At 37.4% G+C, this 64,530-nt stretch overlaps 1 protein-coding gene across 3 annotated transcripts; it reads left to right on the forward strand.

Moving 5' to 3' along the window:
- The first annotated feature begins 13,451 nt into the window (after window positions 1–13,451).
- Window positions 13,452–57,738, forward strand: ERICH6 (glutamate rich 6). 3 transcript variants are annotated; one of them, XM_031957772.1, is made up of 15 exons: window positions 13,452–13,745; window positions 14,721–14,790; window positions 18,350–18,444; window positions 29,482–29,565; window positions 31,538–31,600; window positions 32,402–32,457; window positions 32,542–32,658; window positions 40,176–40,280; window positions 41,150–41,313; window positions 42,181–42,239; window positions 43,086–43,240; window positions 46,909–46,994; window positions 48,558–48,713; window positions 52,956–53,184; window positions 57,468–57,738. In XM_031957772.1, the coding sequence occupies exons 1-15, from the start codon at window positions 13,583–13,585 to the stop codon at window positions 57,729–57,731; spliced, it is 1,866 nt and encodes a 621-aa protein (XP_031813632.1). In that variant the 5' UTR covers window positions 13,452–13,582; the 3' UTR covers window positions 57,732–57,738. The 3 variants fall into 3 exon arrangements, with proteins under 3 accessions (XP_031813632.1, XP_031813633.1, XP_031813634.1); XM_031957774.1 differs by lacking the exon at window positions 13,452–13,745 and adding an exon at window positions 13,932–14,002; XM_031957773.1 differs by lacking the exon at window positions 29,482–29,565.
- Window positions 57,739–64,530: the final 6,792 nt, after the last annotated feature.

Here is a 64,530-nt window from a genome sequence, read left to right on the forward strand (position 1 = left end):
CACCTGAAAAACTAGTAGACAACCACAAATGGTTTGGATCGGTGGTTTGGTCGGTGTGACATTATGGGGGATCTGGGCCCAATGCCTAGGCTTATTTAACAGGCAGACCCACAGCTAGTCTCAAGGATCAAGCATTCAGTTCTAGGACCATGCCCACCTTTCCTCTGTGCATAAAACCTAACAGCAGAGGGCACTCTGGGAATATCCGCCGGACTCTAGCACCTGCCCTGGCTCTCCCAAGGCTTATTGCCACTCATCTGTCGTTAGCTTTTTATGGGTGTAATATTCTTCCCTGTCAGTCTAGAGCACTGGTTCTCAAACTTTTTTGTCTCAGACACTTTTCCACGTTTTAAAATGATTGGGGAGCACCCCAAGAACTTTTGTTAGGGGGAGTTATATCAACCAATATTTACCATGTTAGAAATTAAAATGCCTTAAGGTTATTGTAACATAGTTTTGACCTCAAAGACCCACTGAAAGATTCTAGGAGACCCCCACGGTTCCCCTGACCACACTTTGAGAACCACTGATCTAGCAATGGTTCTTTTCTTTAAGTACTTATATTTATTTCAAGAAGGCAGTTTATACTCGTGTTACTGAACAAAATTGGATTGCAAACAAATATATAAATATCATAACAAGCATTATCAAATAACATAACTGGCACTAGAAATATAATAATATCAATAATATAATACATTATTAATTATATTATAATGTTATATATAATATATTATAATATAATAACTAGAAATATAATAATATAAACTTATTTAACGTTATTGACTGACACTGCATTTTGCTGTATCAACATACATATATAAGCATATTAATGGAACTGTTAAGGAAGAATCATGGAAGAGCTAGCAAGTTCTTAATCTAGGTTCTATGAACTTAAAAATTAGCATTTCATTATAATTGCTTTCTTTTGTAATCCTATGTATTCTATTTCATACAATTAAAAACATTCTGAGGAGGAACATAAGCTTTGCCAGACTACCAAAGGATTAAGAAACACAACATAAAAGGTTAAGAACCCCTGAGCCAGGACTTGATATGGATTACCCCATAAGACAATTAGTTCTTAGCCTCCATCCCATCGACCCCTCCTTTTCATTCCTTATGCAGCCAGGTCCATCTGTTCTAAGCAGCCCTTTAACCAAAATATTAGAAATTAGTTGTAGCAAGTTAATGGCAACATTCCCAGTGCACAACTCTCCCCATCTTGACCTAAACTATTGATAAGCTAGTAGTTCCGAAGTTCAGTCCCCTCGACCACTCCCATTCCATACCGAGAGCTTTGGATCTGCTACAAAGCTTCAGTGCTGTTCTGTCCAAAGGGAAGGCTCTGGGGGATTTCCTCAGGGGGCCACAAATGTCTGGCTACCTCAATACCACCAAGATTGCCAAAGAGGGTAATTAGAGAGACTATAGGTTAGGGTTGCTATTAGTTCTTCTCTTTCCCTCATGTTAAAACAAGACTTTACTTCCAGTTTCTGACCGCACACTTTTCTATTATTCTTGGCACCCTGTATAGATTGATTCTATGTTTGGTAAACAAAATGCCTATTTTATCCCATGCCATCAGTCACCTGAGAGCCTTAGGACCATGTATGATCACTAAGAGTAAATCTACTCCAGTTTACACAGTATCATAGTTTTGTTCTTATTATTTAGCTGTTTCAATCTTGTCTGACTCCTTGCGACCTCATTTTGGGGGTTTTTGACAAAGATTCTGGAGTAGTTTGCCATGTCCTTCTTGAGCTCATTTTACAGATAAGGAAACTGAGGTAAACAGGGTTAAGTGACTTGTCAGAGTCACACAGCTGGTGAATGCTGCCAGATTTAAACTCGTGTCTTCTTGCCTTTAGACCCAGTACTCTATCCACCATGACACCCAGTATAGTGGGTGGCATAGTCTCACTTGCCAACTAAAAATATACAAGGCATAAATTGGGGTTGTGTGTATCACAAACATGAAGGATGCTGGCCAACCTTCATCCCCATCCTCCATTGCTTCTGATTCTCCAGATGTCATGTCTTAACCTTTTTCCTTATTAGTCCCTTTAATAAATTTCCTGCCCCCGTTAGGATTAAAGTTCCTTGAGGATAAAGTTTATCCTTCCTTTTGCTTCTATTTCCAGTTCTTAGCATAGTGCTTGATATCTAGTAAGCATTTTAAAGACACTTATTGCTTTGCCTTTTTATTGCCTTAGTAGATGAGTTTCTTGAGTTCTGGGGAGCCTCTTTAAATTTATAATAATAACAGCTAATATTTATGGAGTACTTATTATGTTGCTTTACATTCACTTCATTCTCACAACAACCTTGGGAGATAGGTACTATTGTTATCATAATAATACAGTTTTAAAGTTTACAAAGCACTTTATATATATTACCTCATTTGATTGGCTAACAGACAACAGATATACAATCTATGCCCAAGGTCTTTCCTGTTTGGCAGTGTTAACGAGATTTTCAATATCAGTCGGGATGTTATATATGGTCCTAGAGGAAATAGGAGGCACCAGAACTCATTGAACAGGAGGATAAAATGGTCATACTTTTTAGCAAAATCACCTTGACAGTGTGAAGGATGGATTGAAGAGGGAAGATACTTAAGGTGGAGAAATGAAGACTATTTCAGTGGTTCAGGTGAAAGATAATAAGGACATGAACTGGGATGTGAATCTATGAATGGAGGAAAAGAGACATATACAAACAATGTTGTGAAAGTAAAAATGGGAAGATTTGTCAATGAATTGTTGGGTTGGATGAGCTGGATCAGTAGTAAAGAGTTGAGAATGACAATGAGATTGCAAACCTGTGTACTAAAAGGAAGGTTATGTCTTCAACAGGATAAGGGAAAGTTTAGAAGAGGGCAGCATTTGGAGAAAGAGAAGTTCTGCTTTGGATTGTCGTGCTGTGTCTGACTGTGTCCAAAAAATCACTGATGATGCAGGTCTAGAGCTTAGGAGAAACTAGGATGACTTATACAGATCTGAGAATCATAGTTATAGAGATAACCACTGGCTCCATGGGAACTGATGATATCACTAAGCAAGGGTACAGAGGGAGAAGGGAAGACCCAGGTTATGCATGACATGAATGAAGATCCAGCAAAGGAGACTGGAGACCAGGAGAAAGCAATGTCATAACAATCTAAAGGGGAAAGAATGTCTAGAAGATGGTGGTTTTCAAATGTTGTCAAGGAGGAACAGGCCATTAGAGATCATTGGAACTTTGGAGAAGGCCATTTCAATGGAATGATTGGATTGGAAGCAAAGAGTTTAGAATTCAATGAAAAGAGAGGAAGTGGAGACACCTAGGGAAGTTGGTTTTCTTAAGGAAGTTAGCCAAGAAGAAAAGGAGAGGTGCCATATGTTAACTAGTGGGGATGGTCAGATCAAATAAGTTGTTTCTGTTGTGGTGGTGGTTGTTTGTTTGTTTTAAGCATAGGTGAGATATGGGTGTGTGTTTAGGTGTTAGGGAAGTGATCCATAAATAGGTAGAGACTGAAGAACAGAGAAAAATGGGGAATTAGTGGGGGCAATTTGTTGGATGAGATGGGAGGGGTTGAGATGAAGAATAAATATACATAGGTTGATCTTAGGAAAGAAGTAGGGGAAGACATCTGAATGATATGAAATCAGGAGGTAGAGGAGGAAGAGGAGGAGGAGAGAAGGGAGAGTCAAAGTGAATGAGCTCAATTTTTTAAAATTGAAGTTTGATACAAGGTCCTCAACTAAGAGGGCTGGGGAATGAGGTGCTCTGGAGGATTGAGGGGTTGGGTTTGAAAAGGTTTGAACCATGGCATTAGTTAACAGAGTTTATCACCCCAGAAATATTACTGAAAGAAAATGTTTGTTTATTGGCAACTTATTATGTTATAACTTATTATGCAATTTATATTATAATTTATTATGTTAGCTGCTTATACATCTTTGGTGTCCATCCAACTTTCAATTCATGGGCTCCTAGAATCTGTGGTACATACAATGACAACCCCCCAGTAAAACCATCTCTTCCAGTGGGCTAACCAAGGTGGAGGATAACTGAAATGTCTTAATCAAACCTGTCATTGAGTTAGAGGGACGTCTGCCCTGAACATGAAGCCTTCCCCCACTGGAATGAGCAGATGAGAACAATTTGTTCCAATAGTCATGAAGGCAGCTGAAGCCATGCTTTCTTTCTTCCTTCTTTCCTTCCTTCCTTCCTTCCTTCCTTCCTTCCTTCCTTCCTTCCTTCCTTCCTTCCTTCCTTCCTTCCTTCCTTCTTCCCTTTCCTTCCTTTCTCTATCTTTTCTTTCTTACAGCTTGATCAGACATCAAAGATTCTAAGGCCATCTACTGCACCCTCGGCCATCAGTAGTTGTACTGACTTTTGTCTTGTAATACAATTCACATATAGGTCAAAATATCCCATGACATCATTGGTACGCTCTAAAATGAACGATAAACAAGAGCTTAATAAATGCTTATTTCCTCCTCCCCTATTTATAACTTTGTCAAATCACTTAATGCAGCAATATAAAAACTCTTCCTACAGACTTTGCCAGCTGTGGATATAACCACCATTTTCCAGAAAACACCTTCCTCCTCCCTCCTATATAATATGTTATAAATTATATACCATTACTAAGGCATTTTAATATAGTGTTTGTCACATAGTAGGTACTCAATGATTGCTTTTTTCCTCCCTTCTTTCCTTCCTTTTCTTTTCTTTCCTTCCTTCTTTCCCTCCTTGCTTCCTTCCTTCCCTTTCTTTCTTCCTTTCCTTCTTCCCTTCCTTCCTTCCTCCCTTCATTTTCTTTCTTCCCTCTTTCCTTTCCTTCCCTCTTTTCTTCCTCCCTTCCTCCCTTTCCTTCTCTCCATCTTTTCTTTCTTCCCTCCTTCCTTTCCTTCCTCCCTTCCTCTCTCCCTCTTTCCCTCTTTTCTTTCTTCCCTCCTTCCTTCTTTCCTCTCTCTCTCCCTCTCTTTTCTTTCCTCTCTCCATTCCTTTCTCTCTCCTTTGCTTGCTTGCTTCCTTCCTTCCTACTCCAAGCCTTCTCCAAGACTAAAATTTCATGGTAATGATTGCTGGAAAATTAGCCATATTTTTAATATACTAAGTATCATCCTAGAGGTGGTTAGATGGCACAGTGAATAGTGTACAAAGCATAGAATCAGGAAGACTCCTCTTCCAGAGTTCAAATTTGGCCTCAGACACTCACTAGCTGGACAAGTCACTTAGGCCTGTTTGCCTCAGTTTCCTCCTCTGTAAGGAACTAGCAGACTGCTCTTTTATCTTTGCCAAGAAAACCACAAATAAGGTCACAAAGAGTCAGACACAACTTAAAAGCAATTAATCCAAAAACAAGATTAAAGTCTGAGACTTTTTTCCTCAAATTTTATTCAATATGAATCCGATCTCTAAAGCTTTTACTGAGGAGTTTGGCCTTGTCCCCTGTCAAATCCACCTCTAAATTGGAATTCTGTTGCTGAGTCAGCACCAAGTTCAGCTTTCTAGTCAGCATGATAGGGAGCATCCTTTGTCTAATTAGGTTTCTGTCCACATCATCCAAAGGAAACCAAAAAGCAAGCAAAGAGAGAAAGGAGAGGCATTCTACAGTTGGGGATGAGGCTTCCCCTAGATTTCTGGACATTGTGTATACCAGTGGAATCCACAGGAGAGACACAGGTTAACACATCCATCCTCTCACTCTCTGACTGATTCTTTCTTTCTCTCCTTCTGGTCATACATTTATCTGATTTCTGATGTTCATGACTAATTACTTCTGTAAAATATCATTTGGAAAATGTATTCATTCCACCCACCTAGAGTGCCTTACCTCCTATTTTCCACCTACTCATATCTTACTCATCCATCAAGACCTAGTTCAAATCCTGTCTCCTAAGTACCTGACTTCCCATCCTGAAATAATCTCTCCCTTCTTGTAAACCTCATGGTCTCTATCAGCTATTTGACTTTTTAAAAAATTCTTTATATTACCTTTAAATCCCCAAATATCCATTCTCCTTTCTTTCAAACAACCGTATTTTATGACAAAGAATAAAAAGGGGGAACAAAAAATCAAATTAACACATCAAGCAAATACAAACTTATTTGTAATATTCCACACCAGCAGTGTCAATGCCAAATAGAAATGGGTACCATAGACCATTTATAAGGATCCTGACAGGTCACCTAATGGCTTAGAAAACCACATATTAATGTTATCTATGTTTTACTATATTTTTATTCGTTTTGTTCAATATTTCTCAGTTAGATTTTAATCTGATTCTGACCCCACTCAGGTGTGTTGTGGGCTACATTCAAGAGGAAGTACATTCTCCCAACTCTTCTTTGAGGCTAAATTCAGTTTTCATACCATTTTGTTTTGATTTGTTGTTACTATTTTATGGCATTACATATGTTGTTTTCTTAGTTATACTTATTTTGTTCTGCATCCATTCATATAAATCTTCTCATCCTTTTCTGTAGCCTTCCTATTCATCATTCTTTACTTGATAATTATAATCCATTATATTCATGAATTATGGAAATATGTTTAGAAGAATTGCACAAGTTTAACCTTTATTGGATTGCTTTCTGTGTCTTGGGGAGGGGGGGGAAGGGAGAAGCAAGGGAGAAAAATTTGGAACACACGGTTTTGCAAAGGCAAATGCTGAAATACTGCAGGTATTTGGAACATAAAATATTGTTAAAATCATTACATTCATGAGTTATACTTTGTTTAGTCTTTCCTACTTAATGGGCATCTCCTTTGTTCCTGATTCTTTCCTACTGCCTAAAGTGATAATATAATTATTTTGATTGACATAAGATCTTTCTTTGAATCATTGCCCACTTGGAGATAAATACCTAGTAGCCGAATTCCTGGGTTAAAGAGTATGGATATTTGAATCGTTAGAAAATACTTAATCAGCAAACATTTAACTTATTTGAAAAGCGGTTCACATCCTACTTTTGACACATAACAGGTCTTAATTATTACTACTATTCCAAGTTGCTTTCTGGATTGGTCAGATCAACTATTTGTCTATTAACTTGGGACTTCTGTTCCCCTAAACCTTAACCAACAACTATCTACTAAGCACATTTGCACAGGGAAAACTGCTCTAAAGCTCTGTAGAACATCTTGTTCAATTGTTTTCATACTTGTCTGACTCTTTGTGACCCCAATTTTGGGCTTTCTTGGGGAAGATACTAAAATGGTTTGCCCTTTCCTTCTCTGACTTATTTTACAGATGAGTAAACTGAGGCAAACAGGGTTAATGTGCCTAGGGTCACATTGCTAGTGAGTGTCTGAAACCAGGTTTGAACTCAGAAAGATGAGTCTTCCTGATTCTAGGCATTATTGCTCTACCTCTGCCTTTTTTGTAGAATATAGATGATGTAATCAATCAATGAGTATTTATTAAATACATATTCTGGTCTGTACTAAGCATCATATTCCCTCATGGAACTCAGAGCTTTATTATGGTTTAATGGTGATGATAATAGTCATGCTAATAATAATAACAAAATAATAGTAACTAGCTAGCATTATATGTTATTTGCTATATGCCAGGCACTTTACTAAGTGTTTTACAAATATTATCTGATCCTCACAACAACTCTGGAAAGTAGGTGCTATTATACTCCCATTTTACAATTGAAGAAACTGAGACAAACAGAGGTAGTCACTTACCCAGGGTCACACAGCTAGTGAATGTCTGAGACTGGATTCTAAATATAGACTCATACACTATTCACTGCACAATTACCCAACAAGATCTCTCTCTCTCTCTCTCTCTCTCTCTCTCTCTCTCTCTCTCTCTCATTCTCTCTCTCTCTCTCTCTTTCTCTCTATCTCTCTCTCTCTGTCTCTGTCTTTGTCTCTCTCTCTCTCTCTCACACACACACACAAATGCAAATATTATCACATATGAACAGATATGATTATAAAATTTATATTTGATCATTGGATAAGAAATTAAACCTAGTCTTCTCTGCAAGACTCAGGGGAAAACAAGTGTAGTCTTAAGCTAGTATAGACATCTTTCATTATCATTTATACCACACAACACTGAACCATTGTATATTAATAAAAAGAATACAGACTTGGAGTCAGAGGACCTGACTTTGCATACACTTCTGGCCCTTCTATTTGTGTGACTATGAGTCAAGCATTTAAACTCTATGAACCACATGGAACTCTAAGACTATTTTCTATTGTGGGCAGGGTGAAGAGATGTAATTTCATCCTTATAGGAAACTTCAACTTTCTGTCTTACTTCACCTAGGATATTGAGAGATTAGGACCTGTTATGTGTCAAAAGTAGGACATGAACTACTTTTCAAATAATTTAAGTGTTTGCTGCCTAAGTGTTTTCTAGGTTCTTTTGTTCTCCTTGTTGCAATTCATTTATGTGGGTTTAACTTTGGGGTGAAATGTGTATGAGCAGTGTTGATGTCATTTTTATTGTTCATTTCTCGGTGCACAACAGCTTCTTTAAATAATCAGGGTTCAATCTTCTTAATATTATGTCTTTATCTTTTTCTCGTTGCTGCTATGTTTTCTTAATTTTTCCTATCTTAATGATCTTAACTCTATTGAATCAGTGAGCTTACTACAGAGCCAAAATGACTTGGGTATTGTGATAATAAGATCACTATGTCTATAATGTTAAAACATAGTTTCATTCTTTGTGATACTATTTAGCATTCACCATCTCCATCTTTTTTGGGAAAAAATATTTATAAGAATTTGAGAATCTGCTATAATCTATCAGTCTTTAGCTTCATTTCTTTCATCAGAACCATATTTTCCATGTATTTCTCCTCATCCTCACCTTTTCCCATCTTTGCAAAGTCATCAAATATCAGAGTGTATGTTGATGTGACATGGAGGGTTATAGCTAGTTCTTCATAGAATTTCTCTGTGTTTGGTGTGTAAACCAAAAATATTTTCACGATAGTCTTTTTGCAAATATCTATCTTTAATCCTACAACATGATCATGTCTACCATAAAATAGTATTTATCGTAACCTTGGGATTCTTCATAAAACCCACATTCCCAACTTCTTTTTAGCTACAATTTCCTCCTCTCTTCTGGTTTCACTTCTAGTTTGATTTTACTTCTGGTTTTATCTGGTTTTCACAAGGTTAATATTGATTCGGCTCCTTTAGAAATATGTCTACTTACTGTTCATTGCATCAGGATTTCATATTTGGAGTACCAATATAAAATAAAATTTGTTGACAGTCTAATAACTATGTAATTCCAATCGGTATCTACCTATCACTCCTGTAGCATCAGAAAGGGGCCACGCAAAACCAAAAGCTGATTTGAAAGAATTTTCTGTTTTGTGGGTTGCCATGGCCAAAAAATCTTTTATCACCAAGCACCTCACCTCCTGGTGATGTCTCTCTTTGTGATTAGCTGAGCTATACATGGAGAACAGTCTTTGTCTGTTCTCAGAGCCATACTTGAAGCTTTTCCGGCATGGTAAAACCTGCCAGAGCTTGTCCTTTATTGGCATCTCTTTCAAATACCCGTGGTCACAATGAAGCATCAAAGTAAGATTTATGAGGGGGATTAAATTATAATCATTTATAATACTATGCCTGGCATTATGAAATATGGGGTTGTAGTAACTCAGCTGTGCCGTATTAGGATTAGAGATTTATGGCATTAAGAGCTGGGAAGGACCTAGTCCAATGCTCTCATTTTTCGGATATGGAAATAAAGGCACAGAGGGAAGTGAACATGATTCCACAGAATCTTAAATCTAAGTCCCTTTTAGAACATCATGTCAATGGGTTCTTAAGTTTTCTGAGTGCCATGGACCCCTTTGGCAACTCAGTGAAGTTTGTAGAGCCCTGTTCAGAATAATATATTTTTTTAAATTTCATAATTGAAGGAAATGATAAATTTCTGTTGGAGGTTAATGAAAATAAAGATGTATTTTCTCCTTCAAGTTCACAACCTCTCTGTATTTTACTCATAAACCCTTGGGATACCCACAGACCCCAGGTTCAAAAATCCTAAGCTAGACCAACCCATATCTGAACATGAATTTCCTCTAGAATATACTAGGCACAAATGTTGGTTTGACCATTGCTTGAAGACTTCCACTGATAGGGACCCCACTACTATGCAACCAAAATGAAGCATCCCATTGCCCTTTTGATCACACCTAATTGCAAAAGGATTCTACAAGACAGAGATGAATAGGGAGTGAATTTCAAGTATAATGGCAGCCATTGTGCTAAGACATTTGTTTCTTACCAATAAGTCTCAGTGTATTTATTCTTAACTATCACAGAGTGCTACTGGCTCTGCCCTGTAGAGCCAAGAAGACTTAAGAGAAAGCCTCTTCCTTACTGAAGACCACACAAAGGGCACTCTTCTGGTGCCCTATTGGCACAAGAGGTGACTCTTTGGTGATGAAGGTTGCCATAACTATGTGCTATAAATCAAACTAGCTATTGTAGGAGTATATATACACCCAACTGAGAGGAGCAGGGGATTGGGCCAGTTTATATCATACTCTTTTAGAAAGGGAACTGATTATAGAATCTCAGAGGTCATATAGTCCAACACCCACAAACAAGGAAAATTGAGGCCCAAGAAATCAAGTGATATCATATCCAAGCTCACAGAGGCAATTGACATTTGAACCCAGGCCATACATTGTGTGGTTTTTAAGACCCAAGCCTTCCCACAATGGAAAAAGAACCGGCTATAGAGTCAGAGAATATGGTGTTCGATTCTGCTTCTGATTCTGTTCCTTCCAACTTTAGATCTAGGAACTTATTGTTCTTTACATTATAGAGAAACATTTATTAAACTCCTACTGTAGGCATTAGGGGGCACAGAGTTGGGATCTGACCCTTGGCCTCAGTGAGTTTACAAAATGAATATGTCTTTGCCTGGAATTTACTCCCTCCTCCTTTCTGCCTTGTAGGATGCTTTTTCATCCCTAGCATTGCTTTCTACACAAAAGCCATTCTTGGTTCTCCTAACTCCTAGTGTCTGCCCCAAAACTACCTTTGAGTTCAAATCCAGCCTCAGACGCTAGCTGGGATATGACCCTGGACAAATTTTATCACCTCTATCTGCCTTAGTTTTCTCATCTGTAAAATGAGGATAATAGCACCCAATTTCCAGAACGATTGTGAGGATCAAATCAGTTAATAGAGCTCTGCAACTCTTAAAGTGCTAGATAAATGCTATTTATTATTAGTATTATTATTCTACTTAGTAGGAATTAATTCCATATATATTTGTGTAACTAATGCAACTCCTTCAGAGTAGGAGTTATTTCATTTTGAAAAATATATATCCCTAGCATTTAGCACAGTGGCTGAAAATAAAGATGGGCGCTTAATAAGTTGGTTGTTGTTTGTCCTTTGTTTTCCAAGAAAGCCATTGACATTCGAAGTGATGTCTTGACTTGCTTGTGGATTGGATTCAAAATGAGGCAATTGCACAAAGTCATCAGTTTCCCACTCTTTTGCAGAGTCACCAAAGTCCAGTGCCAAGACAAAAGTCAAGATGGCTGGTAATGGCTCAGGATATAGTGAATGACCTTGATTTATTCAATGCTTGATCAAACTCTGAGCATCTGCTTTAGCCACCTTCACAGCCCTTGGAACAAATTGTTCTAATTCCCCCAATCTGCCTGGAGAAGTCTGAACATCCTTCTATTCATGGGCAGCTTTAGGGCTTGTGGGTTACTTTCAACAATCTGGTTTAATCCATTTGCTGAGAAGGTTTTACCAGGGTGTGGCCACCGTGTTCTTGACAATTTTTTGGAGCCACAGTTAAGAGCTGGGTCAAAGGTGGACACCAAAGGTGGAGGTGGGATGTTCAAGGAAGACTAGCACATCTGGTGTGAGGATTCGCCAGGCCTTTTTCAGGATTGTTTATCTACCTTTATAGATAGTGTTCATATGTCTATTTATTGACTGATTAATTGGCCCAAGGACTGGTGGGTATTATAAAATGGAAGATCTCTTAAGTGTTGGGAAAGGGAGGAAGTGGAAAAATGGAGGAAAGGTAGTGAAAAGCAGTCCGGGAAAAAGAAGGGAAGACGGGAGGAAAAGAACGTCGTTTTTAAAATAAATAAATTTTTAAAGGATTGGATTGACTTAACTACAACTCACTGACTGTGTGGACTTAGATAAATCATTTCAGCTGGGGTTTGGAGAAATGAGTATTAGCCACTTGGCACAACTGGCTACGTCCCTTTAGTGTTCCTTTTCCCCAGGCTAGCCAGGAGCAAGAATGGAAAAGCAGAAGCAAGATCTAGTGGGGGGAAAGAAGAGAGGATGGGAGGAAAAGAACATCATTTTTAAGATAAATACATTTTTAAAGGATGGGATTTTAATCAGTGACTGTGTGCACTTGGGTGAATCATTTCAGCTGGGTTTTGGAGAAATGATTATCAGCCCCTTGGCACAGCCCGCTCTGTTCCCTTAGTGTTCCTTTTCTCCAGGCTGGACAGGCTGGAGGCGCAAGGATGGAAACGGAGCATTTGTGTTGGGAGGGCACAGGGCCGAAGGCTGCAACAAGAGGTCTACGCATCCTCGGTTCCTCCAGAGCACGAGCACATTGAGCCTGGGTCCCCACTGGAAAGCACCACCGAGAGCCAGGAGATGGCCAGAGACAAAGAAGGGGAGCGGGGGAGGGCCAGGAGAAGCCAGGGACAAAGAAGGGGAGCGGGGGAGGGCCAGGAGAAGCCAGGGACAAAGAAGGGGAGCGGGGGAGGGCCAGGAGAAGCCAGGGACAAAGAAGGGGAGCGGGGGAGGGCCAGGAGAAGCCAGGGACAAAGAAGGGGAGCGGGGGAGGGCCAGGAGAAGCCAGGGACAAAGAAGGGGAGCGGGGGAGGGCCAGGAGAAGCCAGGGACAAAGAAGGGGAGCGGGGGAGGGCCAGGAGAAGCCAGGGACAAAGAAGGGGAGCGGGGGAGGGCCAGGAGAAGCCAGGGACAAAGAAGGGGAGCGGGGGAGGGCCAGGAGAAGCCAGGGACAAAGAAGGGGAGCGGGGGAGGGCCAGGAGAAGCCAGGGACAAAGAAGGGGAGCGGGGGAGGGCCAGGAGAAGCCAGGGACAAAGAAGGGGAGCGGGGGAGGGCCAGGAGAAGCCAGGGACAAAGAAGGGGAGCGGGGGAGGGCCAGGAGAAGCCAGGGACAAAGAAGGGGAGCGGGGGAGGGCCAGGAGAAGCCAGGGACAAAGAAGGGGAGCGGGGGAGGGCCAGGAGAAGCCAGGGACAAAGAAGGGGAGCGGGGGAGGGCCAGGAGAAGCCAGGGACAAAGAAGGGGAGCGGGGGAGGGGAGGCCCTTCCAGTCCAGGGAGCGTTCCACACGCGTCCCTTCCTCAGCGCCCAGCCGGGCAGTTGCCCTTGGACACGGGACGCACAACATTCCCGGACGCGCGGCGCTCCTCGAAGCTCGGGCCCAGCCCCAGCCCCCCGCTGCGTGTTCTCGGCCCTTGAGCTCGCGCTCCGCCCGCAGCCCTAGCCCTTGCGCACCCACCCACCCTCCACGCTCCTCCCGAGGCGGCCCCGCGCCGCAGCGGCAGCTCGCCGGGACCATGGCCAGCCCCGGGCACGACAGGACCCCGTCCCGGCAGGCTGACGCCCAGCGGGGCAGCGCGGGCAGCAGCAAAAGCAGCGTCGTGAGCCTCTCCTCCAGCAGCCCAAGCACAACGGACGCCAGCAGTCAGACGTCCGAGGAGGAGTTCTACACGCAGAGAAGTACCCGCCCCTCCGCCCCTCGGGGTGCAGGGGCCCTGGGGCTCACTCGCAGGCCGCGCGCCGCCTCGTCCCCGTCTCCCTTTTTACTCCTACGTCCAGAGGCACTTGGGCGACCGGGCTCTAAACCCCTTTCTGTCCCTGGCCGTGTGCCCGAGCAAGCCGCCATCGATCTCCAGCCTTGTCCCTCCTGTTCGCAGAAAGGCTCGGATTTAGGCAATCCCTAAATTCTCCCTTTCAGATCAGGACGTTATTACTGTGTGGGTTTCGTTTTTCACCCATCTGTGCCTCTGACTCTTGTGTGCTAAATCCCTCTATCAATGCAGATCAGTAAATATTCAACAAAATACAGAAACTTGGAGCTATCTTGGGGCACTGAAAGGTTAAAGGGTTTGCCCAAAGTCACACAATCAGCGTGGGTCAAAGGTGAACCCAAGTGGTTTTATCTGTATCCACTATAATCCTGTTGTTTCTTCCTATTATTTGTGTTGGCGGTTTATTATTTTCTAGTTCATCTCTGGGGAAGCACTTACCATCTGGAGGAATCAGAGAAGGACCCATGAAGTCAGAAGTTCTGGTTCTGAAGTTAGAAGACCAGAAATTGTTGGGCCCTTTACTATCTATGTAATGTGGGCAAATTACTTAATTTCTCCGGACATCATTTTTACTGTATATAAGATGAGAATTGAACCAGATAATCTCTAAGATTTTTTTCCTTACTAGTTTCAAACCTCTCATTTTATGAAACTGTTCAAAAGAAGCTTTCCACTCCGTTGTAGAGTAGGGAAGGTTTGAGGGAGTGGGGATCTTATTTTAAATATTTGTCATCTTTCCAAAGAAGTAGGAAGACTCGTTTCCCTGAAATCCAATTTAGCATCAGATACTTCATAACTGTGTGACTCTGGGCAAAGCTTATTCAAAGTGGGATTGTGGGGAGAGGGGGCCCCACAGAATTTAAAATGCAATGTTATTCCACAGGTGGTAGCATTTCCAGGATACTTGATTTATTTAGGGAAAAAGCAACATCTTCCTCCCAAGATGTGATTAGGTAAGAAAACAAAGAACATAAGCCCTCATTTCATTTTTAACTGGATAGTAAAATGCAGGGTATGGGTAAGTACAGTGATTGTCATTTAAAAGTTTTATTTAGCAAATTATGTAGTGAGCACACACGATGAATAAGTCCAAAGAATAAGATATATTCTTGCCCTTCTAATATCTTACAATCTAGCTGGGGTAAAACATGATTGTAACACACAGAAGCACATCTAAATCACATAAACAATTTAGGCAGTACATGGCATGGCAATTTAAAGAAAACAGATTACTTCTGGTTGGTGATCAAGGGGTCTATGAAACAAGATACCAAAATGTTTGAGGAGATATTCATATCTCTTTGTGAAGTCCTTGAGATGAGGGAAAGAGACTGAATCAGGTACTGAACTTGAAAAAAGAAGACAAGGGACCAGAGTGATACATTATAGCAGTGATAGAGAGCAATGGTTCTCAGGACCCATTTGCACATTTAAAAAATTGTTAGAGACCTCCCCAAAGAGCTTTGTTTATGTGGATTTATCTGTTGGTTTTTACTTCATTAGAAATTAGAACATTTAAATATTATGAAAATAGTTTTTACCTGTTGGACCTCCCAAAAAGGCAGTTCCAAGGTCTCTGAACCACTCTTTGAGAACTGCTACTATAGTGAGATGCTCTGAACCTCAAGGAAGAGGAAGTTGCAGGGTGCTGACAGCAGAAGGAAGGTGTAAAAGTGGTACTGGAAACAAGTTGTATGCCCACTTTTTATTCGAGCCTGGTGTCTCAGTATGGATAACAAGAAGGGATAATCTTCAATGAAGAGGATGGCTAGAAATTCTGTATCTTCTGGGGAGAGCCAGGATTCCTTGAGATCCAGAAAATGGAATGTATGGAAGAGAAAAAAATTCAGCATAAATAGGGTATGTTAGAGGGCATAGGGAAAGAGAAAGTCAGAGAAGTACCTGAACTTGGGAAGGGTAAGCTGGCTAGGAGCCATGGAAAGAGATTTTTCAGGAGATGGCAACTTGGAAGAATCTCTTCATCTAGAATCCTGGTATGACCAAGGGGAGGATCTTAGGGGGAGGGGAAGGGAGAGGCAGACTAATGCCTTCCCTAGCTTCTCCATCTATACACCAGAGAGTTGATGATAAAGCAGAAAAGATGGAAAATTCTGGGTCAACACATGCCCACTCTGGAGAAGGGAGTAAGGCTGATGATACACAATGGCACAACTCTGCCTCACTTAAATCCAACTCACTTGCAAGTCAAGACCTTCTGATGTCAACCTTCGGGAATGAAAGACCACTACCACCACCACCAATAGGTTTCTAGCTGGGAAGTAAGAAGATCTGGAATATCTGTGAGCTTTGGACAAATTTTAATCTGAAGACTTTGAGCCCTGACTATGACATATTTTCCCCACTCTACCATGCATATTCAAAAAAATAATGTCTATCTTGTATCTCCCTGTATCTTCAACTCAATTCAATTTGACAAATTTTTGTTAAGTGCTTTCTAAGTACAAAACATTTTGTATTTTGAGCACCTACCTACCTGATGTAGTTACAATTGTGGCTCTGGAGGTGAACTGATCTGTATTTGCTTTGGGCAAAGGGCCTCACCATAGGCATTCTCCACTTGTAGATTCTTTTTGTGGCAAAGTAATATTTTTTGAATGGGGAGGAATTTTTTGCTACAGATGATAGAGAAAAAATAGAAAGTAGTAGAGGGCAGGAAGGCCAGAAAGATAGTTGAAGAAGTGAAGAAGAATATGAGAAGTTGCTGAAAAGGAAAACATTGATTTGCATTCCAAATGCAGAAATAAAGCTAGTCATTCATAAATTATGAGGATGTGGTTATGAAGAGGAAGCAATAAGAGATAGAAAGAATCAAATAAATGTCTGACCAATGGATGCTCATTTCCAGGAAGAGGCTGTGAATTAATCACTGGTGAATTCAACCCACCAAATTATTTAAGAATCATGTAGGAGAAAAAAATTCATTTTTACAACCTTCTGATTAACAAGAAGATACAAAATTTAGTCTGAAAAAAATCTGATTTGGTATTATTTTTTTAATTGACCCCTATGTTGAATCCTGAGTTTCTAATATTTCATTTAACCTTTTATTTATTTGTTTGTTTCTTCACATTTTCTTATTCATTTTTTATTTATTTTTAATTTATGGAAATAATAACAGGACTTAAAGTGAAAAGGAAACTTGAGGCTTCATCTAATCCAACACCTTCATTTTTTAGAGAAAAGGAAGTAGCACCCAATACTTGAATGAGTATTCACCTCATTTCTACAAAAAAAAAAAAAGTAGAGACTCTTTCATTCATCCTTTTTGTATCTCCAAGGCCTAATATAATACCTGACACATAATAGATGCTTAATATTGTATGCACTTTTTGTTGTTGATGCACATCTCTTCCTTCGTATGCCATTAACTCAAATCACTTCATTATTATTGTTGCTTCCTCTGGATTTTTTCAGGCTAAGATGTGCCACCCCCCTCTCAGAATGAAGCATGTTTTTTTTTTAAAACATTGAAAAACTAATATGATCCATTTTCTGCCATACAGTCCACAGAATTTCATAGTTGTTAAGGACCTTAGTAATCATTTAGTGTAGCCTATACCTCTTAGTAGTTCCTCTGCTATTTATGTGATAAATGGAGGAACCTACTAATTCTAGCTCATTCAATTTTTGGATAATTCTTAAGTATTGGGAAATTGAAGCCTAACTCTGCTTCTTTATAGTTCTTGTCTGTAGGGCAATCCCCTCTTCCCAGCTAGCTTTTCAAATGCCTAAAGATTATTATCATGTCCCCCAAAGATTTATCTTCTTTACCTGAGAGTAGAGAATATTTCATTCTGGATATTTGATATTTGTATTCCTAGAAGCCAATTCAAAACCTGGAAGGTAGTAGGTGTTTAATATATGCTTATTGATAAACATGTCAGGTTCTTTCAACCAATCATCAGATGGCATGAACTAAGATCTCCCACCATCCTGTTCACCTTTTTGATGTTTTCCAACCTTTCCTCAAATACCATGCTGCACACAGAATGCAAAACTCCAGAGTGGTCTGATGGGATTAACACATCTCTTTCCTTATTGTGGACTCTACATCTGTCCTAAGGCAGTCTAACATTATATTAGGGTTTTGTTTTTTTTATAGTTATTACCCTTACATTAAGTTAGCAATCCAGATTTAGAATCAGGCATCATATATGAATGCTTCTGTTATGACAGAGAGGTAAGGAAGGAAAATACTAATTTTTTTTCTTATGACTTGTAAGATAATCAATGCTACCATTTCTACATCCAAGTATTATTTGGGTATTAAACAGTCTTCCTATTTATATGATGCTTATGTAAATGTGAGTTTCTCAAGGAATGGCTCTTAGATGATACTTTCATAGCAGTAGAAAGAATACCAGTAACCTTTTTGATGGTGTGCTTTAAAGGACCTGAATTCTAATCTCATCTCTGATGCTTACTATCTATGTGATTTTGGGTAAATCACTAACTTTCATTAATAAATGTAATCTTTTGTCTGAACTTCAGGGAAGAACCCGTTACAGCAGCTCCAAATAAATGTGGGATTGATGTAGCCACCCAGACAGAGATGAGTTGGCTTCAGGATCAGTATAATAAAAGTGGTAAGTGACTGGATTTCTTAGAGTATTCATTCCTACCCTTTCTGTACCCTTTCTGATTTAATGGTATAGTGGAAAGGGCAATGACTTGGGAGTCAAAGGGTTGGGGTTCAAATCCCATCTTTGATGCTTATTGAACATGTGTCCACTTAACCTCCCTGAGCTTCAGTTACTTCATTTGTAAAATATGATGATAAAACAAGCTAATTGGATGAGTCCATTCCAGCTCTAGCTCTGTCATCCGATGTGCCCCAATGTCGTCTCCAAACATAATAGATATGAAGTAGACAGATTTCATATGATTGATTGATGCATAAAACCCTTTTCTTGCTATTATGTTCTATCTAGACTATGAAGATATTTTTTAACAAAAAATTTCAGAGGTCAAGAGGAAGAACTGAGTTCTTCATTCTGGGAAAAAGAATTTATTTAGCTCTAACCTCCAGTTGTCCTGAAACTCTTTCCAGATTTATTCATTTCTGAAGCAGTCAGACACAGGAGGAAAGTATGCTGATTTTTATAAGGAAAAGTCGGACCTGAAAGATTAGTCACTCTCAAAATGATCTGGATGGGATGTGGTAGAAAATGTTGAACAACCAGCTTTCAAAAAAATACCTATCACAAGTTTAATTTTTATTACTAACATTGCCTTCATCACTTTCTTAAGCCAATATAATGAGCAAAACGGTAAATCAAGTTCTTATTTATAGCCTTTGCCTGATTGTAGATGTCACCGTTTCTATCCAAAAAGATTACATCAATTACAATCAATATAATGGCATTCAGGGGTAGCTAGGGGGTGCAGTGGATAGAACACCAGTCTGAAGTCAGGGGGACCTGAGTTCAAATGTGATCTCAGACACTTAACACTGCCTGGCTGTGTGACTCTGGGTGAGTCACTTAACCCCAATTGCCTCAGCAATATATATATATATATATATATATATATATATATATATATATATATATATCACATGCCTAGCTTTCCACATTGGCAGCATTTGTTATTCTTAAGAGAGAAGAACATAATGCTCTGTTTCAAAGAGATCTGACCATAGTGCCTCCCCAAGACAATGAGTTCTTTTGTGTAATCATCTCACCGGGTTTAACAGAGGTCTCATGGCTAGAGGAGCCCTACTCTTTGATCTTCTCTTGCTGATGAGCATAATCTTTCATTTTAAGTCATTATGTGAATTATGGTCTGACATCCCTTTTAACTCCTATCATGTCCCTGGTTATAAGACAATATCCCTTTTATATCACGCTGGGGACTCCACTAAGAAAATTACAAACAAACTGAACTGAAGTGAGGCTATTCCTTCTAGCCTCTCCCCACCCCAGTGCCCTTGATTGCCCTATAAACCAACTGAAAACAATGAAAGGGGGCTGAGCAGTCAGAAGAATTATAGTCTCTTAACCATTATGTGAAAGAATGGTCTACGTCATTAATAATAAGAGAAGTGCACATCTAAATAACATTGAGCTTTCCCTGTGCACCCAGGAAGTCAGCAAAGATAACAAAAGATGGGAATACCCAATGGGGAGTAATTATGGAAAGATGGGCACGCTGGTACACTACTGGTGGAGCTCAGAATTATTCTACATTCTGTTAGGGAAAGTAGTTTGGAATTTTACAAAGAAAGTTATGAAAATATTCATATCCTTTGAACCACTGCTAGACATATCACAAGGAAGTCAGTGATAAAAGAAAGGCTCTCCCTTACACCAAACTATAACATTTCTTTTTATAGTATCAAATAATTGGAAACAAAGTAGATAACCATCAATTGGAGAGTTGTTATTGTATGGCAAGTTTTATTACATGAATGTATTGGAATATGATTGGTCTGTAAGAAATTACGAATATGATAAAACATGGGAAGACATATGAATTGATGTAAAGTAAGCAGAACCAAAAAACAAAAATAAATACTACAGTAATGGTAAATGGAAAAAACAAAAAAAGAGCTACAATTGAATGCTGAAAAATTATAATAATCAAGCTTTGGCCTAAGGAAGAGGCTATGTGAAGTCACTTTTTTCTGCTATTTTGCAGAAGTGAGAGACTATGGCTTTTAACACTACATATAGTGTCAGACTTTTTTTTTTTTAATGTATACATATTTATTTATTATTTATTTTTATTTTTATTTTTTTTGCAACATCCTTTTTTTAATACTTATTATTATAACTTTTTATTGACAGAACCCATGCCTGGGTAATTTTTTACAACATTATCCCTTGCACTCACTTCTGTTCCGACTTCTCCCCTCCCTCCCTTCACCCCCTCCCCCAGATGGCAAGCAGTCCTATACAAGTTAAATATGTCACAGTGTATCCTAGATACAATATATGTGTGCAGAACCGAACAGTTCTCTTGTTGCACAGGAAGAATTGGATTCAGAAGGTAAAAATAACCCGGGAAGAAAGACAAAAATGCAAGCAGTTTACATTCATTTCCCAGTATTCTTTCTTTGGGTATAGCTGCTTCTGTCCATCATTGATCAATTGAAACTGAGTTAGATTTTTTCTTTGTATAAGAAATCCACTTCCATTAGAATACATCTTCATACAGTATCGTTGTTGAGGTATATAATGATCTTCTGGTTCTGCTCATTTCACTCAGCATCAGTTCACGTAAGTCTCTCCAAGCCTCTCTGTATTCATCCCGCTGGTCATTTCTTACAGAACAATAATATTCTATAACATTCATATACCACAATTTACCCAACCATTCTCCAATTGATGGGCATCCATTCATTTTCCAGCTTCTAGCCACTACAAACAGGACTGCCACAAACATTTTGGCACATACAGGTCCCTTTCCCTTCTTTAGTATCTCTTTGGGGTATAAGCCCAGTAGAAACACTGCTGGATCAAAGAGTATGCACAGTTTGATAACTTTTTGAGCATAGTTCCAAATTGCTCTCCAGAATGGCTGGATGTATTCACAATTCCACCAAGTGTCAGACTTTTAAAATACATTTTTTTAGTTTTTGCTAGAATAGTTTTTTCCCTTTTGTTTGTAATAAAGGATACCTCTCTGGGAGGCACTGAGGAAGATATATTGGGAAATGAAGATTAATATAAAAATTAAAGATATCAATAGAAATTAATTTTAAAGGACAAGGTGAAGATAATCTTTGCTCTCCTTGCTACTGTCAATGGAATTGTTATACTTCTTACCAAATCATATAGTCATAGGATTCTACAGTTGAAAGATTCTTTAGCAGCATTTTCAGCCGAGTAACACTCATTAATCTTGGGCATCCCCCAAGGTTCTGTCCTTGGTCCTCTGTCTGTACTATTTTGCTTGGTGTTCTCATTGCCCTCCCAAAATTCAATTATCATCTCTATTGATGATTCTCAGATCTGCTTTTCTACTAATATTCCTCCTAATCTGTAGATTTACATCTCTGTCTATTGGACATCTGGAACTAGATATCCCAGAGACATCTTAAACTTTGTCCAAAATTGAACTCTTTGTCTTCCCCCACCCAAGTCTTCTTTTCTTTTTAACTTCCCATTACTATTGAGGGTATCACCTTCCTCCCAGTCACCCCGAGTTGCAATCTAATAGTCATCCTGCACTACTCACTCTTTCATCACATCTCCTCATATCCAGTCTCTTGCCATTCTAACTTCATAAATTCTTTTATATATATAGCCCTTCTATCCTCTGGCATAGATACCATCTTACTGCTGGCCCATATCTTATCATACCCGGACTATTGCAATAATTTGCTGATGAGTCTCTCTGTTGGAACCAGTCTCCCCTTCTCCATTCCAATCCATCTTCCACTTAAGTATCAAATAGATATTCCTAACATTCAAGTCTGACCAGATAACACCCTGTCCCCTTTCATAAACACCAGTGGCTCTTTATCTCTTCCAAGATCAAATATAAAATTCTCTGTTTGACTTGACCCCTTCCTTCCTTTCTAGTCTTTTAGTATCTTGTTCCCCTCCATATACTTCTTTTTTCATATGAGATTCAATGCAGTGACTCTGGTCTTCTTTCTGTTCTTTCCATAAGCCCCTCCACCTTCTGATTCTCAGCACTTCCACTGTCTCATTCCTGGAATGCTCTCCCTCTTGACTTCCTGGATCTCCTTCACATCTCAGCCACAATCCTACATTTTACAAGAAACCTTTTTGGTTTCTCCTTAACCCTAGGGATGACCCTCTGAGATTACCCCCAGTTTATCTTGGATATAGCTTCTTTGTACATAGTTGTTTAGACTGTGAGCCCATAACAGCACACTGGGTAATTTTTCTTCTTTCTTTGTATATCTATGTGTACAGTACCTGATTTTTAATCATTGAAAGACTCCTCAATAATGGAAATCTCTCTGACTGTTAAATCAGCCCTTTCCATTGGTCAGCTCTAATTCTTTCTTATATTTGTACAACTTCTAGATTCTAGTAATGCTTCTTAATTTGAAACTAGCCTTTTTTTCCTTTTTCTTTTTCTTGACAATCTCTGAGTTATTTTCTGCTATACTTTTGGATCTTTTACTTATTAAGTTTTTTGGCTATGTCTCTCCTTACCTCCCTGTATGTGTACAATTGATTTTTTAAAATCATATGTAGAACTTTGCATTCCTATTCAATTAAAAAATCCTCTGCTTGAAGTCCTACTTCAGGACTGGTATGTGGTAGACTAATTATCCCTCCCAGCTTTATTTCACTGGCACCAAAATAATTTATTAAAAAAAAAGTTGAACAGAGCAGGTCCAAAGACAGAGCCTTAAAGTATTCCACTCAATATTTCCCTCCAGGTTGAATTTTTTTTCTTTAATCAACACACTTTGGGTTCTATCATTTAACCTATTCTAATCTACTTAACTACACTATCATCTGGTCTACATTTCTTCATTTTGTCTTTATAAATATTGCTAGAGAATTTACCAAACACTTTACTAAAAACCAAATACACTATGTCTGTTATTTTCTGACTTTGGTAGTTTAGAAATCTTGAAAAAAAAAAGGAAATTAATTTAGTCTACCATGATTTGTTTATAATGAAGCCACACTGGCTTATATTGGATATCACTTCCCTTTTAATAAATCATTCTGCAATTTTTACAAGAATAGACATCAAACCCTCTGGCCTGCATTTTTCACCTTTTTTGAAAGTAAGAGGGTTGCCTTTCTCCAATTTTGCAGTGCCCCCTTGTTAAAAATGTATGTTCCTTATCTCATCTGGAAAAAGATATAAACTGAGTTCAAATAATTTTGGAGGTTCTCAACTGAGTTGAATTGAGGTTCCAGATGAGCAAGGTACACATTTCTAAAATTACCCCATATAGAACTTAGTAACTTATAAGAATCAGGATTTGAGTGGGAAAAGGTATTATGCTTAATGCCCTTGGTTTCTTTGATATTCAGCTGTAAATGTTATAGCCAATGTCTGGTGGGAGATGTTTATGTGATATTGTATATACAGTCTTTGGATATAAGTGTTTTCTGGCCTCAGAGTGCATTCTTCTGTCATCACAAATAATGCAACTGCAAAAATCCTTTTACTTAGAGTTCTACATTTTAATTTCATTTTCCATTTAATTCAGTAACATAAGGTCATAAGTAACATAATTACAATGTACTATTCCAATTACTTAATTTCCATTACAATTTTATATTGTTTTCTGGATTAAATTACATTTTATTTTTACATTTATGTGATTGTGGCTTCTTTTTTTTTCCTTTTTTTAAATGATGGTTTCTTCATTTTTAATAATTTTATTTTTAAAAGTGAATTTTCTTGATGTTTTTTTATTTCTACATCATAATCACTTTCATATACCTCTAGACAAGAGAGCTCTAATTTCTCCTTCCTTGCATCAAAGAAAGAAAAACAGATAAAACCAAAGGACACAGTTATTGCATCTTTACAAGAATATATCGAGATTGTGAAGACTAGTTCCACTTTAACCTTATGTTATGTAATTTCAACAGAGCTTCACAACATAGCAAGGCAATCCTTTTAAACTTCCTTAATCACCTCAATACTTCATTCTCCATATCATTGCTTTCCTCCTTAAACCTCTCAAAGTCCACTCTTCTCCCACCTTTTCAGATGAGAAACTTGCCTCATATTTCATTGAAAAAATTAAGAGTATCTTCTCTCTCCTCCCCATCTCACATCATTTAGATATCTTCTCCTTCACTCCAGTTCCATGTGAAAAACTGACTGTTTCTTTTTGTCAAAGCAAACCTCTCTAAAAAACAAAGTGATCCCCTTCTATCTTTTCCAATGGATTGCCTCCTCTGTCTTACCTTCACTCTCTCCCTCTTTCCGGGTTGCTTTCCTCCAGACTACAGGTCTACTTCCTTCTCCCAAAAAAAAAAAAAAAAAAACACATTTGATCCATCCATCCCCACTAGCCACCATTCCATATCTTTCCACTCTTTTGTAGTCAAACTTCTTGAGAAAGCCATCTATAAGTGCCTTCACTTCCTTTCTTCTCACTCTCAACTCTCTCTAGCCTGACCTCTGATCTCATCATTTAACTCTCCAATTTACTAACCATCTCTTAATTGCCAAGTCTAATGGACTTTTCTCAGTTCTCATCTCTCTTGACCTCTCTGCAGACTTTGTCACTGACAATCACCCTCTTCTCCTTGACATTTTCTTCTTTGTGTACTTTCTTGACATTGCTTTTTTTGTGATTTTTCTCCTACTTTTCTGATTGATTCTTCCCAATCTCCTTTGCTAGATTTTCATCCAAGTCATGCCCTTTAATCTTGGCTCTCCACCAGATAGTTTTTTCTGACTTGGACCCTCTTCTGTTCTCCATCTGTCCTAATTTCCACGCCTATAGATAAAATCATCATTTTTATGCTAATGATTCTTAGCTCTATTTATCAAGCCCTAATCTTTCTCCTGCACTACTGCTTTGAATCTCCAATTGCCCAATAGATATCTCATGCTGGATGTCCTATAGATGTCTTAAACACAACATATCATGATCATAATAATTAGTCTTTAGATTGATGTGGTGTTTCTTTTCTTTACATGATCATACTCATTGTCCAGGAAACACATTAAAGCTAAACTCCATTTTAAGCACTAGTCTGCTTAAAACAATTTGTATTAATATTAATCTAAATCAAGTACCTTGTAGTTTAGAGAGAAGTTCTAAATTGTCGTGATTTCCCTATGCCTTAATACATTTCTCTACCCCAAATTTATAAGAATCTTTTAAAAATTATTTTAAACTTAAATAGAAAACAGGAAAAGAAAAAAATTGCTGTATACACAGCAGAACATGAAAGAATTAAAAATATAAAGTAAATTTCCATTTAAATAAAGCCTATATAATAAATACTATACATTGTGTTCACAGCTTTCTATCTTTTCTTTGCTTCCTTATAGATTTTCTTTTGCTCTCTGCTGTGTACTTTTTACCTTATTCTTTCCTCTCCTTTCCTCCCCCACTCCCAGGCTACAATTAAGCATATATAAACGCATATATGTTAGGATCCTTATAAGGTGCTAAGTCACTGGAATTGATAGAGACAATAATTATCTAATTTAGCATGGTATTTAACAGATCTCTAGTTCACTAATGTACTTAGTACTTATTAGAGTTCCACAAGATTCACATCTTTAAGAGAGCATATATAAAGAGGAGCCCATTAAAGGACAAGCCCACTAGAGGAGAAGCCCACTCTTGGGGGTGGAGACAGATTCATTCCATCTTCCACCTTTGTTGTGGCTGGAGACTGAAGCAGAAACCATTGGACTCTGGGAGATTCACAGGCCAGGATTCAGTCGAGCAGATTCACAAGCCAGAGAAGGCAACTTAAACTCTCGGAACCAAGACAATAGAAGATCTCTAAGAAAAACTAGCCAAGCCCCAAGTGAAGGAGATAAAACTTTGAAGGAAACAATAAAGGATTTGGATTTTAACTCCTGGCTGCATTTGGGGGTGATTACTGAACTGAAACTAAGGCTGCCTCCAGAAGTTCCCTAAGAAACCTGCTCCCAGAGAACATTATATTTTAGAGAAGAATATTACACATATATACATGTGTGGATGCATATACATGATGTATATGTGTATGATTATAGATAGTGATGTATATATGCATAAATGTGCATGTGTGGGTATGCAATACACATATGTATGCATATTCATGTATACATACACATAGATATCTAAAACACACATACATATACATATACATTTATCTGCATCTATATAAGATCATTCTATGTTTGTCTTCTGTTTCTCCAAAGGTAGAGAACATCTTCCTATATAAGTCCAAATCTTACCATGTTTTTCTAGCTCCCTCAAGTCATCATTTCCTATATCACAGCAGTATTCCAACTTTATACTTTCTTATTTTAAATAATCTAAAACAATATTGATTAATATGATTGACATAGAGTGTAATTTTCCTATTTTTCTCTTTTGATTAAATCTATTTTATCTTTAACTTTGTTTGAGATCATGATTGCTATCCCTGATTTTTTTCCACAATAAATTTTACTTCTGATCTTTATTTTATACTTTGAATATCTCTTATTTCCTTTTCCTTCTGACTCTTCTAATTTACTTCTACCGATTACCTGGCTCTCCTGTAACTTAATCTATTCCCCCACCAATGATCCCTCCTTTATTCTGTCCCCCCCACTCTATCTCTCTTTATCCCTTTTCCAGTAATCTACATACCTTATTCCATTTCCACTGATCTACATATCCTTCCATAACCCCTTATCCTATTCTTATTTTTAAAATAAATTTAGAATGCTTTTATTCCCTTCTAAAGGTATATGTTGTTCTCTCCTTAAAATCCTTCCCTCGTCCTCTCCCTTCTCCCTATTCCTTTACCCTTTTATTTCTTTCTAAATTTGGAAGACTTTTATACATATATAAATATATGCATATTTGTATTTCCCTCTTTAACTCATTCCTATTGAGAATAGGGTTCTAGAACTATAGCCATCCTCCCTCATTCCTCTATGTCAGTTTTTCTTCTTTCAAGTCATTTGTATAATTGCTTTTTTTTTACCTTTTCTTACATGATTTTGCTTTTTTGGATCAAATCATACTCAACTCTACCCCAGTCTTTCTTTCAAACTACCCAATTACTAATGACTTTATCCTGATTGAGTCTCTTGTAATTAGTTTTTTGATGTTTACTATATATTTCTCTTGGATCTTGTATGTCAAATTTTCTATTAAGTTCAGACCCTTTTGCGATAAAATCCTAAAAGTCTGGCAATTCATTGAATTATTGTTATTGTTGTACAGGGTTATGCTTAACTTTGTTGGGCATGATATTTTCTGTCACAACCCCAGTTCTTTATATATCATGTTCCAAAACTCATGGTCTCTCAATGTAGCTGCTACTAGATCTTGTGTGATTCTCATTGTAGCTCTGCTGTATTTGAATTGGAGTTTTTTGTTGTTTCACATAAATATTTTCTCCTTAACCTTAGGGTTTCAGAATTATGATGTTCCTGTAGGTTTTCCTTGTAGGTTCTCTTTCAGGTGGTGACCAGTGAATTTTTTTGTCTATTTCTACTTTCCCCTCTTGTTCTAACATTTTAGGACCTGACTCTAGGGACAATTTTCTTTATTTTTCATACTATTATATCAAGATTTTTTTGTTGTTGATTATAGCTTTCAGGTAACTCAGTTATTGTGCTTTCTCTTCTTGATCTGTTCTCCAGATCACTTGCTTTTCTTATGAGATGTCTCATATTCTCTTCTATTTTTTCATTCTTTATATTTTGTTTTATCATTTTTTGGTCTTTTATAACTTCTATCTTCCCTTTACCCCATTCTAATTTTCAAGGAGTTGTTTTCTTCCTTAAGATTCTGGATCTTTTTTTTTTCCAAGTTGGTTGAACATGTGCAATTCTTCTAAATATATTTCTACATTTATCATACTGCATAAGAAAAATCAGCTCAAAAAGGGGAAATATGGTAAAGAAAAAAAAAGCAGCAAACAACAACAACAATAAAGGTGAAAATAGCATGATGTGATCCACATTCATTCTCCATAGTTCTCTGGATAAGGATGGCTCTTTCCATCACCAGTTAATTGAAATTGCCTTGAATCACCTCATTGTTAAAAGGAGCCAAGTCCATCATAGTTGATCATCACTTAATCTTGTTGTCACTGTGGTACAATGTTCTCTTGGTTCTGCACACTTCACTCAGCATCAGTTCATATAAGTCTTCCCAGGGTTTTCTGAAATCAGCCTGCTCATCATTTCTTATATAACAATAATATTCATATACCATAACTTATTCAATCATTCCCCAACTGATAAGCAATCACTTGATTTTCAATTCATTGCCACTAAAAAAAAAGTACATTTTTGCACATATGGGTCTTCCTTTTTTATGATTTTTTAGAAATCAAAGACTCAGTGGAGATACTACAGGATCAAAGAATAAGCACAGTTTGATAGCCCTTTGGGCATAGAGGAGGAATATAGTTCTGCCCCAACTCTTTTATTTTTAACTGTTTTACATCTACCCTGAGATGCTATTTGGTTTTGTTTGTGGGGGAAATCTGGAGAGCTTGGACCTATTCTACCATTTTCCCAGAAATCCTCTCCTTTTAAAAGAATCTTGAAGAAAAGTGTCATATAATGTTAAAATATCATTTTGGTTTCCAGAACAACAATCCCTAACAATAATCATTTCATCATCTACTTCAATTAGCCAGTTCCTTCCTTGTCCGTTCCCCTCATATATTTTCCTACAAGGAAAAGTCCAGAAAAAACTCTGAGGCTGGAGAAAACAATATTTCTTAATATTTTCTATTGTACTAAGAAGGAAGTTTTGAATAAGCTTCCACATAATTATATATATGGTTTTCCTGCTTCTGCCTTCTTGCCTACATCAGTTCATATATATCTTTTCCCTCCTGGATCTCCAAATTTTTTATATTCCTGAGTTCTTATGGCCCATATAGTCCTATTAATTTACAATGATTCTCCTTTGCAATGCCCATAGTAACCACCCAGACTTTCAGTTCTCAGTCAGTTATTTACTATCCCGTTGTATGTCATAGTTGCAGTAGGAGACCGCACGCAGCCAAAGAAAAAGACAAGGCTTAAAAATTTAAAGAGTGCTCTACAAAAAATTGCAACAGTTCGTGAGTAATTCTCCCCCCTCTCCTTTTTTTGTCTTGGATTTAGGGAATGAAAGGGAGATGGATAAGCTTAGAAGGGTAACCTGAGACAGATGGTGGAGGGTCTTTCAGGAATATCAGGATAAAGAGTTTGGGCTTTATTTGTTGGGAGGGAGGAAACACGAAAGAATTTGGAGCAAAGAAGGGACACAGTCTGAGCTTGTGCTTGAGATGATTTATTTGGTTGAGCATATGGGTTTGGTTTGCCAAGAAGAGAGATGAAAAATGGCCTTGGAGGCTGCTTAGAAGGTTTTTGCAATAATTGGAATAACAACCTCAAATAGTAATGGCAGGGAGAATGGAAAAGGGGGCACCAATTCAAGAAAGATCTCACTGGATGGTGGGCAAGTGGAGGCAGCAAATGCAGTTTTCTCTTTTGAGGAGTTTGACAAGGAAGGAAAAAGAGGAAAATATAGTGTGAAAAATACAATGGTAACAGAAAAGGAAAGAATTTTTGTTTGTTTCATTTTTAGAACTGGAGAGAGTGGTTTATATCTTATGGGAAGGAACCTTTTTAAATTTTTTTTCTGACAGCATCTGCAGTTTTATTATAGAAAACGACAGAGTAAGGAAAGTCCCCATGCCAATGCAGGTCTTAGGGAGTTGCTTAGACCTCTGACCTGTCTGTGTTCATCTAGAGGAGTCTTCTTGAATCTAAGATTGGCTCTCTCTCTCTCTCTCTACCAAACTAGACTGTCTTTCAAAAAGGGGCAAGGATGAATATTCAAAACTAAAAGAGGCCATTGATCATGAAATGTTCTAAAGGAGGTGGAAGTAGATGGAATCAAGAATATAAGTAGAGGAATAGCCCTAGAAGTACGAATGTTTGTTTGTTTGTTTATTTTTCATGGAGGCAACAGGAAAGGAGAAGATGAATAAAAATGTGTTCGTGTTTGGGAATGAAAAAAGGAAATTAAGAGAGCTTTATAATTGCTTGGTGGTTGTTGTCCTTTGTTCTCAAAGAGAACCAAAACAACATGACTATGTTATAGTTAAGGTACAGTGTGTCCATCTGTGGCTATCAGACCAATATGAGTTTAAAGTTTACCACAGAGATGCCCAGAGAGAATGTATAGGATAGAACTTTGTGAGTGGGAGGGGAGCATTGAAACAATACAGAACACTAAGAGAGTGTAGTAAAGTACAGATAGTTAGGAAAACATAGTTGGCATGCTTGACAAGTTTTGTCAAAAATTTCCTGCATTTGTCCTAATGATTTTTTTTTACTTTCAATTGTGTTAATTTTATGTTTACTTTTAGTAATTTTTTATTTGGGTCTTTTGTTGATTTAAAAATTTTTTTAAAGTGCATACTCATCCACTCTTTCCTTTGTGGTATAAATTTATTTCTGACAACTGCAAAAAAATAAAATAAAATAAAGTTTACCACAGGAGAGGTACAGATAATCCATGTGAACATATGAAGCGGGGGGGGTCTTTAAATCTCCATATCTCATTTTTCTTTTAAGCTACTTTTATTCTGGTTTGCTCATAGAGCATAGTATCTTCTTTAACGAGGACATGGCAGACTTTATAATTAAGTAAGAGGTGAAGTCACAGTTTGGGAAACTCAAAAAGGGGAAAAGGTTAGGAACAGATACTGCCGGAACAACAAAAATGAGTCAGTTCAAGTTAAATGACAGAACTGTTGAGTAGCAGTGAAGGCCCCACTTAGATTAGGTTGTACAGATTTGTCACTGAAGTAGGCAACACAGTCAGTTATGTTCTGGAGCATCTCTTGGCATTCTGAGACCAGAATCAGAGAAAATGGACAGGGGGGCTCGGCTGAGGTCATGTGTCGGCAAGGCAAGTAGGACAGGAAATCAAGAGGGCAAGAAATCAAGGGTGGCAATCACGCCATTGAAATGACCATGTTTTGTGGGAGGGTTTGGTTTATGTTTTCCAAGTAACATGCCAACTGTGCTTTCTTCTTCCAGGTGCTTATGGCTCCTATACACATGGTGAAGTTTCTCCTAACTCTTATTGCCCATTAATTCGAGGTAAATGGACATTATTAATCCTTGGATGGCTCAATAAAAATGCCAATTGGGAGATGATTTGGTTAATTTTTTCTCTATCCCCACTTCTATGTCAGTCTTAGCTTTAAAAAGGATGGTACTGAACCTGGGATTTCATTGGTATAGGAACTCCCAGATGAGGAAACTCCTCTGCCATTATAGGTTGGAACACACTCTGCTATTTAGGCTTTTAGAAAGTTACCTGGGGGAGGGCGGAGCCAAGATGGCAGAGAGGAAAGTTACCTGGACATTGAAAAGGTTGTAACTTGTCCAGGGTCCCACAGTCACGTTGGTCAAAGGCAGGCCCCTTGAATGCAAGTCTTCTAAGCTACAGATCAGGCCTTTATCCATTCTATCATCATGCTTCTCACAGCTTTTAAGGATATAGTCAAAATTCTGAAGAATGGTATACCCTTCTGAACAGCTCTTCCACTCCCCTCAAGGAGCTATGGATCAATTCCATCTGTTCACTATTGGGAGCAAGGCTATAATGTGGGCCTTTGGGACATGACCAAAAAAAATTTAAAAGAGAGAAAATTTAATATCATGGGCAACATGATGTTATAGAAGAAATGCTGGTTTTGGCACAAAATGATATGATTTCTAATTTCACTTTTGTCACCTTCAACTTCTCCATTTCCCAGTTTCCTAATGTGTAAAATGAAGGTGGATTAAATGTTTCCTAAAGTCTCTTCCTGTTATATACTCACAATCCTAAGACTTAGCACAATACAAATTTCAGGTTTGTTTTCCTTATTAATAATGCTCCTTATTCTCCCTTAGCACAATGGGCAGTACCTGAGAGGCTGCAGAAACTAGACATTCTGTGTAAGATGGAGGTAAAACTTCATTATTATACAACCTGGAAACCATGTCTGCCTGGGCCAAAAAGTATTTTAGACTTTCCTTTTTTTCTTTTAAAGTTTAAAGAAGATTTTGAAATGTTTTTTGAACCACTTCTGAAAACAATTCCAAGACTTGGACCACCAGCCATTCTAGCCTATAAACCAGAGCTACCTCCACACGATAAAATTACTAAGGTAATATTCATTTATGTTCTTAATATTGAAAAATTTATCATAGTAATAAGAACAGCACTTGACATTTGACCAGCTCTGAGCGGGCCTTCTGTCAGCTTTGATGTATCCTGGTTCTGTGACCCATGCCAAATCTCAGTGTCTGGGATCTTCTCTGAACCTGGAAGTAGCTGAGAAGGTGCCTGTTTTCCAGAAGGAGCCTTCTCATCTAGGACTTCCAAAGGTAACAAAAAGCACCTTAGTAATACAAATGAACTAGAAAGTATAAATGGCGTGATGAAGAGAATGATGTGGCAAGAGATTCACTTGCCTAATTTTGGGAAAATGGGAAAGCCATTCAAGTTCTGAGAGCTTCCATTTTTCATCCTGTATACAATAAGGACTAAATCTTCTCCTTGTTCGAGAACTCCAGTTTTAGAAGTCTGATGCTGACATGTTACACCTTGAGAACAACTCCTGAAGCTTTCTAGCAGGAAGCTTCACATTTAGGTCTGGGAGGGGAAAAAAGAGAATGAAATCTACTGATTTTGTTTCTTTAGAAAAATTATTTGATGGAAATATTGCATGGATTTGTGGGCTCTGCATGTGGTCATTTAAATCATCTAATAGGCAGACATCTGGATTCTATGGCTTCACTTGGGGCATCATGTGAACTAATCCAAGTGTCATTTTATTCCACAGTCTCAGGAAACAGTAAAGACAAATTAGGGATTAGCAGCTATGGGTGGTAACCCCAGAAGCAAGTAATGAAAAGTCATCCCCTCCACTGGAAAAATAAATCAGCCATAATAGCCAGCCTACGTAAGTAGGGCTTGGAAAGCACTTTAGATACATTATCATATCTGGATCATCAGAGTAATTTTTCGAGTTAAGTGCTCTCCTCCCCATTTTACAGAAGAGGAAACTGAGGTTGAAAGTGGGGACGTAATTGTGTCCATGTTCACACAGCTAGCAACTGGCAGAATCGAGACCAGAATCTTGGACAAGAATTCTTGTGCCTGGATCAAGCTCAAGTCCCACAGCAGAAATTATGCAGAAGTTAATCCCATCATGGGCATGCCCTGGCATGAGGAATGGCACAGTGCCACCATAAGGCCTTAAGAAATGTTTATTGACTGACTGTCCCCCAGAGAATCCAGTCTCTTTCCCCTTGGGTGTGTGGGTGAAATCCTTTATTATATTGTTTGAAAAACTTATTATTGGATTGTTCAAATCCAATTTTACAGGACGAAAGACTGCGCCCAGAACGTTGTCTTGATCTCAGGTATTCTCTAAGAATGCCTGAAATGATTACAAGGAATTTTAGATTCCCTCAGGTCCTAGACCTAGACAAAATATTTCTGTTTTGTGTTGCTATACTCAGGTCTTATTTTGGGTCTAGGCAAACTTATGTTTTGGTGTCCACTCAAATTTTATTAAATGTTTTCTCTACTGGTTTCTATCTTCATCTAACTAGTTTAAAAACTCTATATAATATAAATCTTCCAGAATTAGATAAGAGGGAGCCACTTTTCCTTTCTGGTTTTCTCCCCCTTCTTCTTTTTCTCTCCGTTTGTCTTTCTCCATCTTTGTTGATCTCTGTCTCTGTCTCTGTGTCTCTGTCTCTGTCTGTGTGTTGATCTCTGTGTTCTGTCTCTGTCTTTCTGTCTGTCTTTCTGACTTTCTCTTTGTCTCTGATTCTCTGTCTCTCCTAAATGACATAATACATTTCTTTGTAAAACTATTTTGGATGATGATTTGTTCTCATGAACAACAGTTATTAGGAAAAAGAGAGATGCCAGGAGTGGCAGCCTTAATGATTGCATTTCATATTGGCAGGAGCCAGCAGACAACCATGAGATGAGACAGAAATGGTAGCCATTGAAGGAACTATTCCCACCTTCTTTCCCACCTTATGGCAGTAAGGTGACTCTGTACTAGTCAAGACTGTGGTTGAGCTTCTTGAAACATAGATCTATAACTGCAAAAACCTTCAGAGATTATCTAGTCCAATTGGCTCATTTTAAAAGTTAGGAAAATGAAGCCCAGAAAAGGGAGACGTATCTTGCTCAAGAACACACAGATAGTAAGGATAAAATGCTGAATTTGAACTTTTAATCCATAGCTGAAACTCTTTCCATTGTAACCATGCTGCCTCCTAAGTTGATTATTCAATCTGCTATACCATCAGAATACCTAAAGTTCCTTCTCATCCTAAAATTCTGTGATCAATTTGGGAGGGGAAGGATGGGAATATGGGTAGAGAATAAAGAAGCCAAAGGATGACCTTAAAGTTCAGAATTGTTTTTACTACTGATTTGGAACAAAAAGCAAACAAACAAAAACAACCCTAAACTCCATGATTAACCCAAGAAGCTACTCTATGAAATATGTTTATTAAATAGTAGAACAGGAATTCATTGGAAGTCAAGTCAAAATAGGGAGGAAAAAATTCTTGCGCTTGAGGGACAAATCATTGGAACCTTATATTGGAGTTTCAAATCTTTCTAAGGAGGTGATGCTTTTAGCAGCAATGTGGTCTAATGGGCAGAGTGCTTTTCTTGGACTCAAGAAGACCTGAATTCAAATCCTGTCTCTGATGTTTGACATAAGTATTTAATCCTGATTACAAATCATTTAACCTTTCTCATACTGTGTCCTCATCTAGAAAGTGGAGATAATAATAATCATCCATCCCACAGAGTTGTTGTAAGGATCAAATGAGATTTTTGTAAAGTCCTTTACAAACCTTAAAGCATTATAGGAGTGCTAGAGTTTTTTTTAATTATTATTAATCCCTGATGGAATTTTTTTATAACAAAATGGATAAACCACTTAGAAAGCAAAAGGTAAAGAATGCGTTCCGGAAAATAGAAGGTCAACACTTTGGATATTATGAGAAGGGATGAAGAGAAAGACAAAAGAGGGAGAGAGAGAGAGGAAAGAAAGAAAGGAAGGAAGGAAAGGAGGGAAAGAGGGAGAAAGAGGGAACAAAGAAGATAAGAAAAAAGGAAAAGAAGGAAATAAAAAAGGAAGGAAGAGAGGGAGGGAAGGAAGGAAGGAAAGAAGGAAGGAAGGAAAGAAGGAAGGAAGGAAGGAAGGAAGGAAGGAAGGAAGGAAGGAAGGAAGGAAGGAAGGAAGGAAGGAAGGAAGTGAGGAAAGGAAGGGAAAGCAGGAAGAGAAGGAAGAAAGGGAAGGGAAGGAAGGAAAGGGAAGGAAGGAAGTAAAGGGAAGGAGAGAGGAAGCAAGGAGAGATGAAGGGAGAAAGAGAGAAAGAAGAGAAGGAAAGAGATAAAGGAGGGAGGGAAGGAGAGAGAGAGGAAAAGAGGGAAGGAGGAAGGGTAGCAGAAAAGGGAATAAAACATTTAAATATACCCTATGGGAGACACTTAAGTACTTACTATTAAATATGCTGAAACAGAAAATCTTAAAAAGAAAAGAAATTTAAAAGAACTAGATAATTTTCAGAGAAAAAAAAAGCTAAGAGAGTTGGAAAGTTGGAATGTCTTTGACTCTGCTTTAGCCTAACTAAGCAAGTCTTTAAACACAGGGCCCTAAAGCATGGCTTTTGTGTTATAAACTGTACCATACACATAGTAGGCATTTACTATTCATTGTATTAAATTGAATAGCAATGGGATGAACTTTTTAAGGTGCTAATTCATTCTCTGGTATAATCTCAGAGCATACTTTAATCCATTAAGAAGGTGATGGAGAAAATGCTAATAATGGAGTTACTTTGTATTATTAACTTATTATATAACTTATTACACTTAAAAGTGTGTCTTGAGTACATTTTTTCCAGAGCTCTAGTTGTTAAATATTTACCAGGACTCTGTTGTTTATAGGGGAAATTGGAGGTAATTTCAGAAGGAAGGCATTAGCATTGAGGAATAATGGAAGAGGGTTCTTGGGATTTTAGCTGAGAATTAGGAAACTAGGAGATGGAGACAAGAAGGAGGAGCATTTTAGGCACAGGGGATATATAGTGACAAGGTTCATAGCAAAAAATGGAGCATTGTAGGGAAGAAACAGCAAGGAGGACAATGTGGCTGGTTCTGGAGTAAGTGGAAGATAATAAAATGTAAGAAGAAAAGAAGAGATCAGTTGTAAAGGGCTTTAAAAATACAAGAGAGGAAATTTCATTTGATTTTAGGGATAATAAGGAGACAGTGAAGTTTATTGAGAGGAGGGGGACATGGTCAGCCCTGCACCTTCGGAAGATGACTTTGACAGTTGAGTGGAGCATGGACTAGAGTAAAGATCTGAGAATGGAAGACTGACCAGAAGGCTATTGAAATAGTCCAAGAGAGAGATGATGAGGACCTGTACCAAAGAGATGTCTATATCAGATTGCAAAGGCCATACCTATCAGGGATATCCTGAAGATGGAATCGACAGGACTTGGCAATGAATTGGATATGCTGAAGAGATGATTGAAAGAGAAGGCCGAGTCTAGAATGACATTTACATTGCAAGCCTGTGTTAACAGAAGGATGGTGGTGCCTTCAGTAGCAATAGGGAAGTTTGGAAGAGAGCAGAATTTGGGAAGGAAAGATGAGGTTAGATTTGGACATGTTGGGTTTAAGTTATCTATAGGACACACAGTTTTAGATGCCTTGTAGGTAATTACCTATGTGAAAATGTGATGTAAAAATGGAAATTAGGAGCAGGGTTAGAGCTGCAAAAGTAGATCTGAGAATCATCAACATAGAATTGAATCCTTGAGAGCTGATGAGGTCATCAAGGAAAATAGTATAAGAAGAAGAAAAGAAGGACCATGGACAGAGCCTTAGGGAATCCAATGTTAAGAGGTATGACCTATGTGAATCTGCAAAAATGGCATTATATGTTACCTCATTTGATCATTGCAACAGCCCTGTGGGGTAGGTGATATTATGATCTCATTTTAGAGTGATTCGAGGTGACCAATTTAACAAGAATGGCTCCTCAGGTCTAGAATTTCTGACGTGTTTGTTCAAAAAAAAAAAAAAAAAAAAAGCCAAACTTGACTTGGGACTTTCTAGTCACTCCTTGTCTTGTAGTAGACCCATCTCCACAAGTCCTGATTGACTCTGAGGTCCTTTCTTGAACTGAACTACCAAGCGTTCAAAGTCTACAATGGGCTGACCAAATTGTTTGAATGCCAAATGTATGTTTGCCTAAAAGACTTATTTCACAAAAAAACTCATATAAGGCAAGCACTCAAAGGTCAGAAGAATTGATACAAGGACTCTCCCAAAGTCTCCTTAGGAAGAACATTGGAACTGATGGTGAGACATGGAGATGCTGGCCAGGGGCCATCACCCGGTGTAGCCTGACTGAGTCAAAGGCAGCGCTCTGCCCTAAGAGCACAGCAGGATTGCAGTAACTCAAAAGAAACATGAGATGTGTGAATTTAGAGACAGCTCCAAAGGTTCACACAGATGATTTGTGCCTAATCTGTAGAAGGGCCACAGATGGACACACTGTACATTGACAAAGTGATGCCATTTTGGTTCTCTTTGAGTATATGGACAACAACAATCATTATATTATTTATTATTGTGCAGAATTTAGCCACAACAAGGTAAAACTCGCATGATTTCCTATCTCTCTTCCATCAAGTATACGTTACAGTCTTCAGTGAAGGAGGGCTGCACAGGTACATGTGACAGCTCCTTCATTAGGGGAGGAGGCTACATAGGTTTGCAGGACAATCTCTTGTGACTGAAGGTGCCAAACCAACACCAGGGAAAAGCAGCCCAAGTATGCTTTGAGCCCTTTTAGAAATCAGCATCCTAGACTAACTCAAACATTAGCCCATCCCCTTTTGAATTGTAAATCTTTTTTGTTTCTTTTCTTCTTTTTAATAATGTTTTTTTATTTTCAAAATATATACAAAGATAGCTTTCGACATTCACCCTTGCAAAATCTTGTGTTCCAGTTTTTTCTCCTTCTCTTCCTCCCACCCCCTTCCACAAATAACAAATAATCCAATATAGGTTTCACATGTGCATGAATTGCAAATGTTTTTTATTTCTTTTCTTTTTTAAAATAATGGTTTTTTATTTTTAAAATATATACAAAGATAGCTTTCAACATTCACCCTTGCAAAATCTTGTGTTCCAGTTTTTTTCCTCTTCTCTTCCTCCTCCTTCCCATAGACAGCAAATAATCCAATATAGGTTAAACATGTGCATGAATTGCAAATCTATCAAAATTGTCTTCTCTTGTTAGGAAAATTTATCTTTGAAAGGTTAAGCAAGGGCAGCTAGATCTCAAGGGATAGAGCACTGGGCCTAGAGTCAGGAAGAAGTAAGTTCAAATCCAACCTTAGACACTTACTAGCTATATGATCCTAGGCAACTCACCCACTTAATCCTTTTTGTCTCAGTTTCTCATCTGCAAAATGATCTGGAGAAAAAAATGGCAAATACTCTACTAACTTGGTCAAGAAAACCCAAATGGGGTCACAAAGAATTGGACATCTGAACAGCAACAGAGGACTTAGCTTGGACATATTCATATGCCTTGTATGTGATGATAAACTCCTTTTGGCCTCATTTTCCTTAGATTGTCTTATTTGTTAGGCAAAGCCTTGATGAAGATTTTTCTTTTAACAATATAATTCATTACTTGATATTGTATAATATATTATGTTACATTTAAGAATATATAAATACATATTTATATTTATAAAAGCATTGGAGAAAACCAAAATAATCAACAAATATATGTGTATATGCCATACACATATATATGTAAGCATGTCTTAATGGTTCTGGTAAAAGTGGAGCAATTTTCGACCAGAGGATTTTCTAGTCACCGAGAGGAAATAGAACTTCAGCTTTGGGCATTCTTCCCAGAAAGCAAGTCATTCAGAGGAAAGAATGCTAAATTTGGAGACAGAGAACCATAGTTTAATTTTATTTGCTACCAAATTTAGGGCAAGTCAGCAGTAGAATGTGAGTTCCTAGCAGGGAGCCACTGTTGTTCCATTGGCTTTTGTTCCACAGTGTCTCGCGGCTGATGCTGTTGATGCCATTTGTTTGTCTCTGGTTCTTCAAGAGGACCAGGACATCAGAGAGATGATACCATGGCATGCAAGTGAATTGGACTGAAGCGAGGGAGGGCTGGACAAGGTTACCTGTCTCACTTTCCCCTCCAGAGCCATCTGGGTCCAGTGGCCAGACAAAGAGCAAGATGACTGGAGATGGCTCTGGATGCAATGGAAGACCGCAGGCTTTTTAAGCTAGGCAATGTCTGTTGAACTGATTGAAACTCCCTGAGCTTGAAGATTGAATTAGTTAACCTGTAATATTGCTCCCAGGGCAGAGCACTGGGTTTGGAACCAGTCAGATTCAAATGCTGACTTTGTCACTGACTGCCATGTATCGGCAATCCTCCTGTCCTCTCCAGAATTCAGTTTTCTCATCTGACAAAGAAGAGACTTGAACTATGTGACTTCAAACATTCCTTCCAGTTCAAGGTGTATGATCCTATGATTCTTCTTGGATATTCTTGTATTTATCAACACTGATTATTTTTATTTTTTCCAGTACTGGGAGAAGGAATACCCTGCAAGCTGTGAGTTTTGTGGGAGAAATTTGAAACCATTTCCTTCCCTGGATGATGACGACTTTAACGCTGAAAACTATGAGAAGGTAAGATGTGTGAAAAAAAACCCCACAAAACAAAGCTTCACGAGGGAAACATTTACAAAATATGATAGTATAACACATGATATTAGACAACTATCCTAATCCCTATTCACACCAATAAATCCAGTCCCTATGGAGTTGATATTGTACATATTGTATGGTATTTCAGGATTCTAAGGATAACCTTGAGGGGTTGGGGATTGTTTTTCTAACACTCAAGTTAGCTCACAAGTTCCTTCCAGTACACTGTGATTACTGGTTGACATCAATTAGTTAGTCAGACCTAATTAACTTTTAGAAAGAGTTATTTATTTACTAAAGTAGAATAGTTGCCTCAAAGCTCTCTCTGTGACCCATTCTCCCATGAGTACATAGAACACAGGGGAAAGTAGGCTTAAGCTTAGAGACCACATGTAACAGACAACTCACAGTTTCTGGAAGACCTTTTGGTGTGATTCTCAAGATATTTCCTTTAGCTTTTTGTCTGTCCTTGGCTCTCAATAAAGATGCTGCCATCAGTTGTTTCTGAGATGTTGCTAGGATGCTGGTGACAAGTCTAAAATCCTCAAGACTTTTTAACTCTCAAAAGGTCTTAAATTGATAGGCTAAGGAAGAGACAGGAGACTGCATTCCCTGGTCTCCCCAAAGAATTCATTTGGCCCAGAGCATCTCAAAGCCCAGTTGCTTGACTTTCTGATTCCTGGTTTGATACAAATTCCCAGAGGGCAAGACCAAGTGCTTTACTTGATTGAGCCCCATGCCATGACCCTTCATACAAAATTTTCTGTGCCTGTCAGTTGAATTGTAATTTTATGGGATGATCATCGGTTTTTAAATTGACTGATGATTAAAAATACAACTTTGTTTTCTAGCTCTTCTGTTGTCCTGAGTTCAGGAAGCTGTTTGAATATGTTCACCATGAAAAGAACCTAATCAAAAGTATGTATCCAGTATCAGGATCAATCTGCATCGACCCCCACCCACACTTTAGCAGTGAAAAGGAGAAACGTAAAGTAAAAGAAAAAGTCGTCCAGAGGTAATACCCATCATCCTGAGGAGTAGCTCCTAGCACCTAAAGGCCACACGTTCTTCAGACAGCAAAAGACAAAGACCCAATGGTGTTTAGAAACAGAACTTCTCATTCAGAAAGAGATGGGCCAGCTAGTGGCTACAGAATCACCCTGGGGGTCAAGGCACCGTTGATTTAGAAGAAACATATTCTTTATTTTCCTGTTGAGATCTACCATGGTATAATAGACAGAAAGCCTGACTAAGATATACAGAGAGAACAAGTTTCAAGTTCCATCCTTAGCATATTCCAGATATGTTTTCCTGGGTAAGGCACCCTACCTTTCAGAGTTTCTGGCCACTCTCTAAGACTGTAAGTTGTGGAGCAGGTACCAATGTCAATCAATTATAGTTCTGGTCCAAAAGTTCTTCAATTACCATTAATGAGAGGCAACCTGGTATTGTGGAGGTGTGCTGCATTGAAAGTCAGAGGATGTGGGTTTGAATTCTGGCTATCCCATTTATTAGCTAACCTTAGGGAAGTCATATAACTTACTTATGGAAATCCACTCTTCTCTTGAGCTTCAGATTCCTTCTTTGTAAAATGAAGGATTTGAATAAATAAATCCTTCCAGATCTAAATTGATGATTTTATGAACACACATATACATAAATACATATATACAAAGAGAGTGAAAGACATGTGTATCCCTTGGGACCCAGAGAGTGATAAGACAAGCCCTACTGTCATGGAGTTCAGGAAATAGCAAGGCTTCTTGATTGGTCCTATCAAATTAAATTTATAATAGATTGCACTGGGGTATCAAAAGTGGGTAGGTTTGCTGGATCATCTAAGTACAAATTGCATCTTGGTCATGTATCTTAATTTCTTTAGAATCCAGGAGAGACACATAGCCAGAACCTTTGTATTCATGGCAAATGAACAAGAAGAAGGTGAGTTTATTCTAGTTAATGGGCAGCCCAAGGTAATTAAAAAGCCTGAACCTTTGATATCAGCATTTTGCATAATAACTTCTTTGTTGTTGACTTTAAAATAGAAACAGGCTAGGAGAAAGACTTCAGCATAGTTGGAAGCTTTTTTGGTCAGGAGCTATGGGAGGACATGGATAAAAATCACATGGGATGAGGTCTTCTGGATGTGGGCAAGCAGTCCTTACATTAAAGAGATCACAAAGCTAATTAGGGGCAAAAGACCAGCTAATTGCGTGCTAAAGCAATGGAGTGTTCTATTTACTTAGACATTCTGGCTGATTAGAAACCCTTTATATTTCAACTCTAATTGAAAAACTCTTCTAAGTTGGTTTTTGGATATTTGCTAAGGGTAGTCCTTTGAATACAGTTGAATCTTTCCTTGTTAGTTGGGAGCTCTATTGACCAACCTCAGGACCCACCTTTGGAATATACATTCTAATTGTGTAATATGAAAGAAAGAGACTGCATTCAATGAAAATTGACCATGAAAAACAAATTTAAACCAACTCGATCTGGTAGATGAATTTGCTTTTCTTCAATTTGTCTCATTCTCCTAAAAACAGAGTGCCAGGGGGAAAAATCCACATAATTGAGGGTTTAACATATTAGATTGTAGATAAGGTAAGTCTCATACTCTTTCTTTCTTTCTTTATTTGATAAAAAAATCCAGAAAATTATCTGAAGAATAAATGTTGTAAAGTTGTAATACAAATTAAACTAATATATTGTATGAAAGTTCTGAAAAAGTATTGTTGCATATTAATATTAGAATTTTTTTAAGCATTCACATGTGCTTCTTTTTTTTAGTTAATGTAAAGCAGAATAGGACAGTAACGTATCAACTTGCCCGGCACCCCTCAATAAAAATAGTGCAAGACAAAACCTTAGCTGATTCAATAATCGAGGATCAATGTGCCTTTTGTATTGACAGTGGTGATATTTGGACACTACCTTGCTTAAAGGTAATTTTTTTTCTGTCACTTTTTTTTGGTTTTTATTTTTATAACCCATGTTAAGCATTTATTTAAACGTTATCAGGATTGAGATAGTGTGATATGCTCATAGAATTGTAGGCAAATATCCAATTGGAGACAAGAGTTGAAAGGACTTCAGAGATCATTTCAACCAACTGCTAACCAAATCATCAATCCTGTCTACAAAATTCCTAACAAGGGGTCATTTACCTTTTTTTCTGAAGGTTTCAATGATAAAGAACTCATAGTCTTCTAAAGTAACTTATTCCATATTGGAACAGCACTAATTTCTTATGAAGTTTTTCCTCATGTTGATCTAAAATCTACCTGTCTACAATTTGTAACTTGTGAATTTAATTCTGTCTTCCAGGAACAAGAAGAACAATTCTTTCTAATACATAGCAATCCTTGAAACACTTGAAGACTATAATCCTGTCCCATGCTCATAGTCTTCTCTTCTCCAAGATAGAGTATCCCCCATTCTCTCAACCATTCACCACCATATTGCATAGTGTCACGTTCCTTCAACATCCTTCAACAACTGTCCTTTAGATATGTTCTAGCTAATCAGTGTTCCTTCCAAAAAGGGCAGCCAGAACTTGACTTTTTTGCTAGCTATACCATCCTCATAGCTCCATAGCTCATGTTGAGCTTGGAATAATCAAATAAAAAACCCAGATTTTTTTTTTTATAGATAAACTATTATTTGTCATGCCTTTTGTTTTTTAAAATAGTATCTTATGTTCTTTTCAAATATATGTTGACAATTTTTAGCAATCATTTTTCCTCCATAGTATTTTATTTTTCTAATTGCATGTAAAAATAGTTTTTAGCATTCATTTTTGTAAGATTTTGAATTCCAAATATTTTCCCTTCCTCCCTTACCCCCTTCTTCCCAAGACAGCAAGCAATCTGATATAGATTATACATGTACAATCATTTTAAACATAGTTCCATATTTGTCATGTTGTGAAAAGAAAAATCAGAACAAAAGGGAAAAACCCATGAAGAAAAAAAGCAAACAAAAAAAGGTTAAAATAGTATGCTTTGACCTTTATTCAGTCTCCATGGTTCTCCTTCTAGCTACAGATGACATTTTCCATTCCAAATCTATTGAAAATGTCTTGGATCAATGTATTTCTGAGAATAGCTAATTCTATACAAATGAATCGTCCCTGTGAATGGCATTTCCCATCCCAAGTCTCTTAGAATTGTTTTGAATCAATATATTGCTGAGAATAGCTAAGTCTATCATAGTTAATCATCACCTTACTTTGCTGTTACTGTATACAATGTTTTTTTGGTTCCACTCACTTTATTCAGCATCAATTCATGTTAATTTTTCCGGGCTTTTCTGAAATCAGCCTGTTCATCATTTCTTATAGAACAAGGAAGAATGTTCATATTCCTCTCCAAAGTTGATTGTTAAATTTTCAGTGAGCCCCGTACCTCAAAAATCAGCAAGCTACAAATAAGGACTTTGTTAATTATTTTTATTAATTGGCTAGAAGGACTTTAATGCAGATGAAGCTTAAAAGTGTTATGAGTATATTTTTCCTTAAAGAATTGGTTGTTAAGCATTTATCAGCATTCTTCTGGACCTAATGTATACAAATATAAATGGGAGCAAGCATAAATAAGTGGGGAGATCAGAAAGATTTTGTGTCAGATGGAACATTCGGATTGAGTTTTAATGGAACATAAAAATAAATGAGGATAAAGAAGTATATATTAGGCATAGGGAACAGACCATGTTAAGATCATTAGGCTAAGCTCAGTAGGTCAACTTAGCTGAAATAGGGGAAGAGAATTCTAGAAATGAAGTGGGAGCCACACTGTAAGATGCTTTAAGTTTTAGGCTAAGCAGATGATATTTCAGCCTAGTAGCAGTAAGGCTTCCTGGCTGGGAAATTACCTGCTCAAATTACCATGCCTGAAGATGATTTTGGCAGCAGAGTGAAAGATGGTTTGCAGAAGAGAGAGCCTGGAAATAGAGAACAATTCAAATTACAGCCTCCTAAGCTAGAGGAGTTGATGGCCAGAAATGTGGTAACAGTCTTGTGGGAGGGAGGAGGAGAAATGGATTAAATCCTATTAAGAAAGTCAGGTCAAAGGAGCCTACTTATCCTTTCTTTAACCACTTAAAACCTCTCCCTCTGAAGTTTCTTCAGTAAATTTAGGCTTAAGTCTGACATTCCTTCTCTTCACAAATAAAGATGGCAGCTTGGCCATTATCTCTCAAGGTTATCTCTGTTTCCCTTCCAAGATAATTCTAATTGTTATTTACTTACAGAGAGAAATCTGAGGAATTCTTAGTGCAAATTAAAGTATATATATTTTTAATATTTTTCTTCATGTTTCTTGGGATCTTTTATGCAACATGAAAATAAAATGTGGAAATAGTTTTGCATGATTTCCCATGTTCAATTGATATATTGCTTGTCTTTTCAATGGATGGGGTGGGACAAGAAGTAAAGTATTTAGAACTCAATTTTTAAAAAGTGAATATTAAAAAAAAAATCTTTATTTACCCAGTTTCCATCTCTTTTTATTATTCACCAATTTTTCCTTAGCCTCCAAAGTCTTGAAAATCATGTTAAATACTTGAAGAGTTATCACATGGAAGATAGATTAGGATGATCCATTCTACTAACCTCAGAGGAAAGAATTAAGAACAGTGGGTGGGAAGTAAGCAAATTTCATCTGCATTGAAGGAAAAACTTCTAATTAGAACTACCCAGAAGTTGAATGGGATTGTTAGAAATGAAAACTTCAGACTCAAATTTTTGGAATGAGTAGAGGAAGGCTTTATATGTTTCTTGCAAGAAGCAGGCGCCATACCCCTTTGAGGGGGTACGAATGCAATTTGCAGAAGCCAGAACCAGCAGTTATATTCCATAATCTTTCCCTGCCTCCTCATCCCCTCCTCAGAATTTTATTTGAGGAAACCCTTCTAAAATCTAATGTTTCATGATATTCCCATTACATGCACTCCTTGATATGTCTCCATGTTCTCCCCTCCCCTTGCCACATCATCATATGTTCAAAAATGGTGATTGTTTTTCTCCTTAGGAAGAAATTAATATACACAAGACTTATTAAGCGTGCTCATTTAAAAAGTGTGCTTGCCTAGGCATATTTGCACTCAACCACCACCTGCTGTTACTTCTGTTGACTTAAGACATTCTTTAATCTCTTCAGTCAGGTTATACTGACCCTAAAACTTATATCCCTTTCTTTTCAACCATGGCTACAGAGGGAGACTATGAGACTGAAACTTTTCAGCTGTGAAAACCAAACTTTACAATTTTACTTCTCAGGGTTTTCCTGGGAACTCTCTCTCCTCCTTGAGATTGATTGTAAAAGCTAGTTAGCTATGTTATAAAAGGCTTCTTATTTGAGTATATGGTCTCCAAGATCCATTCTACCTCAATTTGTGACCTGACTAGACTTCATAATTGCTATTTGTGAATGATTTAATGTCCATAGACTCACTAAATCACTAAGATTTGCTTTTAGTGACAGGGAGAAAGAACTGAAGCTTTGCATTTAATGACATGATCAGGAAAACCTTGATATGTGTAGCCTTTGTTTGGTAAGTGTGTTCTCCACAGCCATAGAGAGCTAAATACCCTCTCCTTACTATTGGCACACAGAAAATAGAAAATGACTTCCTGGAAAAGTACTACAAAGAAGGAGGAAAGTTCCTGACCATGTTTCCAGATGGCACAGCCCAAATATTGTATCCTTTCTGTTGTGTATAATTGTTAACCTCATTGTTTCTTCATGAAGCCTTTGGGGAAATGTGAATTTATTATCACCACGGTTCCTCTCATTTGATGAGCCAGGATATTTATTCTTCATAGGAGAAAAAGAGGAAGTAAACAAAGCTTTCTGAAATATGAAGAATTTCTGTGAATTCTCCTCCAAGGACATGGTATTTCCTATCCAGAATCATTGAAAAGATCTTTTTTTTTTTTTTTACCTTAGCCTGACTCCAGTGACAGATTGTCAGAAAAACTGATTTTAACTTATTATTAATCATACTTAATTACATAATACAATATGATTACATAGTGTGGTTAATTATTACTCTGTCTCTGATTCCAAATTTTTGTCTTTTCGGAGACCTGTATCTGAAGATGATTGTGTAATCTGTTCATATCAACTCTGATTCAGAGAAACCCCTTAGATAATGTACTATTATCAACTAGAGTCATGTACAAGGGACCTGTGATCTCATCAATTTAAATGTTTCTTTTAGTCAGTCAACATGTATTTATTAAGTGCCTTCTATGTGCCAAGCAGAGGAGTAAAAATATTGTCCCTTGTCCTCAAGAAACTCACATTCTAATGAGAGAAAAAAACATGGAAACAACTCTGTAAATATGTGTGTACATATATATATATATATACACACACACACATACATGTATATATCTTAAATATGGATGTACATTATATATGCATATATATACCTATAGCTATACATATATACACACGGGAAAATATACAGAATAACCACCCACAAAATGCATGGATATAGAGGTAGATATGGATGAAGACACTAGCAGTGGGAATGGAGAGGGAGGAGAGGAAGCAAAGGCCTCCTCTAGAAGGCAGGACATGAGCTGACCCTCAAAGAAAGCCAGGGGAACCAAGAGACAGAGGTGAAGAGAGAGTGCTCTTCATGCAGAGGGGACTACCTGCATAAAATCACAGAATCGGAAGATAGAATCATGTATGTGAAGAACAGACGGGAGTAAAAAGAATTTTTTAAAAATGACTGGAAAGATTTTAAAATAATAAATAGCATTTATATAGTGCTTTAAGGTTTCCACAACATATAATTTTTCATTTTATCTTCATCTTGGGAGATAGGTGCTTTTATTATCTCCATTTTACAGATGAAGAAACTGAGTTTAAGTGATGTGCTCAGAGTCATGGAGCTAGTAAGGAACTGAAGTGGAATTTGAACTCAGATCTTCCTGCCTTCAGGGGCCCCATTATTAAGGACTTTAAGTACCAGAAGGCTGGTATTTGATCCCCGGAGATAATAAGTAGTCTTTGAAGTTTACTGATTAGAGGGTGATAAGATCAGTACTTTGGAGAACACCATTTGGTAACTGAGTGGATGAAATAGAATGTGGAGAGTTGGGAAGACCAACCCCAAGGCAGAGACCAAATCTTGTTCCCGGGGCTCATGTAGCAGTTGAGCAGATTGTTCTGCAGGGATGAAATTGAGGTCGTTGGGGAAGAAGGTGGTTAATCTTTTGGTAAATGGGTTATCCTTATCTGATCCCAGCTACCCCTCGGGAAATTTAGCAGCAATCGTGGTGGCCAACAGATTAAAAGGTCTCATTTGTGTGATCCAAGAAGATACAGCAAATAAACCTGCAATTAGGGCAATATTTGATTCCAGTGGCAAAATGACCTGTTACTATCCCAATGGAAACATTTGGTATGTTTTTGGAGGACTCCTTGCTTCCATGTTAATTTGTCAACTGATGCACCACATTGAGGGACATCTCTGAGAATTCCTGGGAACTCTTTATTTCATTCAGGATTATGGAGCAAAATTTAGATTCTAATCCTAATGAATTTAAGCTTCTGGAAAGAAGAGTCAGACACAAAGGAATAACAATAACAATAACTCTGTGTTAGCACTGAAAGCTAACATTTCCTGGGAAATCCCTATTGCATTCAGGATTATGGAGCAAAATTTAGATTCCAATCCAAATGAATTAAGCTTCTGGAGAGAAGAGTCAGACACAAGTGAATAACAATAATAATAACTGTATTAACACTGAAAGCTAACATGTATATAATAAAAATTTAAGGCACTGGTTTGACGACCATCTGCCAGGGATGTTTTAGAAACTACTTACACTAGAGAAGGGAAGGGGATAGAAGGGCTTCCAAGTTCAAATTCCTTTTTTTTCCAAGGGGATTTGTTTTGCTTCCAAGGGCATACGTGTAGTATTTAAAGCACTGGAGTTAAAGTCAGGAAGACCTGAATTTGAATCTTGACTCAGGTAACTAAAAGCTGTATTATTCTGAGCAAGTCATTGAGCTCCCCTCAGACTCAGTTTTCCTATCTCTATCATGATAATCATAGTACCTATTTCACAGTCTCATTGTGAGATCAAATGAGACCATATATGAGGAGGTCTTAGAACCTTAAATCCTTACGTGTTAGCTACCAGTTATTCTTGACAGGGTTTTGGTGTTTTGTTTTTGTTTTTGTTTCTGCACCAAAAGGAATTTTTGTTGTTGTTTTAAGAGGAAGCAGACCACAAAAAGAATTTAAAATTGATGGTCATATAATCAGGATGAATAATATACAGTAGGGGAGTATTAAAGAGTTTTACAAACTATAAAATATAACTTCATTGTCAAATTTTTAAAAAGTTATTGTTGGAAATGAATGTTGAAGACTACCTTTGCATGTATTTGGAAAAATAAAATATTATTGATAAAAAAAATTAGGAATACAAAGGAAAGACTGGTTTTGATGTCAAGTGTTCCACAGTCTAATGGGAGAGATCATATGTAAACAACTATATACAAATAAAAATACAAACAAATACAAAAAAAAATCAAAGTTATTGTTGGGAGAATGTGGAAAGGAAAAATAAAGTTTTGGGAATTCAAGCCTGATTGTACTACAGCAGATTACTCAAGCAACATTAAAACAACAAAACACAGAAGTACTCCATGCTCATAGCTCATGGAATCAGAAACTTTGAGGTACCATGGATATGGTACCATGGATGTAGAATGGGAAGCAGATTTGATCACTGTAGCAGTTAACTTAATTTTACTGATTTTTTGCAGTTGCAAGAAATATGGGTGAGTTAATAAGAATAAGTGAGGCAGAAATGAGTGTTATATAAAAAAGACAAAAATTAAACCTAAAAACTAACAAATGAAGTTCGGACTTGGAAGCCCTTCTAGTCCTTTCCTTTCCCTAATACCAGCAGTCTTCTAAAGCAACCCTGGCAGATGGTCTTCAAGTCTGCGCCTTAAATCTTTATATAAATGTTAGCTTTCAATGCTAATAGTTATTGTTATTGTTGTTCACTCACGTCTGACTCTTTGTGACCCCATTTGAGGTTTTCTCACCAAAGATAGTGGAGTGCCCTTTGGATCACTTTACAGATAAGGAAACTGAGGCAAACAGGGTTAGGTGACTTGCCTAAGTTCATATAGCTAGTAAATGTTTGAGGTAAGATTTGAACTTGGATCTTGGTGATTCCAGGCCAGGCACTCTGTCCACTGAGCCACCTGATAGTTTTTTTTAATTAAATATTATCTATCTGGTGTTAGAAATACAATAATAATGAATAAGACAATAAGCTTACCTTCTTTTTATTTTCTCAAAGTTAAATTTTAGTTTTCTTTTTTAATAGTATTTTATTTTTCCAAATACATACAAAGATAATTTTCAACATTTACCTTTATAAAACTTTATGTTCCAAATTTTTCTCCCTCTCTTTCCCCTCTCCCTTTTCCCCAAGACAGCAAATAATCTGATATAAGTTAAATATGTGCAATTTTTCTAAATGAATTTCCATATTCCTCATTCTGCACACAAAAAACCTGATAATTATTCTTGACAGCTTTTTTACACACACAAAAAGAAAAACTTTTTCTAAATCTTCATTTTAAAATTTAAAAAAAAAATTAAAATGAATTTAAATCGAGATTCACAAGACAATCATCAAAATTTGGATGAATAATATAATAGGGAGAAATGAACACCTCCAACGATGAACAATTCATGACCTTGTGAGGAAGAGCCTATTGCTCTCCAGTTCTAATTGTTGGGGAAATTCTTTATGCTGAACAGAAATTTCCCTCCTAGTAATTTCATCCATTGGCCCTAATTGTATCTGCTTGTAGAACACAGAAAAAGTCCACATCTGCTTCCTCTTCCATAAGACAGTCTTTCAAATACTAAACCAAAGCAATTATTGTCCCAGACACCCCAAAGTGTTGTCTTCTTTAGACAAGGCACTTCCAAGTGCCTCAACTATCCTTGATATGAGATGGTTCCCAAACTTTCCTCTCAGTCCTGATCTCCCTGGGGGATCCTGGACAACATCAGTGTCCCCAGAGTCTTGGATCTAATTGCCCGTCAGTGGCAGTGGGTTGGAGGTGGGCAGCAGGGTTGGCAGGAACCTTAGGGATGGCTGTGTTGGAAGGTTGGCTGGCGATGTGGGGAGCATTCCTATTTCCAGGACTGTAGGGCTCAGGGTCCTGGGCTGCCTCTACTAGGGTCTGAGGGAAACGCCACAACTGCTTTGTTTGACCTGCCTGGTTCATTCCATGTCCTTTCTCTCCCTCAGGGTACTTGGCCACTTCAGCTGGCCTAACTCACCTGCAGTTGGTCACCAGTTACTACTGGTGATGGTAGAAATTCTCAATAAGGGCTGGATGACAAATGGCTCCAAAGACTGAGTTGGCAGCTAGGCTAGTGGTCTGATGAACACCACTGCTGCTAAGGCTCTTGCACTTAGCTGTCCATTAATAGAGGTGGCGTTGGGGTAGCACTATTAGAAGCAGGCCATATAAAGACCCCAAAATGCTCTCAAGGAGTTTATACTGAAATGGAACTGAGACCGCAAGCCTTTTTCCCCCCACAATTGACTTGCATCATTTGGCTAGCCTAAATTGTTCTTCACTTTGAAAAAGCAGAGACCATAATTAAATAGAAAGAATACTAGCCCTTGAATCCCAAAACCTGAGTGTGAGTTCTGGCTCCTATACCTGAGTCATTTACTTAACCTCTTAGAGCTTCCCCACCTGTAAAATGGGCAGAATGATGATTGTACCACCTTAACCACAAGGTCTCTTGAGAGGCAAAGACTTTGGAAATCTTAAAATTCTTAAAGGCCTTTAAAAATGCTTATTTTTCAAACTGTGCATACCCTTTGATCCAGCAGTGTTACTACTGGGCTTATATCCCAAAGAGATCTTAAAGAAGGGAAAGGGACCTTATGTGCACGAATGTTTGAGGCAGCCCTCTTTGTAGTGGCCAGAAACTGGAAACTGAGTGGATGCCCATCAATTGGAGAATGGCTGAACAAGTTGTGGTATATGAATATTATGGAATATTATTGTTCTGTAAGAAATGACCAACAGGATGATTTCAGAAAGGCCTGGAGAGACTTACATGAACTGATGCTGAGTGAAATGAGCAGGACCAGGAGCTCATTATATACTTCAACAACAATACTATATGATGATCAGTTCTGATGGACGTGGCCATCTCCAGCAATGAGATGAACCAAATCAGTTCCAATGGAGCAGGAATGAATTGAACCAGCTACGCCCAGCGAAAGAACTCCAGGAGATGACTATGAACCATTATATAGAATTCCCAATCCCTATATTTTTGTCCGCCTGCATTTTTATTTCCTTCACAGGCTAATAATACACTATTTCAAAGTCCGATTCCTTTTGTATAGTAAAATAACTGTTGGGACATGTATACATATATTGCATTTAATTTATACTTTAACATATTTAACATGTATCGATCAACCTGCCATCTGGGGGCGGGAGTGGGGGGAAGGAGGGGAAAAATTGGAACAAAAGGTTTGGCAATTTTCAATGCTGAAAAATTACCCATGCATATAATTTGTAAATAAAAAGCTGTTAAAACTGTTTTTTTTGTTTGTTTGTTTGTTTGTTTTAGGGTCAACATCAACCACTTGGGAGGGCAATTTGCAGATCAAGAAGGCAACCGAGTGAGGATTTGGAAGTGGTCTAGTACCATGACTTCATTGCCCCTCGTTTCATTTAAACCAATATTTCTGTCTTTAAACAATTATGTGGGTGTCCGGATATTAGATCAAGACAAGATTATTATCTCTTTTCTAGCACTGGGGCAACAGGCAAGAATGAATGTTGGAATCAAGCTGCAGGTTGGTATGTTTTTGAAATTCAATTGATGAGTTAATCATCAAGCATTTGTGAGGCACCTACTGGATCCCTGGTGTTTTGCAACGCACTGGGGATGCAAAATTAAAAGTGAAACAATTTCAAGCCCGAGGCAACATGTATCTTTAGAAGTATGACCAAAATAGAGACATATGGAGGGGGTCACGAGGCATCAGCAGCTGGAAAAGTCAGAAAAAGCTTTATGTAGAAGTTAACGTGGCTAGATGGGCAAACTACACCCTGGCTGGCTAAGAGGGGGGTTATTTTTTTTAATTTTTTAAATAAAATATAAAAAACCACATGGGTTATACAAAAACAAGGGAATAGCTCATTTGACCTTGAGCCGTAGACTCTTGGATTAGACCATCTAGTACATAAAGGGGACTAGAGCTCTCAGCAAAGATTTTGTCATTATTTATCCAGAGGAAAGTGTTCCTGATTAATCCAACTCAACCTCCGCATAGTCCCCAAATTTACCCCCTCACTCCTCAGATCCCTTTTCTCTGATTCAGTAGAAATGTTTCCACTTAACCATCATCATCTGACTCTCGCGGAACATTGCCAGCTTCTTTCTTGGTACAACTCCACAATGGTGCATTCTGCATCCCATGTGCTGACTCTCACACCCAACTTCCCATCTCACAGGTCTATGTCTTTTCTCTGGAGCTGCCCCACCCCTGGAATCCTGTTTCCTCACCTCTGCCTCTTTTTCAGAGTTCCTAGCCTCCTTAAGAATTCAGCCTAAGGGCTACCATCTACAAGAAGCTTTGGTTGGCAGCATTGTGGCACAATGGATAGAGGGCACAGACTGGAATCAGGAACATCTTCATGAATTCAAATCTGGCATCAGATAGATACCTGTTAGTCGTGTGACTGAGCAAGTCACTTAACCTGTTTGCCTCAGTTTCCTCCTCTGTAAAATGAGCTGGAGAAGGAAATGGCAAACCACTCTAGTATCTTGGCTAAGGAAACACCAAATGAGATCATAAATGACTGGAAATGTCTAAACAAGCTCTTTCCCACTTCAAAATTACTTATTTTTAAATTTTTAATTCATTTTTAACTTAAATGCAAGATGGGAAAAAAAGGCATTTCCATCTACATAGCATAACACAAAAAGAGGATTCAATATGAAACTATGAATCTTCATTTCACACTGTTTACTTAAAAAGTTGTAATAAACGTTCCATGTTGTTCTCAGAAATATCCTACTTTTCTTGATCTGATTTTTTCTTGTGCAACAAGATAACTGTATAAATATGTATACATATATTGGATCTGAGATGTATTTCAATATATGTAACATGTATTGGACTACCTGCCAGCTAGGGGAAGGGGAATGGGGAAGAAAGGGAAAATTTGGAACAAAAGGTTATGCAAGGGTCAATGTTGGAAAAATTACCCATGCATATGCTTTGTAAATAAAAAGCTTTAATAATTTAAAAAAAGAAAAAATGAGATGTATGGACTAAATGATTTTTGAGGTCCCTTGCAACTTTAGGTAGGTGATCCCAAGAAATGTTCCTGGAAAACTGAGAGGAACAGGTGCTTGAGTTTTGCTTCCAACTTTGAGCCTACCTCATTGTTTTGTATTATGAAAAATGTGGGATCAAGATAGGTTATATATTTTTCTTGGGACACTGAGCCATCAGCAGAGTATAATGTAGGCACACTGTTCCTTTGATTTATGACATTATTCTCTTAAGGAGTTTTGAGGATGAGCACAATATTGAGCTAATGCAGAAAAGCAGGATTTAAAGGATTGTATATCTATAGATAGTTAAGAAATGGAACAGATCTGGTGCCAAGACTTGAATTTATGATTTTCAGTTCAGAAATAAAGAGCTGTTTCAAATCAAAAAAAATACCCTACTCTTCTGCACTTCCTTCTGTTTTTTTGTTTTGTTCTCTGCTGTGCACATTTTATTTTTATTCTTTCTCTTTCCCACTTTACCCCATACTTGAAAAGGCCATCATTTGATCCACACACGTGTTCATGTACATACATGCTATACATTCTATTCATACGTCTATTTATAGGTTCGTTCTCTCTCTGGAAGTAAATAACATCTTGATTCATAGGTCCCTCTTAGTCGATTTAAGTATTTGCAATACTCAAAATAACTTGGTCATTCAAAGCTGTTCTTGGAACAATATTGCTGTTACTGTATACAATGTTCACTTGATTCTGCTCACTTTACTTGTCATTATTTCATACATACATTTTTATGTTTCTCTAAAATCAACCAGCTCATCATTTCTTACAGTTCAGGAGTATTTTATCACAATCACATATCACAAGTTGGTTAGCCATTCCTCAAATAATGGGCATCTCACAGAGAGTTGCTGTAAATATTTATTTTCAAACATATAAGTTCTTTTTCTGTTTTCCTGATCATTTTTTTAAAATAGACCTCACATTGATATTGCTGGATCAAAGGGTGTATATATGTTTTTATATATATATTATAACTACTTGGGCAAAATTAAAGATTATTCTCCAAAATGGTTGGATTAATTCACAGTTCCACCAACGGTATTTGCTTTAAACGTTTGGTATTTAATCTGTGTTTATAGTGTAGTTCTCAGAATATAAACTCATCCAGATCAAGGGGTGTTGCATTTTTGCATTTGTATGCCCAGTGTCTAGTACCTATAAATAAATGCTTTTTGAATTAAATTCATTACTTGACTGTATATAGTTAAGCACTGGACTCACAATATTAGAATTCAAGGAAATAATCCAGAGAAAGAATTTCACATTGGACTAAATGAGCCTCAGAATTATTTCAGTTTAGTTTTCTCATAATGCCTTTCATTAATCCCAGCTTATGCCTGCTGTTCCCAACTGGTCTCAGTTTGGTCTTCCAAAGCCCCAGGTAAAGAGAATCTTAGAGTCTCCCTTCTTGTGACATAATACATTGTCTTCACATTTGAGTAAAGGGATCACATAGGTCACAGGTGAAGAAAAATAAGGCGAGTGCTTGAGGCACCCAAGGTGTTTTAGTTCAAAATATAGAGATGCTAAGTTTAAATTTTTTATATTGTTATTATTATTAGCATGAAGTAAGTGAATGGAAGGAGCAGCTAAGTGGTGCAGTGAATAGAGTGCTTGGTCTGGAGTCAGAAAGACGTGAATTTAAATCCAGTCTTGGATACTTACCCTGGGCAAGTCACTTAACCCTGTTTGTCTCAATTTCCTTATCTGTAAAAATGAGCTGGAGAAGGAAATGGCAAACCACTCCAGTATCTTTGCCAAGAAAATTCAAATGAGATCATGAAGAATAAGATATGACTGAAGCAACTCAAAAACAAGTGGATAGAATACCAAAATAAGAATCGGGAACCCTAATTTTCGTCTCCACCTTGCCCCTAATTTGAGAAAAAAAAGTCACTTAACATAGACTTTTGTTTCCTCATCTGTAAAAATCTTACTAGTCCATCAGATTTCTTTCCACAGTTCCTATAAAAACCCAAACTGCCCATTCTTGGGCCAGGGAGCCAACATGCCATAGGAGTTAAGAATCGATCTTAGAATTAAGAAGGTCAGGCCCTGTTATAGACAGATTGTGTGACCTCAGACAACTCCTTTCATCTCTCACTGCCTCCCATGTCATAAAATGCAAGACTAGTGTCAAGGTGAAAGAAGTTACCTCTGGGATAGTGCACCAGAGCAATTACACTCATCTAAACCAAAATGTATATGTGTGTATTATTGTGCATGTGTTTCCTGGAAGTTTTGACAAATACATTCTTCATAACATATAAGCTTCCTTTTTTAAAAAAGCTCATAAAAGAAAAAAAAATATATGTATATATAAATATATATATATATATATATATATATATATATATATACAAGGTCAATATTTTAGTGGTAGCAGGGAAAAAGCAATTTTTTTCTGCTATTACTAAAAATTTGTAACCTATACTTCTGAAATTGTGTTTACTACCCTAGTTTCCAAGATAATTGTCTTCTTTGTGGACTTTCAACTTAAGCTCTTCTTATTTCAAGCACAGAGGAGAATAATAGTAGAAAGGGGGAAGGGAATAAACAGAGCCTGTTGTGTGCCATTTTTACAAATATTAACTCATTTGATTTGGTACTACTAAACTTAAACTAAATCTAGGCAATAACATAAAGTCCTCACAGAGTAAAGAATGCTCTTCTAAATCATATCTGTGACTTAGTCATAATGGTAGGTGCTTTGTCTCCTTTCAACATCAGTCCTGTTTGACCATTCACTGTCTTTTTTCCTCTAAAAAGGTACGGATACATGAAGAGGTGCCCAAGCTCAGATATTTCACTGATGAGGACCTTTTCCTGCTTGCACTTATCATAAAGATTCGACGTTTGTTGAGCAAAATTGAGATCTGTGTTAACTTTCCCAGCATTGAAAATTGGTATAAATTGAAGACACCTTCCTACCTTGCAACTCGTGCTATAAAATTACTTTCACTCTGTCAATATTATGAGTTAGGTAAAGATGCAATCTCAAGAATAACTTCATTATTAAATGAACCAATTTAACTAAGAATTGTTGTTTGGATTTAAGAATTTCTGTCTTCCAATGAGTAGAATGTGCATTCTTGTCAGGAGTCCACGATACAAAATCTTTTCATCCAGAAAAGTATATACCTCAAGGGCCATGAGAGGATCAGAAAAGGAGACTAACTTTACTCCAACATCTGTGCTACAAAGAGAGTTGGCTGAGATTATCCTAGGACTTGTTCCTCATATGAGTCAACTAAGAGTATACTGGAATTTGGTAAAGATATCAGGGTTCAAATCCCATCTCTGGCACTTATTAGTTGTGTGAACATGGCAAATGATAAATCACTCTGCCAACCATATTCCCTATCTGTATGGTAGTTTCCTTAATTATCTCTTTTTAATTAGGTCTCCTTTTGTTTTTGCTTTGTCTAAGGTTGGGATTGCTATCCCTGCCTTTTTAATTTCGGCTGAAGCCCCAGCTCTTTAACTCTGTGTGTGTTTTTCTCTTTCATATGTGTCTCATACACAACATATTGTTGGATTCTGATTCCTAGTCCATTCTGCTGGTTCCTTTTATCTCATTTCTTATTAAAAATTAAAATTTTCATTTAAGTATCTGTAAAAGTCCTATTTCACATGAGGATCGCAGTATCCACAAATGCTATCTTTCTTGATCCTACTTTATGGGTGAGATACCAAGGAATGGCGAGGTAAACCCTTTAAAGACAGGCAAAGTATCCTAAGCACAGAGCCCCAACAGAATCAATTTACAAAAAGTTTGTTGAATTAATGGAAAGAAATGCTGTCAAGCAGAAAAAAGCTGCTTCTAATATTCTTACTTTCAAATCTCCCTCTTCCCAACACACATACACACACACACACACACACACACACACACACACACACATACACACACACTATTCCAGAAGGATACTCATTTCCTTTTCTATAGCATTTATTTATCAATACCAAAACAGATGAACACTTTAACTACAGAATAAGTTCTACCCCATTACACTTCATTCATAACTAGTCTTTTCCCAAGACAAAGATCTTAAGAAAATTCCCAACTGAAATAAATCAATTGGAAATGAATAATCCATGGAGGTCCATTGAAATAAAAACATATATCTTTCTGCCTAAAGACCTCCCTATAGTAACATGGCAGGAAAACATCACTTAGAATTTTCTAATGTAATATGAATTCAAAAGTGGTCCTGGTATTTGTATCACTTCAGATATGTCTATTTTCTCTAGTATCACAATGTTTTCAGACTTTAGAACGAGCCTTAAGCACTTGTCTCAGCATTTACCCTCATCTTAGTCAAAGAATTAAATGGTCCAAACCCTAGTAGCAATTGCAAAAAATATATATGATAACAAGGCTCTTGGGTGAAGGAGCAGAGCCAAGATAGATTAGAGCCCCAACCCAGCTGAACTCTCCAAACAACTGTAAAATAATACCTCAAATCAAACTTTTGAGTGGCAACGCCAACAAAATGACATTTTTTTCCAGTCTAAGAAATTTTCAAAGGTCCTCAGGAGACCAGACTGTCAGCCATAGCAGCAGCTTTGGGAGCTCTCAGCCCAGAGATGGTAAGGGGGTCAGACAACTCGTCAGAAAGTATCACAGGGGAACTTTTGCTGGCACTGGGAGCAGTTGGCACTGGTTAGCAATAGCGGTTCCACAGTGGAGAGTAGGGTCTGTGGTCAGGTACAAGGGAGCAGGAGTCCTAGCCATAGTTCCAGGACCAAGAGGAGTATAAGTGTTTGTGACCACAGGGGTCCTTCCTAGGTAGACCAGAGTGCAGACCAGGAGAGCAGTACCACACCTCTCCCCAAATCATACTGAAAGCTTGCATACTCCACAGCACTAATTCAGCTTGAAAAAGCCTAAGCTTGGGGCAGCACCTTCCCATTGCCAGGTGAACACAGCCCAACTTTTTTTTTCCTTTATTTTTTCTGGTTTTTTATATATACACATATATATGTATATGTATATACACATAAACTCTTTTATTACACGTTTATGAATCATGTTGAGAAAGAAAATTAAGAACAAAAGATTTTTCTCTCCCATGGCTTTTCCATGGGAGAGGGGAAAAAAAAAAAACCCAGAAAAAAGACGTGAACCTATATGTATTGATTTATATTCAATCTCCATTGTTATTTCTCTGGATGCAGAGGGCATTTTCTGTCCAAAGTTTATTGGGATTGTCTTGGATCACTGAACCACTAAAAAGAACCACATCTCTCATAGATGATCATCATATATTCTTGCTCTTATTGTGTACAATGTATTCGTGGTTCTGCTTCAATTCATGCAAATCTTTCCAGACCTTTCTGAAATCGGCATGTTCATCATTTTAATAGAACAATAATATTCCATTATCTTCAGGTACCACAACTTATTCAACCATCCCCCTATTGAGAAGCATCTACTTATTTATAACCTACCTTTAATATAAAATTCAAAGTTAAGAAATAAGCTAGGAAAATGAGAAACAAAAAGAATTTGGTCATAAAAACTAATATGGTGTCAGGGAAGACCAAAACAGGAAAATCAGAAGAAAACAATGTGCAAACACTATAAACAAGAGCTTTAAAGAAATACTCCAGGCCAGAAAGAATTCCTAGAAGATTTAAAAGATAGGTAAGGAAAAGCTAGAAAGAAGAAAGAGTGACATGAGAAAATAATAAAAAGAGAGAACAGCTTGGTAAAAGAGACACATAAAAATGCAGAAGAAAATAACACCTTAAAAAAAATTGGCCTCTTGGTAAAAAAAAAAAAAAAAAGCACAACAATTCACTGAAGAATAGAACTCCTTAAAAAGCAGAATTGGTCAAATGACAAGATATACAAAAACTCACTGAAGAAAATAATTGCTTGAAAGTTAGAATTGGATAAACAGAAGCTAATGATTACATGAGACATCAAGAAACAATAAAACAAAATCAAACAAATGAAAAAATAGAAAATATGCAATGTCTCATTGGAAAAACAGCAAAGCTGGAAAATAGATCAAAGAAAGATAATTTAAGAGTAATTGGACAACCTGAAAGCCACTGTCAAAAAAACTCATATATTTCAGGAAATTTATAGAAAACTTGCTCCAAAATTTTAGAACCTTAGATTAAAAAAAAATTTTTTTTGAAAAAAAAAAAGCTATTGATCATTTCCTGAAAGAACCCAAATGAAAACTCCCAGAAATGTTATAACCAAATCCTAGTGCTCTCAGGTCAAGGAAAAAGTATTGCAGACCACTACTAAAAAGAAACAATTCAGATATTTTGGAGCCACAAGATCACACAACATTTAGTGCCTTCCACATTAAAGGAGAGAGCTCAGAATGTATCCTGGAAAGCAAAGGAATTGGAACTTCAATCAAAAATAACCTGTCCAGCAAAATTGAGTATAATCCTTCAGGGAAAAATGTTTATTTAACAAAATTTTGAACTTTCAAGCAGTCCTGATGAAAAAAACAGAACTGAATTGAAAATTTGATAAACGCGAGATTCAAGAGAAGTATAAAAAGATAAAAATGAAAGAGAAATCAAAAGGAATTCATAAAGGACTTTTATATTCTTATATGGAAAGATGGTTCATGTAGTTCCTAAGAACTTTATCATTATTAGTACAGTTACAAGGAGTTCACATAGACAGAGGGCATGGGTGTGGAACAATTATGTTGGAATAATCTCCCAAAAAAAAAAAAAAATGAAGGGGTGAGAAAAAAGAATGCACTTAGGAGAGGAGGGGAAAGAAGAATGGGTAAAATGATGAAAAGAGATAATCAGGAAAACTACATTTTGTTAAAAGTATGATAGATAGATACAGCTAGATGAATCAATAAGAGCACTGGCATGGAGTCAGTAGCACCTGAGTTCAAATCCAGCCTCAGACACTTAACACTTATTGGCTGGACCTGGACACCTTAGACAAATCACTTAACACAAATTGCCTTGTGGGCCCCCTCCCCCCCAAAAAGTACAATCCATAATGAAATAGTATTTACAAATTTACAGCAAGTTTCTCTAATAAAGGCTTTGTTTCTTAAATATATAGGGAACAGAGTCAAAAATGTTCAGTTTTTAGAGAAAGAAATCAAAACTATAGTCATGTGAAAAAATGTTATAAATCCTATAGATTTGAGAAATGAAAACAATTTTGAGACACTATCTCATACATACAAGAAATGACAAATACTGGAGAGGATGAGGGAAAACAGATACATGAATGAATAATTGGTGGAATAGTGGACTATGCCCAATGTCCTATAAAACTATGCATTTGCTTTGATCCAGTAAGACCACTACTAAATTTATATCCCAAAGAGATGAAAAAGAAATATCTAAGAGGACCTATTTGTAGAAAACATTTATGGCAGTTTTTTTGTGGAGACAAAGAATTGGAAATCGAGGGAATGCCCATCAATTGGGAAATGGTTGGACAAGTTGCAGCATATGACTGCAATGGAGTACTATTATCCTAAAAGGAATGATTGGGATGGTAGGGAACCTTCATAGCAAGACCTATATAAACTTATGTAAAATGAAGTAAAAGAACTGAGACAACAAGTAATAGCAATGTTATAATGATGATCATCTATGAAAGACTGATCAAAGCAATTAACCCAAGATAATTCCAAAGATTTCATAAAGAAAATGCTATTTACCTCCAAAAATAAAAATGAACTCGAGTGCAAATAAAGTATCATTTTCTCACTTCTTTTTGTTTTTTTCCCAATATAATTAATATGGAAATATATTTTCATGATTCACATGTATAATTGATATATTGCTTGCCTTCTCAGTGGGTAGGGGAGGGAGGGAATTTAGAACTCAAATTTATTTTTTAAAAAGAATGCTAAAAACAAGTAAATAATAAATCTCTAAAACATAGAAAATAAATAAATGATGTAGTTTCAGGTTCACTCTATAAGCATTTTAGTTCATTACTTCAATAGCTGTAAAGGTGTTATAAAAGTTGTTGAGCTGAACAGCACTATATAATAGAAGATGGAGGAGGAAGAGGAGGAAAACTCAGATTTATAGAATGCTTTAAGATTTGCAAAGTGATTGATGTATATTAGCTCACATAACAGCCCTATAAGGCAAGCACTGCTATTATTTCCATTTTTACAGATGAGAAACCCGAGTGATTTTTCCAAGGTCACATAAGGAATGGAGAAAGGATTGAAACTCCAGCTTTCTGGTATCGAATCTAAAGATCCTTCCCTTGCAAGAGGAGAGATTTGAAATAGACAGCTGGGAAACTATCTGTCCATCAGATCACCTAGATGACTGACAAGACATGTGAATGAGAATTCAACTAATATTCTCTCCAGTTGGGAGCAGAGTCGACAGATGCTTGTCCTGGACATTGGCAAGTCTGTTTGTTCTCTCCCTTCACTCCAATTAAAAGCTAAGTTTGTAAATTATTTTACAGATATTCTATACTAGCCATGAAAATACATCTCTAATAGCAGCAAAATGTCTTGCAATTTTTTTGCTTATAAATAGTGGAGAAGCATGATTATGTGTGGATAAGAGAAATATAAACTGTTCATCCCCTGGGTCCAAAGAGCTGCCATCCTATTTCATAAGATTATAAAATCACAGCAGGATGATTTCAGAGAAGTCTGGAGAGATTTACATGAACTGATACTGAGTGAAGAGAGTAGAACCAGGAGATCACTGTACATGGCAACAACAAAATTATGCGATGATCAATTCTGATGGACATGGCTCTCTTCAACAATGAGATGATTCAGGCCAGTTCCAATGGTCTTGTGATGAAGAGAACCACCAATATCCAGAGAGAGGACTGTGGGAACTGAGGGTGGTTCACAACATAGCATTTTCACTCTTTTTGTTGTTGTTTGCTTGCACTTTTTCCTTTTTTTTCTTTTACAGCAAGATATTTGTGGAAATATGTAAAGAATTGCACATATTTAACATATATTGGATTATTTGCCATCTCAGGAATGGGGTGGGGAGAAGGGAAGAAAAAAATTTAGAACACAAGATTTTGTAAGGGTGAATGTTGAAAATTATCCATGTATATATTTTGAAAATAAAAAGCTTTAATAAAAAAAAAAAAAAGATTATGGGATCACAAATCTACAACAGGAAAGGACCTCAGAAGTCCAATTCCCTCATTTTATGGATGAGGAAGTTGAGGCACAAAGGGGGGACTTGTGTGGAATCACACAGCTCATTAAACTTACCTACCTCTCATCAGCACTTTCAGAGTGCAAACATATGTAGCAGTGATTCTCTGTGCCCCTCTCCCCATCCCATGAAGGTTAGATTGTTACATTTTGCCCCTTCCTAAGGAATCCTCAGTACTATTGGTGTTGAAGGTGGGGATGGTGTTTTTGATAGATATTTTTATTCAACATGTAAAAATAAATGTTAACATACATTTTAAAAATTTGAGCTTCTAATTCTCTTCCTTCCCCTAATTCCACCTCCTTCCTGATACAGCAATTTGATATAGGTTATGCAGTTATGCAGAACACATTTCCAAAATGGTCATGTTGTGAAAAAAAATACAGGCCAGACACACACAGACACAGATACACACAGAGACACATAGAGTAAAAACATTAGTTTGCTTCAATCTGCATTTAGACACCATCAGTTCTTTGGAGGTGAACAGCATTTTTCATCATGAGTTCTTTGCAACTGTCTTGGATCACTGGATTTTTGAGAATAATTACTTCATTCACAGTCAAGATGTTAAGTGGTCCCATAATACACAGAGCATCAGGTTTAAAGTCAGGATATGGCCTCAGATACTCATTAGCTATTCGACTCTGGCCAAATTACT

Source organism: Sarcophilus harrisii, chromosome 3 (genome assembly GCF_902635505.1).
Source record: "Sarcophilus harrisii chromosome 3, mSarHar1.11, whole genome shotgun sequence".
Classification (NCBI taxonomy): domain Eukaryota; kingdom Metazoa; phylum Chordata; class Mammalia; order Dasyuromorphia; family Dasyuridae; genus Sarcophilus; species Sarcophilus harrisii.

What these genes read in the sequence shown, in the direction of transcription:
- ERICH6 (XM_031957772.1), top strand. Translation starts at nt 13,583, where the DNA reads ATGGCCAGCCCCGGGCACGACAGGACCCCGTCCCGGCAGGCTGACGCC. An exon ending in TTATTGCCCATTAATTCGAG is followed by an intron (nt 31,601 to 32,401) that starts GTAAATGGACAT and finishes ATTCTCCCTTAG; the next exon opens with CACAATGGGCAGTACCTGAG. An exon ending in ACGCTGAAAACTATGAGAAG is followed by an intron (nt 40,281 to 41,149) that starts GTAAGATGTGTG and finishes TTTGTTTTCTAG; the next exon opens with CTCTTCTGTTGTCCTGAGTT.